The sequence below is a fragment of the Heloderma suspectum genome, chromosome 3 (assembly GCF_057233095.1).
Source record: "Heloderma suspectum isolate Gila_16-S chromosome 3, 16-S_ref, whole genome shotgun sequence".
NCBI classification, from domain to species: Eukaryota; Metazoa; Chordata; class Lepidosauria; order Squamata; family Helodermatidae; genus Heloderma; species Heloderma suspectum.
In genome coordinates, this window is record NC_139460.1 from 225,058,832 (window position 1) to 225,130,920 (window position 72,089).

Consider the following 72,089-nt stretch of genomic DNA (forward strand, 5'->3'; position numbering starts at 1 on the left):
TCAGTATGATATACTCATAAAAATGTTAAGGTAACAATCACTACCTGTACTTTCCTGCATTTCAAGTTTACATTTCAATATGTTAATGGGCTCACCATTACAGTGATGGTGTTGTCCTGCCGGCCCCCCAACAAATTCCTGTGAATGGCAACTGTTAAGGTAATTATCACTGGGGGTACTTTTTTGCATTTCAATCCCCTTTGACAATTCTGTTTACATCTCCCCACCCCCTGCATTTGTATCTAGATCAGCCACTTTGAGGTTGACACTGATGCAACTGCTGAAGTGGAAAGTGGACTAAAATAAGGTACAAATTAAAAACTAGCAGTAGTAGAACTGAACTATGTTATACATTAAAAGCCCATTAATGCAAAAGTTCAATTTCCAGCGGAAAGGCCAGAGAGAGGGAGCCTGATGGATTTTGATGGGGAGAGTATTCTGTGGTACCACAAGCCCTGTCTCCCGTGCTCTCCTCATGGATATCTTGAGATGGCCTGGAGCGCAGAGCCTTCCACTGCTATTATGATTTCCATGTGGAATTTAATGTTAATCTATTGATTATTCTGTGTGACATTATTAGGCATGACTGACACAATTCCTCACCCTATGCCCATGCCATTTTTGAATGCTTATCTGCTTTATATTAAATGTTCTACAGCAGGGGTGGTCAGACTTCAGGTTTATGAGATCTGCTTTGTTGTTTTTAGTAGAACCCTGAGATCTACCATATAATTTTGAGACATAGAATTAAAAGAATTCTGAGCCCAGGAATTCTTTTTGAGTACCAGCAGAACTGAAGGGGTATCATAGTCCTTCAATTCTAAAATTCACTCCTGGTTACCGTCAAGCTTTCAGCAGTATAATTTAGGATAGGGGAAATATTTTTGTTATTGCTGCTGCTATTAAACAATTGGGAGCCAGAAAACTGTGCTAATCTATTATTTACTATTTACTATTATTTATTACATGTGTATACTCCCTAACAGCCGAGGCTCTCTGGGCAGCTCAGCCAGGTCTAAAGCTGATATTTTAAATTCAGTGAGCACTGAAGCCATCTTCTTCCTGACATTTCAGGATCTGCTGCTGCTGCTATTATATTATTATATTATTATTATTATTATTATTATTATTATTATTATTATTTTCTGGCTATTTTTTCTGTTTCTGCTCTATTGTTGATTAGGTTGTATTTTATTGTTGCTTTAATAACATGATTAGATTGTAAGCTGCCTTGAATATATCTTTTAATGGAAAGATAGAATAAAAAACACTGTAAATAAAAAATGAGTAAGAAAGATGCAGTACTGATGTTGATTGTGATCACTGCATGACCCTTTTTGAGAGAAAAGGGTCAGTCGTGTTTAATTTCATAGCTTCAGTTTTAATCATATATGGGAGTATTGTTTATTCGGTCAGTCACTTCCGACTCTTCGTGACTTCATGGACCAGCCCATGCCAGAGCTTCCTGTCGGCCGTCGCCATCCCCAGCTCCCCCAAGGTCAAGTCTGTCACCTCCAGAATATCATCCATCCATCTTGCCCTTGGTCGGCCCCTCTTCTTTTTGCCTTCCACTTCCCCTAGCATCAGCAACTTCTCCAGGGTATCCTGTCTTCTCATGATGTGGCCAAAGTACTTCAGTTTTGCCTTTAATATCATTCCCTCAAGTGAGTAGTCTGGCTTTATTTCCTGGAGGATGGCCTGGTTTGATCTTCTTGCAGTCCAAGGCACTCTCAGAATTTTCCTCCAGCACCACAGTTCAAAAGCATCTATCTTCCTTCGCTCAGCCTTCCTTATGGTCCAGCTCTCGCAGCCATAGGTTACTACGGGGAATACCATTGCTTTAACTATGCAGACCTTTGTTGTCAGTGTGATGTGTCTGCTCTTAACTATTTATCAAGATTTGTCATTGCTGTTCTCCCAAGAAGTAAACGTCTTCTGATGTCCTGGCTGCAGTCAGCATCTGCAGTAATATTTGTGCCTAGAAAGACAAAGTCTGTCACTGCCTCCGCATTTTCTCCCTCTATTTGCCAGTTATCAATCAAGCTGGTTGCCATAATCTTGTGTTTTTTTTGAGGTTTAACTGCAACCCAGCTTTTGCACTTTCTTCTTTCACCTTCATCATGAGGTTCCTCAGCTCCTCCTTGCTTTCAGCCATCAAAGTGGTATCATCTGCATATCGGAGATTGTTAATGTTTCTTCCAGCCATTTTAACTCCAGCCTTGGCTTCATCAAGCCCAGCTCGTCGCATGAAGTGTTCTGCGTACAGGTTGAATAGGTAGGGTGAGAGTATACAGCCCTGCCGTACTCCTTTCCCAATCTTAAACCAGTCCGTTGTTCCGTGGTCTGTTCTTACCATTGCTACTTGGTCGTTATACAGATTCCTCAGGAGGCAGACAAGATGACTTGGTATCCCCATCCCACCAAGAACTTGCCACAGTTTGTTATGATCCACACAGTCCAAGGCTTTAGAATAGTCAATAAAACAGAAATAGATGTTTTTCTGAAACTCCCTGGCTTTCTCCATTATCCAGCGGATATTGGCAATTTGGTCTCTAGTTCCTCTGCCTTTTCGAAACCCAGCTTGTACATCTGGCAATTCTCGTTCCATGAATTGCTGGAGTCTACCTTGCAAGATCTTGAGCATTACCTTACTGGCATGTGAAATAAGTGCCACTGTTCGATAGTTTGAACATTCTTTGGTGCTTCCCTTTTTTGGTATGGGGATATACGTTAATTTTTTCCAATCTGTTGGCCATTCTTGTGTTTTCCAAATCTGCTGGCATATGGCATGCATCACCTTGACAGCATCATCTTGCAAGATTTTAAACAGTTAGAACTAACACCAAAAAAAGATGTCCTTTTCATCATAGGGGATTGGAATGCTAAAGCAGGAAGTCAAGAAATCGCTGGGATAACAGGCAAGCATGGCCTTGGTGTACAAAATGAAGCAGGACAAAGGCTAATAGAGTTTTGCCAAGAGAACACGCTGATCATAGCAAACACTCTTTTCCAACAGCACAAGAGACGACTCTACACATGGACATCACCAGATGGTCAATATCGAAATCAGATTGATTATGTCCTTTGCAGCCAAAGATGGAGAAGCTCTATACAGTCAGTAAAAACAAGACCTGGAGCTGACTGTGGCTCAGATCATGAGCTTCTTATCGCAAAATTTTGGCTTAAATTGAAGAACATAGGGAAAACCACTAAACCATTCAGGTATGACCTAAATCATATCCCTGATGAATATACAGTGGAGGTGAGGAATAGATTTAAGGGATTAGACCTGATTGACAGAGTGCCTGAGGAACTATGGATGGAGGTCCGTAACATTGTTCAGAGGCAGCAACTAAATCCATCCCAAAGAAAAAGAAATCGAGGAAAACAATAGAATGGGAAAGACTAGAGATCTTTTCAAGAAAATCGGAGATCTCAAGGGAACGTTTTGTGCAAAGACGGGCATGATATAGGACAAAGAAGGCAGGGACCTAACAGAAACAGATGAGATTAAGAAGAGGTGGAAAGAATACACAGAAGAACTATACAGAAAAGATCTTAATGTCCCTGATAGCCATGATAGTGCGGTCACTGAACTTGAGCCGGACATCCTCGAGAGTGAAGTCAAGTGGGCCTTAGGAAGCATTACTAACAACAAAGCTAGCGGAGATGACAGTATTCCAGCTGAGCTATTTAAAATCCTAAAAGATGATGCTGTTAAAGTGCTACACTCAATATGCCAACAAATTTGGAACACTCAACAGTGGCCACAAGACTGGAAAAGGTCAGTTTACATTCCAATTCCAAAGAAGGGCAATGCCAAAGAGTGTTCAAACTACCGTACAGTTACGCTTGTTTCACATGCCAGCAAGGTGGTGCTCAAAACCCTACAAGCTAGGCTTCAGCAGCATGTGAACCGAGAACTACCGGAAGTACAAGCGGGGTTTCGAAGAGGCAGAGGAACTAGAGATCAAATCGCCAACATTCTCTGGATCATGGAGAAAGCAAGAGAATTCCAGAAAAATGTCTTTTTCTGCTTTATTGACTACGCTAAAGCCTTTGATTGTGTGGATCACAACAAACTGTGGCAAATTCTTAAAGAGATGGGAGTACCAGACCACCTTACCTGTCTCCTGAGAAACCTGTATGAGGGCCAAGAAGCAACAATAAGAACCGGACATGGAAAAACTGATTGGTTCAAATTGGGAAAGTAGTACGACAAGGCTGCATATTGTCGCCCTGCTTATTTAATTTATATGCAGAGTACATCATGAGAAACGCCAGGATGGATGAATCAGAGGTCGGAATTAAGATTGCCGGGAGAATTCTCAACAACCTCAGATACGCAGACGATACCACCCTAATGGCAGAAAGCGAAGAGGATCTAAAGAGCCTCTTGTTGAGGGTGAAAGTGGAGAGTGCAAAAGCTGGTTTGAAACTCAACATTAAAAAAACGAAGATCATGGCATCTGGCCCCATCACTTCCTGGTATGTAGAAGGGGAAGAAATGGAAGCAGTGACAGATTTTACTTTCTTGGGCTCCAAGATCACTGCAGGTGGTGACTGTAGCCATGAAATTAAAAGACGCTTGCTCCTTGGGAGGAAAGCTATGGCACACCTAGACAGGATAGTAAGAAGCAGAGACATCACCTTGCCGACAAAGGTTCGTATAATCAAAGCTATGGTTTTCCCAGTAGTAATGTATGGCTGTGAGAGCTGGACTATGAGGAAGGCTGAGCGCCGAAGAACTGATGCTTTCGAACTGTGGTGCTGGAGAAGACTCTTACAAGTCCCCTGGACTGCAAGGAGGTCAAATCAGTCCATCCTAAAGGAAATCAACCCTGAGTGCTCATTGGAAGGACAGATGCTGAAGCTCAAATATTTTGGCCACCTAATGCGAAGAGAAAACTCACTGGAAAAGACCCTGATGCTGGGAAAGATTGCAGGCAAAAGGAGAAGGGGATGTCAGAGGATGAGATGGCTAGGTAGCATCACCAATGCAATGAATATGAACTTGAGCACACTCCGGGAGAGAGCAGAGGACAGGAAGACCTGGCGTGCTATGGTCCATGGGATCATGAAGAGCCGGACATGACTTAATGACTGAACAACAACAACAGCAATCCTAGGCATGTCCTGCAACTCCCAGCATTTGCCAGCCAGCCCTGCCTTAAATTGCTTAAATGACACCTTTCACGGCAAGCTTACAAAAGCCAGCTTACAAAAGATAGGTAGCTTCATGTATGTGGCAGAAACTTTATGCTTCCAAACGATTTACACTAGAAACCACTTTTAAGGGTTGCAGTTCAGGCCCCCAATGATCTTCCTTTTACCCATCCTCCCTTGATCTGCTGTGCCTATCCATCAAAGGTGTTCCTAGCCCTTGTTTTCCCTCACCTTGGCTCCACCTCTCTCCTTGGGTGGTCCATTGCTTCATTCTGTGAAACCTTGTTCTAACAATGGGCATACTAATTTGAGTCTTCCCATGCTCACACGCATGTGGAGCACCACACACACACATTGGCAAACTTGTGAACCCATAGCTTTCACACAAGCCATAGATCTCTGCCTTGATGGTGGAGGAATTCCTAATGTAGAGCACATATAAGAGGGCAGAGAGAAAGATATGGGAAGGTTGTTTGTTTTCATGGCGATCAGCATTTTTTCTGTATTGTTTTAAGGGAATTTCCTTGAGAAATGCACTCAGCAGCTACACGTAATCATGGATCCTGGGGCATCGTTATCAGACATACTTTGTATACTGATCAAACAGTATACAAAGCAGTCAACCCATAGCAGAGGGGTGGGGAATTTGTGCCCCTCCAGATGTTTTTAGCTTCCATCATCCCTCACCAGTGGCTACCCTGGCGAGGGCTGATGGAGTTGCAAGCCAAAACATCTGGAAGACTGCAAGTTGTCCACCCCTGCCATAGTTGAAATGTGGAGACTGTGTCTTTGATGTAATATGTGAAGCAGTCCTGGCCTGAAAGTAATGTTGCCACTTTAAAAAAAATTATTAATAGTTAATGTCTGCAGTCTTATTCACATTTACCTGGGCATTGAATTCAGTGGTGCTTACTTCTGACTACACACACATAGAATTGCAATTGAAAGCCATTGAAATCAGAGTTGTGAGCTCAGCTGCATAGGATTGGATTGCATGGATTTCGGTTTTGAGTTTTTTTTGTAGCAATGAAATGCATAATGGTGCTATTTTGTTTGCCAAACCAATTCTGGAAACTGGAATAGCTATGTAGGAAAAATGTGATCATATAATGACCATTTAGTATTGTGAGTTGAGCCATCTCATTATTGTAAATGAGCCTCTCACTATGATTTTATCTAAATCATCACCTAATGGCAGTCCCCGGATTTGACAAAAGAAACTTAATGACGGGTTGGTTGCCCCAGTGGGCAGTTCACTTGGAGCATGAGGTCTCAGACTTCTTTGTATGTATATGCCTGAAACAGTAGTTTAGCAATTTGGAGAATGAGTGTCTAGCTAGAACTGGGGTACAATCTGGGGAGGCTACATAGGTTGCTCTAGGTAAGGCTTTGTGGCCTGTTTTTAGGAATCTGCTTGTTTTGCATAGGCTGTACTTGTATATTTGTACATTATAGTCTCCAGTACTCCATAAGCACACACAGCTTTCCAACTTGATTCTGTGTGTTGTTACATGTGCCTAGTTTTAATGTGCTGACTTAAGAGCAGCCTTCCCCAAGCTGATGCGCAGAGCCCAAAACATCTGCATGGCACCCAGTTGGGGAAAGCTGACTTAGGATGCAATCCTATGCATGTTTTAGACAGAAAAAAAGTCCTACAGCTCCAAGCATTCCCCAGCTGGTCATGCTTGCTGGGGAATGCTGGGAGTTGCTGGCCTTTTTAAAAATCTAAACATGCGTAAGATTGCCCCTGAGTGGCATCTAACAATCCTATCTATACATGTCTACTCAGAAGTAGACTTAATGAGTCTTACTCCCATGTGCATTTAGGGTTGCACCCCTAGTGCAATGAGTTTTACTCCCATGTGTGTTTAGGATTGCACCGTTAGTCGCTACACGAAAGCAGCGCCAAGCCGCCGCCACATGGACATCGGTACAATGCCCACTTTCCGCTGCCTCAGGAATTTGCGGTTTCCCCGTTCCTCCAGCGTGGAATGGCTAGAGCGCATGCTCCGCGCGTAGCCTACACCTCCCCCTCCCCGTGCGCGCGCGCGCCTCAGCTGCTCCGCCTTCCCTCCCTCCCTCCCTGGCCGCAGCTGGCTGTGGCGTCTTCCTCCCCTCAGCGGCCGCCTCTTTTCCGACGCTCCCCGCCCCGCTCCCGGAGAGAGCTCGGGCCGACTATGGCGGCCGTCGGGCTGTGAGCGGGGGCCGAGGGACGAAGTTTGGGCTCTTCTGGCATGGCGGGGCGGCGGGGCGCGGGCGGGCCCTTGGGGGAGGCGCTGCAGCCGTCGTGCTGCGCTGGGGGAGCCGCCGCGGAGCCGGCGCGCGAGCTCTTCGAAGCCTGCAGGAACGGCGACGTGGAGCGCGTGAAGCGGCTCGTGAGGCCTGAGAACGTGAACAGCAGGGACACGGCGGGCAGGAAGTCCACCCCGCTCCACTTCGCCGCAGGTACTGAGCGGCCCGGCCGCGACCCTCTTGGCCCGGCTCTCGCTTCTCTCCCCGCCCCTCCCGGGTTCCGCGTTGTTCTGAGGCCGAGGGTTGGATCCCTTCCCTTGAGGCGGTTGTTGTTTGTTTATGTCAGGGTTGGGCAACTCGTGGCTCGACAGTGTTTTTGGCCTACAACTCCCTGGCTCACGTAGCCAATGGTACGAGACGATGGGAGTTGTAGACCCCAAAAGCTGGAGGGCCACAAATTGGCCGCCCCCGGTTTGTGGTAGAGCCTCTTCGGCCCTGTCCAGGCGTTGTGTGGGTATGTGTGGCTGGATCGTACCGAGAGTGGATTCGGTGCCCCTCACGTTGGCCTCGTGGAGATGGCCCATGTGTTACGTTTAAATGGCCATTCCATAATTGCCACACAGACATGCGCGGCGGGGAGGACAACCAGTGGTTCCAACTGGAATTTGGTATGAGACGCCAAGCCAACAGAGAGCTGACCAGATCGCTTTTCAAAATTCTGGAAACCGCTTTGGGAAGCTGGTTGTATGCCTGAAATGCAGTATATACATCCTTTTTTCTTTAAGGGTCTCACAAAACCCTAATGCCTAGAAAATGTGTTGATGATAAACTTGTAGGAAAGGTTACAAGGTTCTCAAATCTCACAAGGATATACTTTTAAAAAGATGTTCTATATCTTATGGGATGTTTTTAATATTATATTTTACCATTTTTTTTCAGGAAGTTGTGGTTGCTGAAGGCTGCTTCACACGTACACATTTTATTTCTAAATACAGTTTTTCTATATAGAGCCAGTGCATATAATCCATGTTGGTGTAATACCTACTGAAAGATCATTAAAATGTGCAAACTTTCTAGATCTCTTAATCCAGCAAGATGTTATAAAAAAAAAAAGAGGGGAGGGAGGAGGCTGATTTGATGGTGAAGACATATTGGCTGCATATTCAGAGTCGGGAAGACTGAAAGGGGGTCTGCAAACACTCAGTTTAGGCTATGGAGGTCATGTGATGGTTACAGGAAGGACCTGCGGCTGCTGGGAGCTGCAGAGGGAAAACTACCTAGTAGTTGGAGAGGATGAACCCTCAAGAGAATAAAAACCCAGCTTCTGGAGGTACTAATAGGTAATAATGCTCAATTTGGCTTTAGCTGACTTTTTCTTTTCCTACCTAGAACAGCATCTAAAATTATCTCCTGCTTTGTTAATATAAAGACTACCTAATTTCTTTCTGTGGTCTGTCTACTAATAAAAGGAGCCTGCATGCTTCACCCAAGATGGAAAACACTTCTGAGAACAGCTGGATTTTATATTTTCAAAATGGAGGATCCAGCATGTCTGGCTCCCAGTAGCCTCAGGGGCAGCTGCAGGTCCTTTCTGTAACCATCCTGTGACCTGTAGAGCCTAAAATGAATGTATGCAGGCCTCTCTTCCCACATTCCATCTTGGGATTCTGAACATGTAGACATTGTGACTTCACCATCAAGTCAATTTATCCCCCATTTGCCCCTGCTTCTTATAACATCTTGCCTAATTAATATATCTAGAGATCTCAAAAGATTGTACAATTTTTGTGATCTTTTGGTTGATCTAATAAAGGTATTACACTAATATGGATTTTGGAATCTTATGTTTTAATATGGCTACCTTTGTGTTTAGTACATAGATACTTGTGGTAATCAGACCTATACGTATCTAGTTGTTTGCTCACATCCTGGAAATACTTGGCCAGTTTTCCAGCATATCCACCCCCAATAAAATTTATGTGTGTGCAATTATCATATGGGGACTTGAAAGTTATTTTCTCCTCAGAAGTGCTTCCTGCATAGGAAAACTGTAACATATGCATTAGCCCTCCTTGTGAATGAAAAAGCAAACTGCTTTATTATTTTATTTGAGCTGATGTACGGGCTAAGTATATGAGGTGGGTGGGAGGTCTGCAGTTCAGATTTCATTTGGTGGATCAGAATGTAAATTAGAATTCCTATCTGCAGACTTCCAAAATTTCATTTACCATTGTTAATGTGCCACTACCATCTGGCAAGCATGATAAACTCCAGTCTTCTTCCTAATCTTGGAGGTGTGGAGGTAGGTAGTTAGTAGTCCCGTCCTCCCCCGCCCCCGCTTCAGGGTTGGAAGGAAAGCTGGGGATGGTTTTGCTATTGCATTGCTCAGGTGCCTGGAGAAAGCCAGAACCTGCAAGTCGTCTGCCTCCTTTTCCTGTGCAAAACCGAGGCTGGGGTTTTCCTTGAATGCAGGTTTGCTAAGACACTCAAACTAGTAAGCTCTTTGCTTGGCCAAGGTCTCCATAGTATCTCAGTCATTCAGTAACCAGATGGGCAAGGGAGATGGGCTTTTCTTGGCTGCTGCTCATCCCAGACACTCCAGGCACGTCAGCTGCATACTGGCCAGACCAGCAAGGGGACAGTTATGGGTGAGCAAGCACAATATTTACCTTGGCTATGAACGCTTGCCCATAATTGTGACCCCTGTCCATTTGTAACTTGGGAATAGTACTGGCTTTGTTGTTGTTCAGTCGTTTAGTCGTGTCCGACTCTTCGTGACCCCATGGACCATAGCACGCCAGGCCTTCCTGTCCTGCGCTCTCTCCCGGAGCGTGCTCAAGTTCATATTCATTGCATCCGTGATGCTATCTAGCCATCTCATCCTCTGCCGTCCCCTTCTCCTTTTGCCTTCAGTCTTTCCCAGCATCAGGGTCTTTTCCAGGGAGTTTTCTCTTCGCATTAGGTGGCCAAAATATTTGAGCTTCAGCTTCAGTATCTGTCCTTCCAATGAGCACTCAGGGTTGATTTCCTTTAGGATGGACTGATTGGACCTCCTTGCAGTCCAGGGCACTCGTAAGAGTCTTCTCCAGCACCACAGTTCGAAAGCATCAATTCTTCGGCGCTCAGCCTTCCTTATAGTCCAGCTCTCACAGCCATACATTACTACTGGGAAAACCATAGCTTTGATTAGACGGACCTTTGTCGGCAAGGTGATGTCTCTGCTTCTTACTATGCTGTCTAGGTTGGCCATAGCTTTCCTCCCAAGGAGCAAGCGTCTTTTAATTTCATGGCTACAGTCACCGTCTGCGGTGATCTTGGAGCCCAAGAAAGTAAAATCTGTCACTGCTGCCATTTCTTCCCCTTCCATATGCCAGGAAGTGATGGGGCCAGATGCCATGATCTTAGTTTTTTTAATGTTGAGTTTCAAACCAGCTTTTGCACTCTCCTCTTTCACCCTCAACAAGAGGCTCTTGAGATCCTCTTCGCTTTCTGCCATTAGGGTGGTATCGTCTGCATATCGGAGGTTATTGATAATTCTCCCAGCAATCTTAATTCCGACCTCTGATTCATCCAACCCGGCATTTCTCATGATGTACTCTGCATATAAGTTAAATAAGCAGGGTGACAATATGCAGCCTTGTCGTACTCCTTTCCCAATTTTGAACCAATCGGTTGTTCCATGTCTGGTTCTTACTGTTGCTTCTTGACCCTCGTACAGGTTTCTCAGGAGACAGGTAAGGTGGTCTGGTACTCCCATCACTTTAAGAATTTGCCACAGTTTGTTGTGATCCACACAATCAAAGGCTTTAGCGTAGTCAATGAAGCAGAAATAGACGTTTTTCTGGAATTCTCTTGCTTTCTCCATGATGCAGCGAATGTTGGCGATTTGATCTCTAGTTCCTCTGCCTCTTCTAAACCCAGCTTGTACTTCCGGTAATTCTCGGTTCGCATACTGCTGAAGCCTAGCTTGTAGGATTTTGAGCATCACCTTGCTGGCATGTGAAATGAGCGCAATTGTGCGGTAGTTTGAACACTCTTTGGCGTTGCCCTTCTTTGGAATTGGAATGTAAACTGACCTTTTCCAGTCTTGTGGCCACTGTTGAGTGTTCCAGATTTGTTGGCATATTGAATGCAGCACTTTAACAGCATCATCTTTTAGGATTTTAAATAGCTCGGCTGGAATACTGTCATCTCCGCTAGCTTTGTTGTTACTAATGCTTCCTAAGGCCCACTTGACTTCACTCTCGAGGATGTCCGGCTCAAGTTCAGTGACCGCACTATCATGGCTATCAGGGACATTCAGATCTTTCCTGTATAGTTCTTCTGTGTATTCTTGCCACCTCTTCTTAATCTCATCTGCTTCTGTTAGGTCCCTGCCTTCTTTGTCCTTTATCATGCCCGTCTTTGCACAAAACGTTCCCTTGAGATCTCCAATTTTCTTGAAGAGATCTCTAGTCTTTCCCATTCTGTTGTTTTCCTCGATTTCTTTGCATTGTTCATTTAAGAAGGCCTTCTTGTCTCTCCTTGCTATTCTCTGGAACTCTGCATTCAGTTGGGTATATCTTCCCCTTTCTCCCTTGCTTTTCGCTTCCCTTCTTTTGTGAGCTACTTGTAAAGCCTCATCAGACAGCCACTTTGCTTTCTTGCATTTCTTTTTCTTTGGGATGGATTGAGTTGCTGCCTCCTGAACAATGTTACGGACCTCCGTCCATAGTTCCTCAGGTACTCTGTCTATCAGGTCTAATCCCTGAAATCTATTCCTCACCTCCACTGTATATTCATCAGGGATATGATTTAGGTCATACCTGAACGGTTTAGTGGTTTTCCCGACGTTCTTCAATTTAAGCCGAAATTTTGCAAGAAGCAGCTCATGATCTGAGCCACAGTCAGCTCCAGGTCTTGTTTTTACTGACTGTATGGAGCTTCTCCATCTTTGGCTGCAAAGGACATAATCAATCTGATTTCGATATTGACCATCTGGCTTGCCTTCCCCAATTTGGTGCCCTCCAGATGTTTTAGACTACAGCTCCCATCATTCCTGACCATTAGCCATGCTGGCTGGGGCTGATGGGAGTTGACGTCCAACAGCATCTGAAGGGCACCAGGTTCAGGAAGGCCATTGTAAGGATTCCTCATAATGTATAAGAAGTGCTCTGAATGCTCTGCAGTATAGCAAAAATATTAAGTAATATGTCAAGGAAAAGGGAAGAAGGATCCCAGCTGCCGGGACCGGCCCCAATCTACCTCCAAGGGAGGACCACTCAGTACCCAATCCCAGTATCCCCTTCCCAGAAAAAGGACTGGCCAAACCTGGCCTTTCAGTCCCCCAAAATACCCAGTAGCCACCCTCTTAAGCGAAGAGGCATTGAAATTAGCACTGAGGTTATGTAGAGAGATCATACCAACTAACAGTTGGATAAAGGTTTATTAAGATCAAACAAAGGGGTAGAGGGAAAGGGAAGAATGGAAGTAGCAAGTTACACAGAGGGTACAAAGCTAAATCACTTAAGTATATACAGAGAGCTTCATGAACGCACACCCGAGCCACAATAATAAATCTTCCTGGCCTGTCCTTACATACTTAAGCATGGATCTCCCCGGATTGCAACCAGCCATCTGTAGGTCCAGGACCACCAGGATGAAGGGAGACCCCATGCCTCCACCTCAACCCACTTTTAAAGCCCAGCCCTGCCAATCCCGGGCAGATTTTGCCTCATCCAATCACTGGCTCAGTCCCTTGGTGCACTGCCCTGAGAGGCTAGAACTCCCCACCACCTCCAGCTGTTGGCACTTTCTAGTTAGCAGGGGCTACGTCTGGCCTTGGGCAAAGGGCCAAGGAGCCTCTAGATTACAAACAATTTCAGGTGGTTACATCCAATGTGACAGCCTGACCCGATCATGGCGGAAAGCAGGCTGTTATCCTTGACATAATATGTGTTCAGGGCTGGCTCAACCATAAATACAATCCCCTCTCACTACCTTGCTTGGCTCCTACCCATCCTCGTACCTTGCAAATGCTGCTGTGGCTCTGATGGTGGCAGGATTGAGGAAGAGTTTTCCCTCTGCCCGGTGTTGCTGTGGCAGTTAGGGATGGCAGAGAATTCCGCCACGGATTCCAGTGAGGCTGGATTCTAAAGAATCCGTGGCGGAACGGCCTCCTGCCCCCCCTGCGGAATCCCCTCGGGACGACACTTACCTGGGGCGGATGCTGCTGCCGCCATTGCCATCCTTGCAGCCGTGATAGGCTACGTAAGAATTTACGTAGCCTATCACGGCTACCCCCCAAAAAAACCCCAGCGTATGCAAATGGCGGTGGCTACAGCGGCCGCCATTTGCGTTCCCTATTTTTCGCCGATTTATCTTATGTAAATATTTATGTAAGATAAAACGGCGAGAAAAAGGGGAACGCAAATAACGTAGTGGGTGCTATTTGCGTTCCTTTATTTTTCGCCGTTCTAGCCTACGTAAATATTTATGTAAGATAAATCAGCGAAAAATAGGGAACGCAAATGGCGGCTGCCGTAGCCACCGCCATTTGCGTACGCTGGGTTTTTTTTGGGGGGGTAGCCGTGATAGGTTACGTAAATTCTTGCGTAGCCTATCACGGCTGCCTGGCTGGACACAAATGGCGGTCGCTACGGCAGCCGCCAGTTGCTTCCGCAGCAGCCCGTCCGCAGCCGTCGAGGATTCCGTGGGGAGGGACAGAGCGCCTTTCCCCCCACCGTGAAAGAGTCCATGAAAAGGTAAGTGAGTTTCATACATCCCTAGTGGCAGTGAGCCAAGTGCCTGGAGCACCAGGAAATGTAGTATTCTGTAGTACCATTTTTGTTCTAATAAAGGCAGTGCTTCAAAATACTTTACCATTATTTGATAATATTGGGTTGCATGTGACTAACAGTACAATCTTATGCATGTTATTCAGCAGTAAATCCCATTGTATCCAGCTTGGTTTACTCTCTGATCTTTTTTGACAAGTCAGATGTCCAGCATATACTTATTACACTTAGTGATTGTGATGATTAAAAGCAGTTCAGTAATCAGGAGGTTCATATGCTGGAGTTACGGGACAATCGTGTACTCAGAGAGGTGAATAAGTCCTAAATATTCTTGAATACAGAGCAAATTGTGGTCTTAGTCTTTACATTTTGATAACTGCCCTGTGAGGCAATCAAGCTTATTTCTTTATTGATGTGAGAAGTGCAAGACTGTTAGTTGCCATTGGAATCGGTGTTCAGTCATGCCGGCCACATGACCACGGAAGCGTCTTCGGACAGCGCTGGCTCTTCGGCTTAGAAACGGGGATGAGCACCGCATCCTAGAGTCGGACACGACTGGTTGGGGACACCTTTACCTTTTATAAGATTTTATCCACTGGATTGCTTTCATGAAAAGTTGAATTTTTGGAATGAAAATCTCTGAAACAATATTCCCTTCAAATGCTTTATGAATTTCAATATTCAGAGCATACTTGTCTGTAGTGGCACATGGCAAGTTCAGTTGCAGTTTCTTGCACCTAATTATCCAGCCTCCTAATGAAAAGGGGGATCAAGTCCCACTTTGCCAGCTGAATTTTCCATCATGATTGGATGGCTAAGAGTTGCTAATTCCAAATGTTCAAAATTGTGAGATAGCCCCGTAAAATAATACTCTGGTCTTAAACTACATAAGGGTAGCCATGTTAGTCTGTGACAGTAAAGCAACAGTAGCCCCTCAAAGAAGATACTTATTGTGTCATAAGCTTTTGTGAACTAGAATCCTCTTCACCAGATGCAGTTGTAGATGTAGTTGGCTGATGCTGTGAGGTTTGGGGTTTTGAGTGTTTATTGGAGGTTTGATTTTGTATTTGCTTATCAAACCTACTGTGTAAGTTGGGCACATCACTTGGAAATGTGGGTTGGGAGGATCAGCTGTAATATCATTGGGTTGGATGCAGACTGAATTAATTGCACTTAGTTCCCATTGAAATCAATATGATTTAATTCACGACTAGGTTGATTTTAGTGTGGTCTGAATTCATCTAAATGGGTGAGTTTGCACCTAACGGTAACACGTAATTTATGATTATGAACGTGAGCAGTATTTTTTTTCTACACAAAGTTCCAGGCTCAAGTACCCTCCTCCCAATCCCCTGTCATCCTCTCATGTGGCTGGGAGGAGGAATAAACTAGAATGTAGTCTCACTTTAACAGATTCATGACTTGTCAGCAATGATGTGGGTTTTCTGGAACATTTTGAACTGGAAAATTTTACATTTACATTTCAATATGTTAATGGACTCACCATTGCAATGAATGTGTTTTACCCCCACCCTCCCCAACAAGTTCTTGTGAATGACAACTGTTAAGGTAATTATCACTGTCCTGTCAGTACTTTTTTGCATTTCAGTCTCCTTTGACAATTCTGTTTACATCTCCCCACCCCATGCATTTGTATCTAGATCAGCCACTTTGAGGTTGACACTGATGCAACTGATGAAGTGGAAAGTGGACTAAAATATGTTACAAATTAAAGACTAGCAGTAGTAGAACTAAACTATGCTATACATTAAAAGCCCATTAATGCAAACGTTCAATTTCCAGCGGAAAGGCCAGAGAGAGGGAGCCTGATGGATTTTGATGGGGAGAGTATTCTGCGGTACCACAAGCCCTGTCTCTCGTGCTCTCCTGATGGATATCTTGAGATGGCCTGGAGCGCAAGGCCATCCACTGCTATTATGATTTCCATGTGGAATTTAATGTTAATCTATTGATTATTCTGTGTGACATTATTAGGCATGACTAACACAATTCCGCATCCTATGCCCATGCCATTTTTGAATGCATATCTGCTTTATATTACACGTAGTGTTACGATGATTCCAGCCCTTCCTAGGCAAATGGTCTCAGAAGGTGATGCTTGGAGATTTCTGCTCCACAGTAGGGTTGCATCTTCTCCGCTATACTTTTCAACATCTTCATGAAACCGTTGGGTTTCAGGTCTTTGGGTTGTCACTTTGGAGTATAGGTTGAAGTGCCATCAGTATGTTTATGACACTCTGCTCTACTTCTCATTTCCATCAAATGATCCTGGGGAGACTGTTGCAATTCTGGAACTGGTAACTGGAGGTGGTTTTGGGATGGATGAGGGTAAACAAGCTGAGACTTAATCCAGAGAAGGAGGTACTGTGGCTAGGGAAATTGACCAATCTGGGTAGAGGCATCCATCGAATCTTAGATCAGGTTATGCTCCCTCAAAGAACCAACTACAGAGTTGGGAGTGCTCCTGAACTCTGTGCTAACTGGAGATGCTCAGGTGGTGACGGTGGTCAGGAGTACTTTTTACCAACTCAGTGTACAAGCCTATCAGAAGAGGGCTGATTCTGCTTTCATTGTTAATGCTCTGGTGACATTCAGGCTGGGCTACTGTAATGCATTCTACATGGGTCTGTCTTTAAAGATGGTTTGGAAAATTCAGTTGGTGGAGAATTCAGCTGGTGGGGCTGGTCAGTGTGACACTGATATTGCAGCAGCTCATTGGTTGCCAGTGCATTTCCAAACTGGATTTAAAGTGCTGGTTTTAGCCTTTAAAGCCTTAAATGGTTTGGGTCCGAGGTACTTGAAGGATCACCTTCACCTGTACCAGCCTGCCCACACTTGGAAGACATCAACTGTGGCCTCTCTCACTTGCCTGTCATCAAAGGAAGTTAAGTTGTTGAGTACAAGGGAGAGGGCCTTTTGAATAGTAGCCCCACATGTCTGGAATGAGCTTTCATCAGGGGTTTGGCAAGCGCCTTCTTTACAGGAAATCTCTGAAGACCCACCTGTTTTCGCTGGTCTTTAATAGTCCCCCATGATTTTTGGGAAGGCATTTAGATGTTTAGACTGCGGCATCAGCAACACGCTGAAGACACACAGCTCTACCTCTGTTTTCTACCTACAAATCCCAGGCTGTGGAATAGGTGTTTGGAGGCAGTTTTGGGATGGATTAAGGAAAAAATGGAGTGCCCTTTATGCCAAAGGACACAGATACAACAGAAATACCCTAGCATCAGCTTCTGAGGCGGCCCCTCTAGGAAGAACTGGATCCACCGCTTACTCTGCCACCCAAGCCTAATCCACCCAAGGATACCTTGGTTGATGGTATCAAAAGTCATACAGAGGTCCAGGGGAATGAATAGAGTTGTGCTTCCCCCATCCATTCCCTGGTGTAAATTATCTACCAGAGTGACCGAGTTTGTTTCCACCAAAAATCGGGTCTGAAACCAGATTGGATTCAAATAATCAGTGACCTCGACGCTAACTACATTTCAGAGGCAACCTCCTGGTCAAACATCTTGCTCAAAAATAGAAGGTTGGATACTAGGCAGTAATGGTCCTTTATCATAGGAATGAGACTTGTTTTGTTTTGAAAAGAAGCCCCACTACCACCTCTTTAAGGGTGGCAGGAACTACCCCCTCTCTGAGAAGAAGGCATCATTTCAATTTTATTTCTAGGTGGAAATGGGGAGGTTTTAACCCTGGCTTTAAAACTTCTGGAAAATTTACATCTCACTTTGAAGGAGGTGAAGTCTCTTGTTCTCTTCAACAGCTTTTGTTTTGTTAGCCAACAGCGAGTCCAAGGTATCTTGTCTAGTTAAATAGCATGTTTGGAAGCATGTCAGGAAGTGTTGCTGAGTTGGATTTTGATGTCTTTTAGCTCCCTTTTGATGACTGATTATGTCAAAACTACTTGTTTTAGGTTTTGGCCGGAGGGATGTAGTGGAATTACTGCTTCTGAGTGGTGCTAATGTCCATGCACGAGACGACGGGGGCCTCATTCCACTTCATAATGCCTGCTCTTTTGGTCATGCTGAAGCTGTCAATCTTCTCTTGCGACATGGTTCAGATCCAAATGCTCGGGATAATTGGAATTATGCTCCTCTTCATGAGGCCGCTATTAAGGGCAAAATTGATGTCTGCATAGGTAACTATACAAAATTATTTGGTGATTTTTATATAACATTTAAGTATCTGTCTTTCAAACCATCCAGGGCTTTCATGCAGAAAAGTGGAGCAGATATTATTCTTGATCAAAATACCTAAAATAAGTAATCTGGGAAGACCGAATTGTTCAAAATGTTGGCTGTCGTCTAAATTGCAAATGAATCCTGTTGTTTGTCTTCCATTTGTGGGAAGCTGGCTGAGTAGCTGCTATTATGGGCAACATCCAGATTGGTTTAGGACATTATCCATCTGTACATTCACGGAAATATCCTTGTAAGGACCAATGGAACTTACCTCCTTCCTTGATCATCAAGCATATGTGCATTGCAGCAAACAACCCACTATCATCCAGTTCTCCCTTTCCGAGCTAGGGCTTTTTATTTAAAACTCACAAATTTCCTGCCAGAGCCCTTGGTTTTAGAGGAAGGGCTGATAGGGGCACAGGAAGCACAGTTCCTTTTTGTTTCAGCAGTTGTACATGCACCAAGGAAGTGGAGGAGAGGGAGTGCTGGGGCCAGGTATCAATTGTATCTGTGACTGAGAGACAGCATGAGAATTGTGGGATAAACTATGTATTCTCAGTGGGGTGGTTTCCGGCCCTGTTCTCTTTCAAGGACCAGTTCTGTGATTATGCTTGTCTATAATTCTTGCTCAGTCCTGCTCTACATAGAGCTGCTTTTGAAAATGTTACTATACTTCTCAAGCAAAAACGTAGCCTCTTGCACGGAATCTAAGGTGGAACACTATGTTTAGTTATGTTCAGTTATCTGGTTAGTGTAATGCTCAACTATTAATTTAGATTAAGGAATCGTAGCGTCCTCTACTGAATTATTTTCTTGTCAAGTCTATTGAGATATTGCATGTCTACTAAAAGCCTAGACTTTCTATCACAAGATTTTAAAAATGATTGTTTTTGCTCCATTTAGTACTGTTGCAGCACGGTGCTGATCCAGCTATCCGTAATACAGATGGAAGAACAGCACTAGACTTAGCAGACCCATCAGCAAAAGCTGTACTTACAGGTAAGTGGTGTCTTCTGTAATCCATTAGATCTAAGTTTGCTTCTGGCTACCATTTGCTGCCATTTTCCCAGGGTTCTGATAGTGTAAGATTGCCATGTTATTGAGGCATGGGGAGTTGCAGACTCTCTTTCCTTCTGATTGCACACATGCATTCAAAGTTGTGGACATACAGTCTTTACAGAAAACATGAAGTATCACTCTGTAAATGTATTGTGAATCTTTACTCCCATTTCCACAGTAGCAAAACGCTGATTCTCCATGTGAGTCTACACTTCCTAGCGTTCAGTCTTATGGGTTGTGCTATCATTAGACAGAAGCTTCCAAGTATCCAATGCTCTGCCAGGCTCTTGCCAGCAGGTGGGAGGAAGATGGAAGTGATTTTTGCCTCTTCATCCTCCTTTTTATATTTTTTCCTCTAGACATTTAGCCCATTTAGAAGAGGCATGCTGGCTGGGACTGGAGAGGCCATAAGGTTTCTCATTTCCCAGCCTGCCTCTCCCCTCCTTGCCCACTGGAATGCCCCCATTCCTTCCCTCCATGGCCACATTTGTAACCTTAGGAAGCATCTGCCATAATACTTCTCATGGCAGCTGGGAGGGGGAAGGGGATCAGAACTCGGAGAGTCCTTCTCCCAAGGCCGTAGCAGTGCCTATGGCCTTGGGAGGCGGACTCCGAATAATTCTATGTTCCCTGGGTTGTTCTCCAAAGGACCCTAGGATTGCTCTCTTAATTGAGCTTTTAAACAGAGTATTAACTTCTATGTTCCAGTTCTGATGAATGTAACTTTTCTTGTGAATTTGACAGAAAGTAAAAAGTAGTTGATTTGCCAAGTGTGGTGTAGTGGTTAGAATGCTGGACTGGGAGCCGAGAGATCCGGGTTCTAGTCCCCACTCGGCCATGGAACCTCACTGGGTGACTTTGGGCCAGTCACAGACTCTCAGCCCAACCCACCTCACAGGGTTCTTGTTGTGAAGATAAAATGGAGGAGGATTGTGTACGCCGCCTTGGGTTCCTTAAGGAGGAAAAAAGGCGGGATATAAATGAAACAAACAAACAAACAAATGGCATTTTTCCCATGATGCTTGGGGAGAATTTGTTTATTGACTACAGTAGACTTGCTATGAAAAATGAACACTTCTCCAATGCTTCTTAAGATTATTAAAGTAACAGCTTATTTGCTTTCTACAATTCCAAAGGGAAAAACAGTAGTAAAGGTTTATCACATCATCACACAGCCATAGGTAATATTTGGAAAGACAATTATTTGTGCAAACTCAGTAACTTGTTTCAGAATTTGATTGTTTTCATTTTGTGGTTTAAATCTTTAATGCTAACAAAGTAATATTCATATCAACAGCCATCAAATATATATTTGTATAAATCAGAAGTTTTGTTGCCTTACCTGAATGTTTAATAGATTATGACTTTATAAGAGATTATTTGTGTTTGATTATTTTCTAAGGCAAGCAAAAAAAAAAAAAAAAAACCCACCCTTGGATTATATACATTTTACACATAAATTTATGTTTGAGATCAGAAAATACTAATCTGTACTTCATTAATTTTCAGGTGAATACAAGAAAGATGAAGTCTTGGAAAGTGCCAGGTAGGTGACAATAAGAGAAATAAGCTTTTATTACTGTAGGTATTCCTCTTTCTCTTTTATAAGTTCAGTGTCTGAAAAAAGGGAGAGGCAGGCTGCAAGACTTTGGGAGATGGTATTGTCCATAAGAGAGGTTATTCTGGCATATGCAGTTCAGTGTTAGAAAGTATGTTAAATTTTGTACAGGTTGGCAATGCATAGGAAAGTTCAAAATCTAAGTATCATTCTCATATGAGATTTCATGACACAATTTTTTTAGTGAATGAAATGTTGCGTTTAGGTTTTTTCTAAATGTACTATGAAACTTCAGTCTGAAGCTCATGCCATAATCCTCTTCAGGCATTCTACGTGTGGGAAAAGGGAGCAGCAGGGACTACCTGAAACTTTCCCAGTGCGGGTAGCGGGGGGGTGTACCAGTGATGTCACTCTTCCAGAACATGTGGAATTGGTAAATTTTCCAATGCAAATTAGGTTCATTTGCCTAGGATCATTTGTACAGGAACATTTTCAGTTTGCATCAGAAAATGTTCTATTGAAGACTGTAGCACCAATATGAAAAACTAATTTGAAAAGCTCTTTTAAACCATTAATGTTCCAAATAATTTAAAGCAAGAAAATGACATCTTAGGGTATGTGATTAAAAACAAGAAGCTCAGTAACTACTGGTAGATTAAAATTTCCTAAGAGTGTCCTTGCTCCTGCTGTAGTATTATGCAATCATATGCATGTCTGTTCAGAAGTAAGCCCAATTGACTTCAGTTGGACTCACTCCCAGGAAAATTTATATAGTGTTTCAGCCTTAGAGCAGTATCTGATGATGTCATTCCACAAACTCAAAGAGCGCTAGTGGAGCTCTGCAGAATCTTTCTGTTGTGCATGAGTAATAGCAACTGCTTGCGCAATCATGGTTGAACAACTGCACTTGCACAAACAAACTATTATTATGAAATTGGATTGTGCTCTTTTCCATAGTTTGGAACCTAGTTTCTGCTAGTTCAATATTATTTGTGGTAGTGGAATGACACAGTTGGATACCTCCCTTAGTTTTTGTACCATAAAGTACAACTAGGTGTTTTAGCAACTAATGATTAAGCACGCTAAAACATACTGTGAAGTCTAATAGGTAAGAGAATAATGTAGTTGTTCACTCAGGCTTTCTCTGGCTTGTAATTAATTATAAATAATCATATGCTGCTCTTTCTTACTTTTCCTTGTATTGCTTTTATTGTTGTTGAAATCGTTTGTAATAGTGTATTTTAAATGTGATTTTTTAATATTTATATGTAAACTGCTTGTAGATTTTCTTAAGTGGTACATAAGCATGAATAAATAAATGCTTATTTACCACTATTTAAATTTACTAATTGAAAGGTGTTTTTTTTTTTAAAAAAAAACTGAGCCTTCATGTGGCTGTAGTGCCTTTGCAATATTGTATAAACTAAATAAAAAAATCATGCTTGAAAGACATTAAGGAATGTTAATTGCTTTCTAGAACTGGGAATGAAGAAAACCTAATGGCTCTTCTTACACCACTAAATGTCAACTGTCATGCAAGTGATGGCAGAAAGGTATTTTTGTTTAAAAATTTCATATTTTAAAAGGTTCAGAATAAAAAAACATTAAAACACTGTGGTACTATATTTTTGACTTTGTTCAGAGTTATTAATTTAGGGTAGTTGTTCAAGTGAATTAAATTTTAATTCAGGAATGTTTACTAGAAATAGAGATCTAATTTTATGTGACAATGCAGTGTGTTTACAGTAGAACACTTGGTTTAAAAGAACACTGCATTTTTGAAATTTAACAAAAATGTCACGAGTATGCATTCTTTAAATTTGCCTAAATACCTGCTGTATCAGTAAAAACACTAATGCACCAGGTAGCATTTATTACCTTCTGTAAATTACCTTTGTGTCTTGTGGAGGTATAAAGCAAAATCTGTTGCAACTTGCTGTTGATTACAAAGTCCTTTATGTTCATATAGCTAATGCGCTTGAAAGCATTGATAGGTTTTGCATAGAGTCAGAAGGTAAAATTTAATTATGCTTTAAGTATGCTCTTGCTAGTGGAAATAAGGCCTGCCTCCAACCCCATGTTTTTAACTAGAAATGCCCACTGAAATCTGGAGTAAAATCATACTTATGCGAGAACTAAATACCATAAGGAAGGGAAAGCAAAAACCAGTAAAGTTGAGAACTGTCATATAAGTTACAAGCTTTGAAGGAAAACCCTTTAGTTTGGGATCTGCCATACCATTGATAATGTAAGATGTTTTAATGGCTTTGTTAGAATTGCTTAAATTAGCAATTTGCCTTCTGATTTTTTGGTATTTAATTTTTAGATGTAATTATTCTTTATTTCTAGTCAACTCCATTACACTTAGCAGCTGGCTATAACCGTATTAAGATTGTGCAGCGTCTGTTACAGCATGGAGCAGATGTACATGCTAAGGATAAGGGGTGAGTGTTTTATGAGGTGTTAATACAATCTAGTAAAATATCCATGTTTCAAGTCAAAAATGGGCTTGTCTCAATTTCGAGCACTTTGTTCTAAGAACACACCAAAATGTGACTCCAGAAACTTTGAATATTTAATCAGATGATTAAATGAAGCTTTCAGACAACAACAAAGACAAATTTTAACATTAACTTGCACTAGTGCCACTTGGATTCTTTCTTCCATCATATTGCACTTTGCTTTATCAAAAGGCTGTACAACTCCAGTAACCCTCAATGTTTTCTCTTAGACTTCCAGACCTAATTCTGCAGTGTGCCATCTTCAGTCACAGTAAATAGTTAATTTTTAACATATTCCAAACAATTTCCACTGTTAGTTGTTGGTTTATAATCAGATTAACTTGATTAAAGCCCCCATGTTAAGAAGTAAGCAATAGAATTATTCATTGACTTTAGTAGGACTTTGTTACTGCTGTTTCCTCCATGGAAATGTGTTGTTGAACCCAAAATAAACACATATCTAGTTATATTATCATTGAGCCCAATAATGATGGCACTTTTCCCAAAGTGTCCATTCCCGTTTTGTCAGACACACAGTAAGGTTTTCTGTTTGATATTAATGATGAATGATTATTGATAATCTTTAAACTTCTTGAAGGGCTATATCTGAGTTTGTAATGCTTATGTATTTAATTACTGGGATTGTTATTTTTTTGTTCAGAGATCTAGTGCCTCTTCACAATGCTTGTTCCTATGGCCATTATGAAGTAACAGAACTTCTAGTAAAGGTTAGTTTCTTAATTGTCCACCACCTTTATGGGGAAGCTATTGTGATGGTTCACTTGCTATTCAGGTCACCCATATCTTTCAAAAATAGGCATAAATGTATGTGAACTGTTTAGTACACAGTCCATTTCAGTTTAGTATGTTTGTGTATAAAGTGAAACTACTTAATTGAGGGAAAAATTGGACAGCTTTTATTTAGGGATTCAATTCAAAAGGGCTGTGGAATATACCCAGCATGCACCATGGCAAATATTGGGTTAATTAACTCATGATTTGCTGCTGTTATGTGCTAACAATCCCACTGTTTAAGGGCTTCTAACTTTGGTCCAAGCAGTTCTGTTTTGCTTTTTATAAACAGGTCTCATGAGATGCTGCAAGCAAACATTACATTTGGGAGTGCAGGAAGCTGGAATAGGGAAGGGGCAGGGGATTGTTAAGTATTACAGGATGAAGGTTCTGGGTTTTTCAAGTTATATAATTATATTGGCTGTAAGGACTCCCTGTCCAATATGTTATAATAATTGTTCCTAGAATGTTGACCTTGGTTGTAGAAACCCTAATTCATATCCCTACTCTGTGGTCTTCGGTTCAGGGCATGTGTCTTGTCATGAACAGTGCATGTGTCTCCTCATGAACAGTCTTTGAGCTTATCAGAAAGGTGGAGTACAATTATAACATAATTTTAAGTCTCCATTTAGATGGGTGTTCCTGGCACAATGTTAAGCAGATGATACCTTCCCTGTGACATCAGAGTTCTACTTTAGCATTATCCAGGCGAAAATGAAGTATGATTCTCTTTCCTCTCCTAGCATGGAGCTTGTGTAAATGCAATGGATCTGTGGCAATTCACTCCTCTGCATGAAGCAGCTTCTAAGAACAGAGTGGAAGTGTGTTCTCTCTTGCTGAGCTATGGTGCTGATCCTACACTGTTAAACTGTCATAATAAAAGTACAATCGACTTGGCCCCAACACCTCAGTTAAAAGAACGATTGGCATGTGAGTATAGTGAATATGTGATTGAATTGGAAAGATTGTTAAACATTTTCCTATTTTCACTAGGGATTCATTCCTCTGGTTGGTTTTGATAGCCATTATTTATGATCCCCATTGCCCCCTGCCCATTCCCTGGTAAGCACAAATTCACAGATGAGACTCCAGCTCTTGGAGTTTGGGAACAGTTTCTAACACAACTCATAGAGTGGTAGATGGGTTCTGAATTGTATGGGTATCTATCCTTCAGAAATGTGACTGGCCTCCAACTAGTTCTAAATGGAAATGAGGGATCCTTTGTCTCCTCATCAGGATACAGCCATAATTTTTTGAGAGGCCTCACCCCACATACAGTACAGAGCAATGGCTTCACTCTCTTGGCAGGCTTTGCTGCAAAATACTGGTGGGACTATGCATGATTAAGTAGGTATTAGTAAGAGAGCCAGTGTGGTGTAGTAGGTAGAGCGTTGAACTGGGAGTTGGGAGATCCGGCTTCTAGTCCCCACTTGGTCGTGGAAGCTCACTGGGTGATTATGGGCCAGTCACAGACTCTTCAGCCCAAACTACCTCACAGGGTTGTTGTGAGGATAAAATGGAGAGGAGGAGGATTATGTATGCCGCTTTGGGGTCCTTAGGAGGAAAAAAGGTGGGCTATAAATGTAATAAACAAATGGACGGACGGATTTAGCAAGCCAGAAAATAGTAAAATTTTCCTAATTTCTTAAGACTTTTAAGGCATAATGTTCTCTTCCAAAACTAGGCATGGTAGTTGCCTACCAGGAAGACAGATTTACTTTTTGAAAATCAGAGAATCTGTCTCCCACATGTATACTACATGTTTTTTGCAGTAGGCATGCTAATAGAAAACCATATGAATGCTTGTTGGAAAACAGTTTACAGTGGTTTGAAAGGAGTACCATCCTAACAGAAACAAAATACTCTTGTGATGATGTTTGAGACCTATATTCCATTTGTTCTCTCTTCTAGATGAATTCAGAGGTCACTCACTTCTACAAGCTGCAAGGGAATCCGATGTAACTCGTGTAAAAAAGCACCTCTCTCTTGAAATTATAAACTTCAAGCATCCTCAGACTCACGAAACTGCCTTGGTAATACGTTGAACATATATTTTCATTTAATGTTTTGTTGTGGCTAAATTATGCAAGTGGAGTAACATATCAGAATTATTTAAGTGTTGCTTTAGGACAGGGATGGGGACCTCTGGCCTGTGGGCCTCAGTTGAGGCCTTCCCCTCAGAAGGGAGAGGGGGCATGACTGACTGAGCCCTTGCTTTGCTCCTCCCTCACCATGCAGCTGAGTCTGCTTCACTTCTCCCTTACATTCTCCACATTGGAGAAGGCAATAGGGGAGCAAAGCTGGCATTTCAGTGAGCTTCACTTTGTCCATTGTTTCCCTTGCCAGGCCCCACTCCCCTGATGTCAGGGATGAGATCTGTCCCTTAACAACATCTAGCCCATGGTGGGCCAGGAGCAATCTGGACCCAGAAAGATTCCCTGCCCCTGCTTTAGGAAAAATGGTATTGCTTCTTGAACTGGCCTTTGTAGCCATGCTGTTTTAACTTCTAGACATAGGATTTCCCCATCTATTTATTGATACTTACTTAAAGCTTTCAGTTCTTCCTAGGAGTGATGGTTTAGAAGAAGAAGAAGAAGATAAGATCTGAGCAAATGGTATATAGTGGCTGTGGCTACTTGTGACCCACCTGTGGCCTATAGCGCCCATCATCCTTCACTATTGGCTGGCTGGGGCTGATGAGAATTGTAGACCAAAACATTTGGAGAGCCACAAGTTGCCCACCCCTGGTGTAGGATATTTAGATGATTTGACTCAGTGGGCAAAAAGGAAATGAGATGACCCATCCACACAACATGAGTTATTGTTGTGTAGACTGCTCAGTGACCTTTGTGTACAATAATGCATAGAAGTGTTTTCTTAGTCTTAATTTTTTTTCCTGATACATTTCATTGGAGGATCAATTTTCTCATTTTTGGGTCATATGGTAAATCCCTCATGGTGAACTTCTGCCACATAATTCTTATCTGGCAAAGAGCTTTTGCCTGAAAGAGTTTTAATTTAGAAAAATTCAAAGCTGTCTGTGTTAGTGAGAGCACTTGAAAACTAGCTGTTTCTCTAGCAGAATAGCATACTGCCTGATGAGAAATGATGTAATACAATTCACCAGCTTGAAGATGACCCCATGCAAGATTATGTGTGAAATACCCTTTAAAAGCACATTGAAACATGTCCCTAGGGTTGTTGTTGTTGTTGTTCAGTCGTTCAGTCGTGTCCGACTCTTCGTGACCCCATGGACCATAGCACGCCAGGCCTTCCTGTCCTGCGCTCTCTCCCGGAGCGTCTTTACAGCATCGGATTTTCTTTTCACCGCCAGACACATCCACAGCTGAGTGTCCTTTCGGGTTTGGCCCAGCCGCTTCACTCTTTCTGGCGCTACTTGGAAATAACCTCTGCTCTTCCCCAGTAGCATATTGGACACCTTCCGACCTGAGGGGCTCATCGTCCGGCGTCATATCTTTTAGCCTTGTGATACGTTCCATGGGGTTTTCTTGGCAAGAATCCTGGAGTGGGTTGCCATTTCCTTCTCCAGTGGACCACATTTTGTCAGAACTCTCTGCCATGACCTGTCCGTCTTGGGTGGCCCTGCACGGCATAGCTTATGGCTTCACTGAGTTACGCAAGCCCCTTCGCCACAACAAGGCAGTGATACAACCCATCTATTTCATCTTTATATGCACTTCCATGAAACCATGCACCAAATGGAGGCTGTTATGCAGTATTTGCTTGTTCTGAGTGTTACTTTGATAGCTGTGTTTACAGTGAGACTGCTGTCTTGGAAGTGCTGGTCTTTATCACAAGTATTGTTCATTCCCATTGCCTGTATTCCTAGTCATTGCTGTCTGCATGTTCTCATTGGAGGCAAAGCTCAAAATCACAGCAAAATACTTCTTGAGTGCTTTAACAAGTGGTGTTAGTTTCAGTATTAAGGTAAATGACTTCATTTTATGGAGAAAAAGAAAGAGAGATGAAATAAAAGACCGGGGGGGGGGGGGGCAACAACACCTTTTTCAGCTCTATTCTCTCATAGTTTACCTTCCAGGGGCTGCATGTGAGTGGTGGGTAAATATATATGCAGCCTTATTCTCTCGCACACAAATAGTGCACGGAGCTGCCCTCACTGCAGCAATGAGGCTTGAAAAATGTTCCCATTGGCTCTGATGAGAGCTTTTTAAAAAGACTGATTGCTGTGCATGAGGGGGGCCATAAGCCAGAACCCAAGCCTCCGCAGGCTGGCAGTTCCCCACCTATGGTATAAGGAGTAAACTGTTGAAGATGAATGTAGGGCTTTAAATTCATGGGTTTAGGAAGTATGGTGGATAAAAAATATGTGTGTTAGGTGCCCAACAGTAGTTAAAAAAAACCCACTACAAGCTGTAAGAATTGCATTAATTAATATCAAAACTTTTGTGTGTGTGGCATAAGCTGGTCTCTTGTTAAAATGGAGAATACTATTCTCAAGATAAATTGAAGAATTAAATATTACAAATAAGAGATACTGTGTTCCAGTATTCATGAGAAAAACTCAAAGCTTTCTGGAAGAACATATTTTTTTTGCACATTGTGTATGTTTGAGCGAGTGAGAGAGAGAGAGAGAGAGAGAGACCTTAAAAATGGTCCTATGCTGGTGTCAACAAGAAAGTAGCACTTTGACATAGTTTTTCCCCAGCAGAATTGGTTAAGAGAATCTGTCTTCACCTTTATTTATTTATACTATGTCTATACTGCTTAATATCCTAAAATAACCTTTAGAATGTAATGTACCAGGTGTACTGAATTCTGTGTTAGATTTTTTAATTAATCCACATATATCTTATATATTATTTTCAAGTAATGGTGTAGTGTTCACCTCTTTTCCCAATAGTACTGAGTTACAATCCTAGCTGTTGGGATTTCACTGATGTAGATCTCTGATTAAAAAAAAGATCAGCAAATAACAAAAAACTTAATTATTTTAATAGCACTGTGCTGCTGCATCTCCATATCCCAAAAGAAAGCAAGTCTGTGAGCTACTTCTAAGAAAAGGAGCTAACATCAATGAAAAGACAAAAGAGTGAGTCGTCATTTCACTTTTTCTCCAATTCAGAGTACTGATGTGGTGGTTCTTCCCAACCCTGCGTGATGGGTTGGACTAGGCCACTCAAGGAGCTTCATGGTTTGAGCCAGAGTCTCCCTGATCCTAGTCTGATACTCCAGCCATTGCACTTTTGTTAATTATCAATACTCAGTCTATGAAAACTAAATGGAAATTGTATCATTTTTTTTTTATAAAGCTTCCTGACACCTCTCCATGTGGCATCAGAAAAAGCTCATAATGATGTTGTTGAAGTAGTCATGAAACATGAAGCAAAGGTATGGATTACTTTTACTGTAATCAGACATAGTTCCATACATAATTAAATAACATGTGGTTTCCCTTCTTCCATATTCTTGCCACCATATAGAGAGTGAAATGATGATTCTTGGCAGCTATTCTATGGGGCTTTGATAGCCAATCCATTTTTTAAAATGGGAAACAGAAGATGGTTGTGGGAGCAGAAATGTTGGAAGCTGGTATTGCTCTATGTGGTAGTTACAAAATAGTTCTCTCCTGTCCCATTACAGGTAATATTTAATAAGGTATCGTGTTCTGTATTCCTTGTTTTGTTGCACAAAATGCTAGTTTAGCCCCCTGGAGGCTAGTCCAATTTGCCCCAAAGAGGAGAGTCAACTTCAGGCTGGGTCCAACTCGATTTTATTGTTTGCAAGCAGTTCGACAAAGGAGCTCACGCTCAAAAGCAGAGTCGACCCTGGGCAACTCCCGCGCTACAGTTTTATCACCTCAGCTTGCATTCCATAGCTAGCGTGTCACTTTGATTGGTTGCTAGCAGTTTGCCTAGCTACCTTATCTTAGGGTTACTGCTCACTCATTCCAGGCATGCGCAGCTCTTACAATACTACATGCTGCTTAAGACACATTCAGTGGCTTTTAGGTTACATTTTTACTACAGTTTAAAACTGCATTCTTAAGATTCTGTGATAATCTCTAGGTCAATGCCTTGGATAATCTTGGCCAGACATCTCTGCATAGAGCAGCATACTGTGGCCATCTTCAGACATGCCGACTGTTGTTGAGCTTTGGCTGTGATCCATCAATTGTATCGCTGCAGGGTTTCACAGCCTCTCAGGTGGGAAATGAGAGTATTCAGCAGTTATTACAAGGTAATACTGTCACATTTTTTTATTTCAAGTTTTCTGCTTTTTCTCTTAATACTGGCTATAGCAGCATCATTGAGGAATACCACTGTTGGAACAGGACAGTTGATTGGGAAAATTTACAGCCTTGCCAGGAAAAGTGTAGCATGCTGCAAAATAAAAGGACTAAGAGCTGATTGTGAAACCATTATCCCTTGAGTGCATACATTTTCCTCCTGAAAAACATTCAGGAGGAACTTCAAAACGGAAAAGAAAACACAGTCAATTAATTATGGCCTAATTTCTTAATAAAGGTACAAATGGTTGGCGTCACGTGGTTATTGTACACTGTTAATGGGAGGGAGTAGCTTTGCCATTCTCCTTTCCAGATTGGAGGGAAGAGCATGATGGCTTGTTGACTCCTTTCATTTATCCAAGCTAGTAGTTCTGTAGCTGACTAGTGTGCTAAAAGTGAGTCTTATTTACTCTTAGCTACCCATGAAAAGGTGTATTATGCCAAATCACTATTGGAAGATAAATTCCAATTAATATGAGGAAGTTTTCTTGAATTATATACTCGGTAATCTGATCCACCACAAAACCAGTGCGGGTTAGCAAAGAGAAATACTTGACACAAAACTTTTATTTTTTCTATATAACAGTTTATCCAATTTTTGCTTAGCTGTTTTATTATAGACATGAGACATTTACTCTTTAAATACAGGATAATATGAAGAAGGGACAGGAAAACCTAAAGGGGAAGGAATGGGGACTGGGGAGAAAGGTTTACTGTTCGTATTGGATTGGAAAATGAAAATTTCAGATTGGTGGTAGAGTTGGTACATCTAGTCAAATTGCAAATAGAACTACAAGTCTAGGGTAGCTACATTATGTAGATTGAGAGCCTAAACTGGTGTTATCATGTCCTGAGGGTTAGTATTAATGACTGCTTATTCTTGTGTATTTTGCTATGTAAACTTGGTAAGGTCTTTTTTTACTACTTTTACAGAAGGTGTCCCTTTAGGCAATTCAGAAGCAGATCGGCAATTATTGGAAGCTGCAAAGGCAGGAGAAATGGACATAGTAAAAGTAAGATAAATTTTGTTTTTCTAATTTCTTGCTGTGAAAAAGACAACTCTGTTAACTCTGCAGGCTAATTTGTCATGAAGCTTATTCTTAAGTCTTCAGAAACAAATTAAATTACAGTTTATTGCTATAAAACCCTCATATTTAAAAAACCCTAATTTCTAGACAATTGCTGATTTTTCGAAAGTTTGACACCCCTTCCCCCAGTATTCTTGGACAACTCAGCTGCTGGACTTCTTGTTGTTTGTTGTTTTTAACTTTGTACTATGCACTATAATTAAATAAAACAATGAGCTTATAGGGCAGAATCCAACAGTGTCCTTGCACGTGCAGCCAGACCTGCCATTTCCAGTCTGCATGCAGCCAGACCCACAGCCCCTACCACTTGTAGAATGGCGATGTAGTGCTTCCAGAGGCAAGCCCTGAAACGAGCAAGAACACTCATTTCAGGAAGGAGCAGATCAGTCTTTGTCACTGGAGGTCCAGGTGACCTCAGTGGCTTGGAGCACCCATTACCAGTTTCAGTTGGTGCAGCAACTACACCGGTTCTTGGAAAGGGATAGCTTAGCCAGTATGATACATGCCCAGATAACCTCATGACTAGATTACTGTAATCCACTCTATGTAGGGCTGCGGTCCTGCCTGGCTTGGAAGCTGCAACTAGTGCAGAAAGCAACAGCTAGGGTGCTCAGTGAGACAACCAGTCATGTTCACATTACACCTGTGTTAAAAAAAAAAAAAAACTGCACTGGCTTCCTATTAGGACTGAGCCGTGTTCAAGGTTATGTTGCTGACATACAAAGCTCTAAATAACTTGGGACCAGGATACCTAGCAGACCACCTTCCCTTATATACCCAGTTGACCTTTCAGATCTTCAAAGGAGGCCTTGTTGATCATTCCGCAACCAACAGAATGTTGCCACGAAGTATCTCACAGGTGGGCCTTCTCGATGGCATCCACCTTCTGGAAACCCCTCCCCCCATATAGAAAATGTATGTTTTAAACAGCTCCTGCAAACACACTTGTTCACCCAGGCTTTCTTTGGCTTATAATTAATGACATGTAATTAAACATATGCTACTCTATTTTACTGTTCCTTGTATTGCTTTTATTGTTACTGTAGTTGAAATTGTTTTTAATAGTGCAGTTTAAATGTGAGCTTTAATATTTATATGTAAACCGCTTAGAGATGTTATTATATTACGCAGTATATAAATATTAATAAATAACTTTTTTGTTATTTATTATACATATCCAATAATATGTACCTCGACTATTGTGTTCCACAGAAGTTATGTACAGTACAGAGTGTAAATTGCCGGGATATTGAAGGGCGTCAGTCCACACCACTTCACTTTGCAGCAGGATACAATAGAGTGTCTGTGGTTGAATATCTTCTGCAGCATGGTGCTGATGTTCATGCAAAAGACAAAGGGTAAATGTTCTATTCTGTGTTTTTGGTTTTACAAATGCTTAAGTGTAGTGGGTAACGGGGCTGTGGCGGGGGCATTGAATTTTGGTATTCCTTGACTCATAGTATATGTTTTGAGGGACCATATGGCTTTGTGTGGCTAATGCCTTACCAAAAACGTTATGGGGGTGGGGGGAATCAGTCATGATACCGTGTGGTGCCTGTCATTGGTAGAAAAATTTGATACACATCCACTCTAATGCATATGTCAGGCACTGACATAAAGAGGAATGGAGAGTCATCTTCCTCTGCCCCACACCCTCCACTCACTATATTATATAATGCTATATGTGTTCTGTTCTGATGTCGCTATGTAGTCACAAGAATCTTAGTTGGACCTCTTGTCTGATACTTATTTCAGAAATTGCACAACATAATTTATGATAATTGTGTGATTTTTAAGTTGACCTTAAGAAGTATATATACTCTATATCTAATGCAACTTGAGGCCATTTCAGTGAGAAGCATCTGGATGACTACATTGTTCAGTCCATCCACAAACTAACATTGGGCAGTATTCAATATAGCTGCTGCGCTCCCACTCATTCCATTGCATCAGTTGGGTATACCGCTAGTGCAGCAGGGAGTTAGCACTTCCTAAACTAACCCCAGAAACTAGCGTTTCTAGGGTTTCTTAGAAACTGCTAACTCCCCATTGCGCTAGTAGCAGGTCCCACTGGCATTCTTCCTGCACCTATTTTTCCTTAGAAGTTCTGAAAGATTTTGGTTCTCACTGCCATTATATTTACTGTGTGGCTAGGTCAGTCAGAAAAAAAATATTAAAGCATTTTTAAAAGATACTGAAAAAGTTAGAATTAAGATTTTCTGCTGACAGAATGATGCAAGCGCTGACTGTATCTTTCACTGGTGGGTGCTTCCATAATATTTTCAGAGGCCTCGTTCCTTTGCACAATGCTTGTTCGTATGGACACTATGAAGTGGCTGAATTACTTGTTAAACATGGTGCAGTTGTCAATGTAGCAGATATATGGAAGTTCACTCCGTTACATGAAGCTGCTGCAAAAGGAAAATACGAGATTTGTAAGCTTCTGCTACAGGTATGTCTCGTGGAAAGCTGAAGCATGTATGTGGTGTGTGTAATCGTAATCCTTTCATTATTTCCATTTGGCAGGCTTTAAAATGTGTGTTTTAAAATATACAAATGCTCAATTGTGTTTTTATTTTGCATGGTTTCTTAGGTTATGGAAGTTAATGTATATGTTTCTTTCCAATTTCTTATTGACGTAGCATGGGGCTGACGCCACAAAGAAGAACAGAGATGGGAATACCCCATTAGACCTTGTTAAAGATGGTGACACAGATATTCAGGATCTCCTTAGAGGAGATGCAGCTTTGCTAGATGCTGCAAAGAAGGGCTGTTTGGCTCGGGTGAAAAAGTTGTGTTCCCCTGATAATGTAAATTGTCGTGATACACAAGGCCGACATTCTACTCCACTCCACTTAGCAGGTTAGTGTTCTTTAAATGTCATATTGGTGCTTTTATTGGGTCATAGCCTTCATAGGGGGAAAAGCCAATTGTAATTGTTCAGGAGTTGTTCTGGACTAGAACTACAGGTTCAGTTGAACACTTTGCAATGCAGCTTGCTATTTAAATCATTGTAAAGGGGCTTAGTAAAGCAATTGTCTAAATAGCAATAATAGTGGCAACTAGTAAATGTCTAATAGTGAGTGTACCAGTTCAGTTTCTGACATATTCCTACCTTGTACACTTGATAATGGTGTGTGTGAGTGTATTTGTCTTATACTGAATCAGACCATTGATCCATCTAGCCCAGTACTGTCTATTCTAATGGGCTGCAACTTCTCAAGTGTCGTGAGCAGAGGTCTTTCCCAGCGCTGCTTGCCTGAGGTTCTTTCTACTGGAGAAAAAAAGTCTGAAACTGGAATTTTCTGTATGCCATTGAAGTATGGCTCTCCAGCCTTAAAGCAGTTCCAGCTGGTTGCATGCATACAAGTGCATTGAGCAGGGGGTTGGACTCGATGGCCTTGTAGGCCCCTTCCAACCCTACTATTCTATGATTCTATGATGTTGTTTTTAAATCACCCACCTCAGAAATATATGGTTCAAGAAAGCTGAAAGGAAAGTGGGTGATCAGCTTTTATACTAATTCTTTTTGAGATGCTATCTTACTATCCATTAAAAATATTTGTTTTTGTCTTGCTGCCTTCTAGCTGGCTACAACAATCTGGAAGTTGCTGAATACCTCTTACAGCATGGAGCTGATGTAAATGCACAGGACAAAGGGGGTCTAATTCCGCTACATAATGCAGCATCCTATGGGGTAAGTAGCTTAAAGTCTTTTGAACCATAGACGTTCTGAAAATGTATATTAGTTTGATAGGATCTTTTTAGGCCCTCTTAATCCTCTTTTAAAAGCTTTTTTAATTGTGTGATAACAGTCACCTTTTGAAATAAAGGTTTCATAACTTGGACACAGGTTGCCAAAACTGGGATGTTAAGTACATGAGACTGTTGCTGTGGCCAATTTAAAAGATGTCTTGAAGTATGTTCTGCATAAAATGGGCAGATGAACCATGTACACTACCTTGAGCTCCTTGAAGGAAAGATAGGATATAAGATAAATAGTGTATATACCTTACATGGCAGTCAGCAGAACAGGTAGTGACTTGATATTGCATGTTCTGGTGACCTTCGTGCTAGGTAACCTCCATCAATGTGCTGTGTTCGCAGTGTTGTGAAACAGTCATGGCATTAAGTGTGCTGCTTGTTTAAATCTTCTAATACAAATGTGAGTGAAGGAATACACATTGAGGGAACTAGGGGCTTGGAATATGAGCTGGAAGTCCCAAACCTCGGCTTAGCCCTGAGGTCATTGGGTGGCCTTCGGTAAGAAGTTGTCTCTGCATCAACACCCCCCCCCAGTCTGTTATATAAAGTTGATAGTGGTTACAGAAGGGTTGGAGACAACCAGTTGAAAAGATAGTAACACTTCTGTACCATTGGAATCAATAGGATTTAAATTAGTAATGAGTAACATGTCCATTTATTTCAATGGGGCTAAAGCACAACTTAGTCTGGATCCAACCCTTAGTCTTTGGCCCTTCTGAGAAAACTGCCAAGAGTTTGATGATAGCTAGTGGATAGGGCCGGGTCATCTTGTCCTATTGAAGAGAATTTCAACTTAGATGTCTGCAGGAATCTACTTTTGACGGGGCTGTTTGCTTCTGTTACTACCTTTCTCTGTAGGCTTCCATGTACACTGGTAGGTTTTAACTAGATGATAGTCATTTGCATATTTAAATTTTGGAGGTTCTTAAAATCTATTGCTGCACAGCTACCACTTCACGAGCCATAACGCACATTACATTTTGTGTATTAAGGTACACTTGCCACTGATACTGTTGCTCTCTTTGCTGTGATAGAATGTATTTTGCATTATTAACTTTTTAGGAAATCCAAAGGCAAGTTACAGGAAAGTCTTTTTTCCTGAGGGTTGCACTACATAAATATATTTTATTTTCCAGCATGTAGATGTAGCAGCTTTACTTATAAAGTATAATGCGTGTGTAAATGCTACGGACAAATGGGCTTTCACACCTTTGCATGAAGCAGCCCAGAAAGGAAGGACACAGCTTTGTGCCTTATTGTTGGCACATGGAGCTGATCCTACGCTGAAAAACCAGGAAGGACAAACACCATTAGACCTAGTCACTGTAAGTGATGGGATTTTTTTGAGAAGTATAAATTAAGCTTCAGTTCCTGGCTGCTGGCCAGGACATCAGTTAAAACTTACTGTGGTGGGCTACAAGCTACAACAGAGTCAGGAGTTCTAAAATCTTCCTGAAGTTGGATACAAAGAATTTAGTTTAGGTGTAGTTTTTGGAAGTACATTATTCAAAGAGGAAATAAATAAGCAACTATATGTTATGGAATGTGTGTTCATTTATTAACTTATCACTTGGTCACTTTATCTAGTATTTTCTGGGCTAATTTGTGGCCTCCCTAATACAATTAAAAATTCTATTGATAAAAGTACAATTGATTTGAACCTGGCCTGCTTAATTTGTTACCCCAAAGGTTACATGCAGCATGCTAGCTATGCCTGGGACTCCAAAAACAGAAGCTGTCAAGCCACAAGACATGCTTGTTGGGCTGCAAATGGGAAGAATCCAGTGGTGTCCTGCCGCTATTAACGTTGTGCTAATGGAAACTAATGCTTATGATGGATTTCCTAGGAAACTCAGCACTCTAGCAAGCGCTATTGACACTGCACAAGCATTGGTTTCCACTAGCAAAACAGCAGTTGTTGGATCATCGTTGAATCCTTTCCTTTGACTTGTGACCCATCAGTTTATGCAGGCAAAACCAAATACATTTAAAAATTACATTTCAAAATTAAAATGTGCAGTATTTAATATATAATAAAGTTGAAATGCATTTTCATTTCATTCTGTTTTATCTAAAACTATTTTCCCTCAAATTTAAACAACAAAGATTCTTTCAGGACCTGAAAAGATTATTGTGGCAAATGCTTTTGTAGGCAAGAGATTATTTCATCAGATCTAACGTATTTGCTGTAACAGACTAAATATGGATACTTCTCTTAGTTTAAATTTGATATAATTTTTTTTAACTTTCTGATAAAGTAAATGAATTCAGCTAGATCCAAAAGTAGGATTTGTTATTCATTACCATGTTAAAGGTAGCACCATTGTGCGCTTGCTGGTACTTTAGGAGCTTGGAGATTATTCTTACACTGCAATCCTGCACATGTGTACTCAGAAGTAAGTCCCATTGAGTTAAATGGGGTTTATTCTTAGGAAAGTGGGTATAGGATTGCAGCCTTAATCTTACTATAGTATTTGCAGCATGTAAAATATACTTGTCATTTTACCCTTGCAACAAGATTATGAGGGAGGTTAGGCTGAAGTGAGAGTGATTTTGTGCAGGATTTGCTTAAAAGTCCATGGCAGACTGGAAATTTTAACCTGCATCTCTGACACTTAAAGCTAAAATGTGAACCACTGTGCGTCAGCCCTTGCACTGGAATTCTCATGCACAAATGACCTTTGGATCAGGATAATAATATCTCTGAATCTACTTTGTAAATGGCAAAGTATTAGAGAGCTTGAAATTCTAGTTTCCTTTTAGGGGAGCTAAAGTAAAAGACCACTGTTAGCATTACCTTGTGTTCTTATATAGAAAGCTTGTAACTTGTTTGAATGCATTTGTGGATGTTTTAATGATAAACTATTTTATTTAATTTTCAGGCTGATGATGTTAGCACATTATTGACAGCCGCCATGCCCCCTTCTGCCTTGCCATCATGCTACAAACCTCAGGTTATAAACGTGTCTCAAAATGTGTCTTCAGCTGATTCACTTTCTTCTGTTCCATCCAGCCCACGTAACCCATCAGCTGCCAGTAGCCTTGACAACTTGTCTTGTAGCTTTTCTGAACTCTCAATTAGTACAAGTAGTTCTGATGGGGCCACTGGTTTGGAGAAGAAGGAAGGTGAGACTTGTTTCTTCTACTGAATTGGCTTTGTCAAGGGTGCAGAACCTCAGACCCGGGGGCCAAATCCAGCCCTCTGGGGTTCCTCAGAAGGCCATGCCTCTGACCACTGGTCTTACGGTAGTTTCCCAGCTTTTGTGCAGTTTCCCTCCATTCTAAAAGGTTGAAATGCCTCTCCTGAGGCTTACTTACTGGCAGTAAAACCTTTAACCTAAAATATGCCAGCATTTTTTTTATTTTTCGCCCCACCCCTTTTGCGTTCAGCCCTGCCCACCATTGCAATGTAGCACCAAGAGCTTCTCTGAAATGGACTTCAGACCTTGGGCTAAAAGAGATTCAACACCCCTGGCTTAGTCAGATAGATGGATGCTGTATTAAGAATTAGGTTAAATTCACACATGAATCAACAGTCAAAAGACTGCCACGTCAAGCGGTGATGTCATGAATAGTATGTCTTGTTTTACAAATAGTAGGCCAGTTCACATGACATGACAACCTGTTGTGGATTACTCAACCCCTCATGAGCCGTGGCATGTGCTGGCTACCATGTTGAATGTGCAGTCCCCAATCAGGGGGTTGCTGTGTCATCCAAGCCCAGCCATGGGGGTTATCCAAGGTTTAAACAACTCTTCCATAACCCTTGGCTTGTAGGGTTTTGTGAGGGTCGTTTAACCCTCACATAACCCCCATGGCTGGGTTTGCATCACATGGTAACCCCAATCCGGGGGGGTTGCATATTCAGATCTTGTCTGTAGACACCACGGCTCATCTTGGCTTAAATAACTCACAGTGAACTCCAGGGTGTTGTGCAAACTGGGTCATTATGTCTATCCACCACAGATTTAATATCTGATACTACCTTAGCTACAGAAGTGGTAGTTAACATATTCAGCTGTGATTCACTCAGTGAAATACCTGTGTGAGTGACTTGGATCTTAGATAAATGGGTCCAGAAATTCTCTCTTCAGTTTCTGATATCTTCACATTCCAGATCTCTTGTATAAAATATTTTCTGAGCAATTTGATTGGCAATGTGGCAGAAAGGAAACTTAAATGTGGGGCATATGTGTTTTAAATGTATTTAAGTGTTTCTCCCACAGAGCCCCATGTCCTTCAAAAAGTATACGCAGAATTGCTTCTGAAATAAACTTTTATACCTTTTAACCTTGTTGGATTTATGAACAATGAAACTAAATCCAGATTTAGGAAGATTGTCCTGAAAATGTCTAGCTAAATATGTTTTAGTTTGGTTATATGGATTATAAAGTCAGCCTGTACTTCAAAGTTATTATTAAGACAAACATTGCATGTTCCAAGTGTTATTGGATATATCCACAGGATTGTTTCTATTAATAGTCATGTGAACATGAGCCTGCAGAAAGGTAAAACAATACCTGTTCAATTAATATATAACTTACACATGTTTTTTTTCTATTCAGTTCCAGGTGTAGATTTTAGCATAAATCAGTTTGTGAGAAATCTTGGACTTGAACATCTGATTGACATATTTGAGAGAGAGCAAGTAAGTAATTGACCTGGTTCTCACAATCAAAATAAGCCATCATGGTGTGTGGGGCACAATTTCCATAATCACCACCCGGGCGCAGCTTGTGTTGTCTGAATCTGGGCAGCATGGCTTGTTGGATGGAGAAACATCTCTCTAACAACCCTACAACAGCCCATGGGTTATTGGAGGGTTGTTTCCCCCTCCAACAAGCCATGCCGCCTGGGTTCAGATGGCACAAGCCATGCCAGGGTCAGGCTTATGGAAAGGGCCCCCGGCACACCCCGCAATTTAAATAAGCTAATTTGGATCGTGTGAACTGGCCCACTGTCTTGATATAGAAACTAATAAAACAAGTTTTATGTTTTCAGGGGGGAAATGCAAATTATAAATTTATATTTTTAAGTTGGGAGAAGATTTATAACCAGAAGTGTTTGGGGGGTGGACTGTGCTTTGAGATATAAATACCTAAGTCAAGATACAGATGATCATACACCAACATTTTTCTCTCTTTTGTTCTGTAAGAACTGCAGACTAATTCAGGTGCATGCAGAGGTTATGTGCTAACTTAAGAAATATTCTCTGTTTGAAATTGTTTGGGAAACTGACTCTGTCTGCAGACAACTTAAATTTCCTGAAGTTTTATGTTCATCAATCTATATTGCAGTTAGTGATAATACTAATAATCTAGGACCCTGGCTTTTCTGCTAAAAGTGGCTTTTATGGGAACAGTTGTTGTGAACAAAGTGTTCTTTAATATAGCACTGGCTTTTCACTGCATAAAAAGAGATCTAACATAGGCCCAGATACAAAGGGCCATACAAGGAGCTTCCACGTACTCAGCATTTTCTAGGGACCCCCTTCTCATTCATTCAATTTATGAGTCACCCTGTAGCCGAAGCTCTCTGGGCAACATAAATAATTAAAATAAATAAAACCAATGATAAAACACATAGCATCACCTTTTCCCCTTGAACTGCTTCTCAAGCTTGGGGAATTCAATGCAATTATCTCACTTTCTGGCAAGCCTTAGTTTTATGGGCATAAAATTTTTGATGTTAAAGATCTATACAGCAGTGTGGCTTGTATGTAAAACTTTATCTTGTATTTGTAGATAACATTAGATGTACTGGTTGAAATGGGACACAAAGAATTAAAGGATATTGGAATTAATGCTTATGGCCATAGACACAAAATAATTAAGGGCGTTGAAAGACTAATCTCAGGACAACAAGGTATGTTGTAATAACAAACTAGTTTTAAACCACTTTAAAAAAAACATTTCTATATTTTAAAACGGTAACAATATCAGTCTTTCTTTTGCAAGGTTCTGGATAAGCTTTGCATATTTATGGATAAGCTTTGCAAGCAGTATACCAAGTTGTTCTTTTTCTTTATTCTCAAGCTTATTGAAGAAAAGACAGCAAGTGTACTACTCAAGATACATTGGGCGCTTTATAAATACAGTCTTGTTTATTATTAAACATTTGTATCCATCCTTTTGGGCCCAAAATGGGATTCCCAAGGGGACTAACAAATATCAGTTAATAACAAAACTACACATTTTTATTTTATGCAAGAGCATCAAAGACCTGAGAGATCTTGGGCCTTCATTTTTAAGGGAGGATTCTTTTCCTCAAGTTTTGTGTGTGAGTACACATGCGTGCGCGTACACCAGCTCATTTTTTTATGTAATCTTGGACTTGAGAAATGACTCAAGAAACTTGAGGCATAAGAGGTATTCTTATTTTGATAATATACTCTTAAAAATGCACCTTGAGGAAGGCATCCCACAATGGGTTATCTCCCCTGCCCAAGAAAAGCAGGGACCACGTGACTAAACTTTTGAGAATTCTATTGGTTCCAGGCTCCTCCTTGCCAGTTCGTCCCTGCTTTTTGCCCAGGAGAGAACTAACTTCCATCTCCTCCTATTCAAAACCTCCACTGTCTCCAAACTCTTTTAAACTTAAAGTTTAAACTCTTTTAAACTTTTAAACTCTTTCTTTTTAAAATCTTAATCTCAGTATTTCCTTCCCCTTTTTTAAAAAAAAGTCTTCCTCTATTTCTCTACTGTGCCTTCCATCTTCTTCATGGCTTCTTTGGCAAAAAGGACCTCTAAGGCCATGAGAAAGAACAAAACAATCGCACATCTCCAGGTCGTTAGGAGACCATTGAAAGACAAAAGCCTCACAGCAGGAGAGCTAGGCGTACCATCTGCGACTTACCAAGGAGCAGCCAAGATGGAGGAAGTCAGGGCACTAGCCATCAGCCTAAACTTGGAGTCAGAGGAGGAAGAATCAGCTCAACAACCAGATGCTGAAACATCCTGGAGGGTGAGCTTGAGGGTGCATTTGCCTCCCTGCAGTGCAGCAGGCAGCCATTTTGGAAAGCTGTTGCAATCCACACTGCCAAAGTGAAACCTCCCTTCCCCACATCCCTTCTACCTCCGGCAAGGGAATAAGGAGCACAGCCCTTCCACTGTTAATGACATTTCTCAATTTAATGATTCAGTACTCTCCCAGCTCACAAAAGCTGTGCTGGATAATTTAACCAATCACCGCTTTGACAAACAAATTTAAGAACAGGATGTGCATCAGAGTATAACTGCAACTTGCACACCTCTGAGTCTTCTTCCCTCCTCCAAACACTAGAAATAAAAAGGATAAAACCAAGGATAAAAATCCACAGCCAAGTTAACCTAGTACCGTTACCAGTCCGCATTCCTCTGCAGACTCAAGGGAAGATTCACCAGACTCATGCTGTATAGCCAGAGGCCGCAATACTAAAACAAATTATTTTTACTGAGCATCACCCAGACACTGATTCATCCATGCATTCCCTTCAGGAACTCGATTCAGATAGGGGTGGGGGGTGGGGGTGTCAAACATAGAAATGGTTGAGAAGAATTCATCTGGTAGTTTCTTTAAGATTATTTTTTGCCTTTACTGTACAAAACAATTGCCTCCCTAGACAGAAAACAGAAAAAAAAACCTACCATTATCCAGAGGAGTGGTGGTATTCCCAGAATCCAAGCCCAAAACCAGAGAGGTATCTTTTCCTAATTCTTTCCAAAAAGATAATAAAGGAAGGGTGGCAATCACACCTTCAGGGTAAGAAGGGTGCTATTATTGCTCAAAAACTTGACACGCTTCCACAAAACATTGTAGAAAAACTTCTAAAAAGCTGGTAGATGCCCCAGTAGTGGCACTACTTTCAGGAGTAATAATACCCAAAGGTGGGGACGTCCCCCTCAGAGATCAGAGGGAGAGAAAGTCTGATGCTCCATTGAAGGACGCCCACGAAGCAGCAGCATTAGCACTAAGAGCCTCAACTGTCTCTTCCTACTTTGCAAGAACTTCCATTCTGTGGGTGGAAGACATAATAATTAAAAAACTAAGTCAGACTTCCTTATTTAGGAGCTCAGTAAAGCTCTCTCAAGTCCTTTGTTTCCTTAGCTGATGCTACACAAGATGCCCTTCACTTTATTGCCCACTATGTGACAGCTACCACAATAGCTCCGCGCTCCATCTGGCTCAAGCATTGGAATATAGATAATGCTTCCAGAGCAAATTTAGCTTCCGTTCCCTTCACAGGGGCACAGCTGCTCAGAGAGAAAGCCTTAAAAGGAGTCCTTATAGAAACCAAAGACAAAAAACAAGTCATGCCTTCCTTATCCAGAAGAAAAGACAAAAAATCCTTCACCGGAACTTATTCTTCCTTGCCCTCCCTCAGGAATACTAAGGAATTGTCCTTTTGGTCCAAAAGCTGCAGATTCCCAAAACCAGCTTGATCCAGATTGTGCTTCCAGCCCAAGAATGCCACCTCCTTCAGCTACTCTGCCAGACCAGCTTCTTCCCAGCCCTCTAAACCAGGATGACAAAAATTTGACAGCAGGAGCCTATCCATGGGAGGAAGACTCCAGCACTCCCTCACAGCATGGGAACAGTCCACATCAGATTGCTGGGTTCTAGACACCATCAGCAATGGCTACAACATGGAATTCTGGAAAGGACCTTCTCCCAGGTTCATTCCTTCACCAACATCACGATCTACCGCTAAGAGACACACCATAACCAAAGCCATTCAGCACCTGCTACAAATAGGAGCAATAGAAATTGTACCACCACAAGACAAATGCATCTTCTTTGTTGTGCCCAAACAGGCATCTCAACATGTTTGTCAGGTACAGACAATTTTGTAGGGAAACACTGCAGGCCCTTCACAAAGAAGAGTTCCTGACAGCAGTCCACCTGACGGAGGCCTACCTACACATCCCATTAGCACCACATCACAGAAGGTTTCTTTGCTTTGCATATCAAAACCATCATTTCCAATACAAAGCAATGCCATTTTGTTCAGCTCCCAAGGTTTTCACCAATATCTTGGTGTATCTGGTAGCTCATCTTTGGCTCAAAGGACCTGATACCTGGACAACCTCATCAGGTCTCCCTCCAGTCACAAAGCCTACAGGACCTGGACCAGACTGTCAACTGCCTCAAAAGTCACTGATTTGTAATAAACAAGAAGAGCCACCTGACTCCCACTCAGTCTCCTCTACGCCTATGAGTACTAATCGATACTTCCAGGAGATACCTCCTACTCTCCCTGGAAAGAATAGTCAAGCTCCAAATTCTATCAAAGAACCTCCAATGTCAACGAACAACAGATCTAATGGACATAGCATGCCTAGTAGCCTAATGATGTGCCTAGGCATCATTCTATGGGCCAGGTTGCATTCTCGCCCCCTGCAATGTTTCCTGCTACCCTTCCAAGCCCAATTTGCACAGAAGGACCACCACTCGGTACATCTATCTCACCACATCAAAACTTCCCTTTGCTGGTGGCAATCTCCTCAGAACCTACAGACGAGAACCCCTTTCCAGGAGCCAACCAGAATCGTGCTGACAGCAGATGCCAACTGCAAAGGCTGGGGAGCCCACTGCAACATCCAGGTGACACAAGGCAAATGGCATACGTGGGCTAAAACTAAGAACAGTACACCTAGCTCTGAAACGCTTCTCCCATCAACTGCAACACTCCTACGTCTTTATAATGACGGATAACACCATGGCCGTGATGCACATAACTCATCATGGAGGTACCAGATCACACGCTCTTCATCTAGAAGCCCAAACCATGCTACTTTGGCTGAGCAGAATTTAGCCTCCATCACAGAGCAACACATCAAGGGAACACTGAATCACACCATGGATTTCCTGAGTCAACCACAAATAGATCTAGGGGAATAGAGCCTCCGCCCTGCAATCTTCAAAGAAATCCAGAAACAGTTTGGCCCACTAACTCTGGACCTCTTTGCCTCCCAACTCAGTCACAAACTCCCAAGGTTCCTTTCAAGATTTCACTCTTACAGAACCAAAGGAGTAGATGCAGTGAACACCAACCACCCAACGGAAAAGCTCTGTGCCTTCCCTCCATTTCTGTTCCTAGCCAGAGTGCTGCAAAAGATCAGAAAGGAAGAGTTACAGCAGGTAGTCTTAATAGCTTCCTTCTGGCCCTCCAGACCATGGTTCTCAGAAATCCTAGCCCTAGCTTAGCAAGTACCATGGTTTCTGTCTCAGAAGTCAGACCTCCTGTCTTAGGGCCCAGTTCTCCACCTGGGCTCACTTCTCCACCCAAGCCCACAATGGCTCCAGCTAGCCACTTGGATACTAAAAGGGCAATCTGCACCAACATAGGCTATCCAGATTCAGTCATAAACACCCTACTGATACTGAGACAACATGGAAAACAGTTTCCAGATGGAACAGGAGAAAGAAAGTTGACATACAAACATCCGGCATAAAGGAGCTCCTTGCCTTTCTACAAAAAGAACTCAACATGGGTCTTAAACCAGGCACATTACGCACATCGGCCATATCGTTGGTCCTCACCAAACCAAGACAGCCACCACTAAGCTTGCATCCACACTTCAAAAGATTTATCCATGGAGCATCACTTATAAGCCCTCCTACAGTCCACAGATTCCCCTCGTGGAACTTACAGGTTGTCCTCTCAGCACTACTGAAACCCCCCTTTGAACCACTTAAAACAATACCAGTAAGACCCTATCACAAAAGGTCCTCTATTTGGTCGCCATTACACCTGCATGAAGAATACCTGAACTCAGCCCTCTCAGTTAGAAAAGGGCTCATTAGCTTTCCGAGGGACCCAGTCATTTTCAGGACTGACCCAGCTTTCACACCTAAACTTAACTCCCTGTTTCACAGGTCACAGGAGCTAGTTCTACCATCTTTCTGTCCTAATCCTTCTCCCTGGGTGAAGGACTGGCACAAGCTGGACGTATGCAGAGTGGTCAAAATCTATCTAAAATGAACAGTCTTTCAGACAATCAGATTCACTGTTTATATCCTTCCATCCTACAGCCATGAGTAAAAAAAGTATCTAGGTCCATCTTGGGTAGATGGTTAAAAGCTTGCATTTTCTCAGCATATGAGGATTCATGCCTCCCCAAACCTTTAAGGCTTACAGCACAGTCAGCCAGCTCAGCAGCCACTTTGGCAGCCCTAAGCACTAACGTATCCTTAGAAAAAATCTGTAAGGCTGCAATCTGGGCAAATCCACATTCTTTCACCAAACATTATAAAATCAACACACATACCTCAGGGGACACCTTTGGAAGGAGAGTACATACCCTTTTCCAAGGGTATGTTCTCCAGCAGGTACTTACACTATAATAGATTCATTCATTCTAAATTATACTCACACCCTAATTGGATGCTAGCTTTGGCATATCTCATTGTGGGATGCCTTCCTCACATCAGCTTAGAAAATGGAACATCGATACTTACCAAGAAGGTTCCTTCTGGGATGGTGTGAGGAAGGCATCCCAACAACACACTATAGCATTTACTGAGCCTCCTACCTTGTCACAGTGGATATCTTCCTCTACGTCCACTGGTCAGATCTCCTCTTATGGGACATTGATAACTGTGTTACCGTATTTCCTTTTCCTCTGTGCATCTAACCTTTGCTCCAACCAGGAGATCAACCTGTGCTCTTTTCTTCTGAGCTACAGCCATGGATGGAAGTGGCAAGGAGGAGCCTGGGACCAATAGAATACTCAAAAATGTAGTCAAGTGGTCCCTGCTTTTCCTGGGTGATAGGGGAAGATAACCCATTGTGGGATGCTTTCCGCAGAAGGAGCCTTCTCAGTAAGTACCAATATTCAATTCTGCTGTTGTGATTTTTGAAACTGAGTTATAGAGGTATCTTAAGTATTAGCTCAAGTTCTCATGTTGAATTTTCCCATAGGTCTTAATTCCTATCTAACTTTGAATACTTCGGGTAGTGGAACAATCCTTATAGATCTTTCTCCTGATGATAAAGAGTTTCAGTCAGTGGAAGAAGAGGTACATCCTTTGATTCATACTGTGTGTCGAGAAACTAGTTCTAGTGTGTTTTTTGAGTCTGTTGCTATGAAATGTCTGTTGCTATGAAATGCTATGAAATAAAATTTAGTCTTCCCATGGAACATAAGGCTTTAAATGGCCACTAGTCATGACAGCTATATATTACCTCCAGTATCAGAGGCAGTATACCTCTGAAAACCGGTTCCTAGAGAACACAAACAGGAAGGTGCTATTGTATTTGTGTCTTGCTTGTGGGCTTCCCATGGGCATCTGGTTGGCCACTGTGGGAACAGAACTCTGGACTATATGGGCCTTTTGGTCTGATCCAGCACAGGTCTTAAGTTAATTTTTCTCCTGTGGCTGATTTAGTGTTGAACCCACATTTTAATCTGTTTATTTTGGTCTTAAAGATAGTCTTCAGTTGAAGAGACAGCGACCACATTTGGCATGAGTTTTGTGCACCCTTATATAGGCCCTTTGCTCTTCCCTTCTTGTAAGTGAGTGAACAAGCCAGGAAGCTTCAGTTAACCATATCGGTATGTTACATCTGAACAAGTATACTGCTTAATGGCTTCCAAACAAGCCAGGATTTGGAAATAAACTGTAAACTATGGTTTCATATCCTGGTTTGTTTGGAAACTATGAACTATAATTTCCTGATTCAATTCAGCAAATTGCGTGCTCCTTCTCCTCCCCCCCCCCCACCAGTAGTGCTGCTCCAGTGAGGAGGCGCTACACCAGGTGCTCCAGATCCTCTCAGGAAGATCCAGAGGGTTGGCTCTCTGAAGAGCCACGTTGGCCAGAAAAAGTGGCTGGCGTGGCTCTTCAGAGGGCGGAGGAAACTGCAAGAGAGAACGGTGCTAATATGGCACAGGAGATAAGATAGTTTCAGGTGCTTGGAAAAACTTTTTATTGCACCCAGTGAATTTTGGAAAGAAATGTCCTTCCTCCAGTGTAATCCTTCCTCTGTTTCAAAATGCTCAAAAGCATTGAGCATTTTGAAACAGAGGAAGCATTGCACCTGAGAATGTCTTCAGAGAGCCAGCCAGGCCCAAATGCCTGGCTCTGAGGGGGTCCTTCTGCAGAGCTAGCATTGTGGGAGGGGTGTCTCAGGAGATTTGCCTGTACAGGTGGCAGGTAACACATGACACAGGTGGGCGAGGAGTGGGGTTGATACAGCGGCAGTGTGTTTGTGCTCTCCCTCCTCGGGTGGTATACTAGCCCTGGAGCCATTACGCACCATTGGCTTCCCGTGTAGAATATTTTTGTCATAGCTTTAAAGAAGCTGCTTGCCATTTGAATGCAGCTTAGAATGTTTGAGGGGGAATCATAAAATCCGTTATGGGTGGTGCTGAATTGTGTTCAGACATAAAGCACACTTTTATTCAGCAGAATGGAATCTAGTGTCTTGATTTAGAGATTCTTTTTGTATTCTACTTTATCTTCAGATGCAGAGCACTGTTCGAGAGCACAGAGATGGTGGGCATGCTGGTGGGGTTTTCAACAGATATAACATCTTAAAGGTAAGATAACATCTTAAAGGTAATCTGTAGGGAGAATGGGCATCTAAATGGCAAATGTGGTTTGATGTAAGCAAGTGTAAAGTGATGCATGTTGGGGCAAAAAAATCCCAGCTTCAAGTATAGACTGATGGGATCTGAGCTAGCAGCAAATGACCAGGAAAGAGATCTTGGGGTTGTGGTGGACAACTTGATGAAAGCTCGATGTGTGGCCGCTATAAAAAAGGCATACTGCATGTTAGGCATAATTCAAAAAGGAATTGAGAATAAAACTACCAATATCATACTGCCTCTATACAAATTTATGGTGTGGCCACACTTGGAATGCTGTGTACAGTTCTGGTCACCACACCTAAAAAAAGATACTGTAGAGCTGGAAAAAGTGCAGAAAAGGGAAACTAAAATAATCAAGGGGCTGGAGCATCTCCCCTATGAGAGAAGGTTACAACAGCTGGGATTGTTTCGCTTGGAAAAAGGGGGAGAGTAAGGGGAGACATAATAGAGGTCTACAAAATTATACATGGTGTGGAGAATGTGGGTAGGGAGACGTTTTTCACCCTCTCTCAAAATACGTGAACCCAGGGTCATTCTATGAAGCTGATCGGTGGGAGATTCAGGACAGATAAAAGGAAGTACTTCTTCACACAGCTCATAGTCAAACTATGGAATTCGCTACCACAGGATGTAGTGCTGGCCACTACAGCTTTAAAAGGGGATTGGACAAATTCCTGGAGGAAAAGGCTATCAATGACTACTAATCCTGATGGCTATGTGCTATCCTCTAGTACCAGAGGCAGTGAGCCTATGTACACCAGTTGCTGGGGAACATGGGTGGGAGGGTGCTGTTGCATTCATGCCACTTGTGGGTTCCCAGTCGACAGCTGGTTGGCCACTGTATGAACAGAATACCATACTAGATGGACCCTTGGTCTGATCCAGCATGGCTCTTCTTAAGTTTTTACGTTCTTATAGATACCTAATCTCATCCAGAGGTCATTGTTTGTGCACTCAGTTATAAATAGACTTAGACTTCAATTAGTTTTCAGATTGAAAAGGAGAGATTATGTGCCAAGAAAAAAATTCTGAATCCATAATAAATTAAACAAATCTACTTTATTTCTTTTTACTTTATTGAGAATTTTGTTTGTGAGCTGTTACAGAATTAGAAACACTTGGTTGGGAGGAGGAACTATAGGATAAAAAGAGTGGTAGAGAGGTGTGCAAGTCTGGGGACCTCTATAGAGCACAGCATTAGCATATTTTCTGTGAAGTGACTGGATAGAATGCTGCAAATAAACTAATAAGATGCAGTAGTCATTAAATAATTCCTGTTGCATTTTTTTTATATTCATCAAGAGAATCCACGTGTCTGAAATTATTTTTTTAATTAACTACTGCACCTTATCAGCTTTGCCTGCTGTATTCTCTTTAGGCTTTGGTGTGGGCCCCCCTCTCTTTGGTTGTGAAGACACAGCCTAAGACTTGTCTCTTCGGGTTCATTCTGCCTCTCCTTTCTCCTCACCCCACCCCCATCTTTTTCTTCAGCAGTTGTATTTCCTCTCCGGCTCTTGAGAACAAATGTGTATTTAAAGAGAATTTTAGAAACCAATAAAGGCTGTTGTGTATATCCATTTTACCTACCTACTGTCTATTATATGTTACAAAATATGACATGAAAATGGAAAACCCTGTATCACAGTGTTCTTTGAAAGCTCAGTATCGATAACGTGTGCCAGGAAAGTGGAACTAATTTACTACAAGGAGAAAAACACATTTAATTCAGAAGATTTGGAGAACATTGGTGGGCTTGGAGCATGGTCTGAGGGTAGTAATTGGTTTCTACAGTGACAATGGAGTTACTTTTTTCAAAAGACATTTAGACTTGGGATGAGTTTAAAGCTTGCTTGGTCTGCAGTCTTGGAAAAACACTAAATGAAGTAATTAACGTGATTGAGTCAAATGCAAAGGAATTAAATAGCTGTCATTGTCAAATCACTCTAATAAGCTTAATACAGGTTTTATGGTGACATTATGAAGAACATTAGAAAAGTAATTTCCCATCAGCATCAGGAACAGTTTCAAGAGCCATCCTTTCCATTCTAGATATGTTTGAGTGAATAAATGCTTTGGTGGTTGTGGTGTTAATGTTACAGCAATCATTTATCAGTAGTTTTGTTGGAAAGCTGATTAAGTGGAATGCCAACTATATAGTGCAATGGCTATTGGAAGAAGACTGATTGTGGATTGTGGAATTTTTTTCTAGATACAAAAAGTGTGTAACAAAAAGCTCTGGGAAAAGTACACTCATCGGAGAAAAGAAGTTTCTGAAGAGAATCATCACCATGCTAATGAAAGGATGTTGTTCCATGGTATTCCATTTTTCTTCTCATCTCACCTATTGCTAATTTTAATGTTCTGTGAACTTTTTATTCTCAGATTTGAAATAAATTTCTGTTCAATTCCAAATAACAATTAGCATGACAGCCTTTAAGCTCATAACTTACATGACAGTAACTGGCCAAGAAAGTGTATCTATAATTTATACAACACAGCTGGCACTAAGAAAGAGATTAATCTTCCAAGAACTAGAAATAGAAAATCTCTCAAAGTTATGCATGCTAGCTCTCTTCTCAAATTACTTGGGTATTCTATGGATAACTAGGAATGATATCCACTACATATACAGAACAATAGGGAATTGAATATATTACTATGTTCAGTCAAGAATACAGTAAAGGTTCTCCATGTGCAGTTCCATATGAGTCGCATTGGTGAACCTCCAGAATTCTCAATAAGCTGACAGAACTAACTAGCCTGCGAAAGAAGTGTACTAGTCTGCTGGAGCTGCCAGAGGTTCTCTGGCCTTCCTCCAGCAGCCCACAGCATTTTATGCTGGATGTAGAAGAGGAACAGAACACTCTGTCCTTCCTCTGGCAGCCTGCTTACTTGCCAGCATGAAATTCCCTGTTGCCTGCGTCTGTCAGGCAAGTGCTTAAATACAAGGCTGTGGTGAAGTGTACACTGACTGTCTGTTTTGTTGTTCAGTTGTTCAGTCGTGTCCGACTCTTCGTGACCCCATGGACCATAACACGCCAGGCCTTCCTGTTCTCCACTCTCTCCCGGAGTGTGCTCAAATTCATATTCATGACTGTCTGTTATAGACATGATAAAAAAATTCAAAGATTCATGTTCAGCCATAACTCTGACTGAGAACTGGGGAAACAGGAGAACTCAAGAGAAAACGAGTTACAACTGCATTGAATAATACAGAAAACAAGTTACAACTGCATTGAATAATATTTCTATTTAAAAGTAAGAGTTTTGTGCCTAGAAGGCTGTGACTTAAGTGACGTAATCCCCACCCTTGTGCATTCCCACCACCACTATCACCAGCACCTATTGCATTGAAGGGGCACCAGCAGATCTCAGTGGGCAACATGCCTCATAATATCAGAGTCACTCCTTTAATGGCCCTAATTAGAAACCTAGGGAGCTGCCTTATACTGAGTCAGACTGTAAGTACATCTAGGTCAGTTTTGTCTATGCTGACTGGCACCAGCGCTCCAGGGTTTCAGATGGAGTCTTTCCCAGCCTATCTGAAGATGCTGGAGATTGAACTTGGAATCTTCTGCATCCCAAAACCATTCCCCCTGGTTTAGATCTGCAGAAGCATGTGAAGCACGTCATTTCCAACTATAAAGAGCCCGATACAGTGCACAGCAAGACATGGCAAAAACACCATGGTATTTTTTGTGTAGATAAAGATGGTTGTCTCAGATGAATATGCCATAGCAATCAACCACAGTACTCATCAATCCTGTGAATTTAAAGTCTACAGAGTCACAGCCTTCTGTGCTTCAATCAGCCCTAGGTATTCTTCATCTCAAAGCATTTCTGAGTATCATGAGCCATTTCCCCTGACTACACTGTTTCTGCACGAAACTGGATCCTTGGTTTGGTTCTGCCTATTCTAGTGTCAATCCATGCCCACGTAGGACAGTGCTGATGGGTTTGCAGACCTAAAGCAAACCTTGCTATGCTATGCTGTGACATCACTAATCAACATGTGGACAGGGCTTGATGCTAAAAATGGGTGTAGCCAGCAGCTAAGGATTCCTATAATCCTGGGCCACACTTCCTCAGCTTTTTGTCCTGTGAATATTTTAAGTTAGTCAAAATTATTTTCTGATTTTTTTTTTCAGTAAAACTTTTCAAACTGTACTTTCCTGGATAGGTGACAGAACTTTGTTTACTGTATGATAATATATTCAGTACTAGAAACAAACATATTCTATGTTAATGTATTTGTAGGGTCCCCTTTTGTGAATGCAATTATTCATAAAGGTTTTGATGAGAGACATGCTTACATAGGAGGAATGTTTGGTGCTGGAATTTATTTTGCCGAAAACTCTTCCAAAAGCAACCAGTATGTGTACGGTATTGGTGGCGGCACTGGTTGCCCAATTCACAAAGATAGGTCTTGTTATGTCTGTCATAGGTAAGTTGAAGTAATTGTATGAATTGTATTAAAATTAGTAGAAGTAGATTTATTTTAATTTTCGTATTTATTCAGCAAACGTATATGCTTCTCTTCAGATAGTGTTGCATGACAAGCTTTTTGGTGGGAACCTGAGGCTGCAGTGGGTCTGAGGGAGGGGGAAAGTCCCGCTGTGCAAGTGGCATCTACTTGGACAGACTCTGGATCCAATCCATTGTCCACATCAATAAAAAAATCAAGATAGAAGGTTCTTTTCTGCCTACCCCCAGTATCTGCCTACCCCCAGTCTGCACAGCTATCATAATAGCTATATATTCTGTTACTTGCAATGGAGTAATGTTTGTAAAATGAGAAAAAGTAGTGTTGTACATAAGCTGCCCAATATAACAACAGATTTCTCAGTCTTAGATAAGCAATGACAAAAGTCCTAGCTTTATAGCATTCTTTAATAATATGCTTAAATCACATTTTTGTTACATGGTCTGAGGGGAGAAAGGAGAACAACAGCAAAAAAAAAAATCTGTGTTGTTGGACCAAGCTCAGCATTAGGAGAATATGGAATATACTCAAGTAAATTAACACTTCTTAAAGCTTATTTGCATATTAGGAAATAGATGGAGGGGGTTGCACCTTCACAAATCTATTAGTAAAATGTTCGTTCCTTTAATATAGGCAGTTGCTGTTTTGCCGTGTTACGTTGGGCAAGTCTTTTCTGCAGTTCAGTGCAATGAAAATGGCCCATTCCCCTCCAGGACACCATTCAGTTACTGGGCGGCCTAGTGTAAATGGACTAGCATTAGCAGAATATGTCATCTACAGAGGAGAGCAGGTAGTGTTTTTTTGGTCTTATTTCCAAACACATTTTTAATATTTGAAAGTTGCCATGCATAGCTCTCTTGGGTTTTTGTATCTCACCTTTCTATTTGTTTAATAAGGGAAATAAAATTTTATGGCACAATCCTATACGTGTCTACTCAGAAGTCAGTCCCATTGACTTCAGTGGGGCTTACTTCAAAGTAAGTCAGTATAGGATTGCAGCCCAGGACTGTGAGAAAGTTCTTTACCTAAGCCTGGTATTATGAGACCTTTTAGCTATTTTTCTCTTGCTACAGGTAATTATTTTTCAGCACATGCTTTAATTCCATCTGTTTGGAAATGGGGGAAAATAATTAACCTAATCTATCTTTCAGGCCTACCCAGAATATTTGATTACCTACCAGATTGTGAAGCCTGAAGCTGCTACAGAAGCTTGAAAACCCAGATGTTTTGCAGAGATCAAAACAAAGAGTACTCTCAATTGCTGAAAAATCGTATCTTGCCCCCCACAGGCATTGTGGTAGAAAATGTGAATAAAATCTAACATTTTGACTTGGTAAAGCTTTAATAAATGTATAGTAAGTTTTCTAAAAATTTCAGAAACTTCCTTTTTTCAGCACTTTAACAGATCTCATTCCAGGTGATACTGGGTTTGTCTGTACTAAATTATAAAACAGATATTAACTTGAACTATGTTTTCTAATTCCAATGAAATCTAACCAACTGTTGCTATACAGGAACTCCTTTTACTAATACTTCGTTCTTTAAAACACTACATTTACATGGAGTACAGTTGTATTTGTAAAACTGTAAATAAGAGGTTTTCTACTAGCCTGGTATTTATTTACATTGTTTTGTAATATAAGTGTTTCAGAACTGCAACATATGAAAATCTTCATTCAAACATTGCATTACTCATCTGCATTTCATCACATGCAGTAGTTTGGAGGACCCCACGTGATGCTTGTCAGTTAGGAAGAAGCATTCACTTGATTTTAGCCAAGCAAGCAGTGTTTAGTGGAGGAAGACGTTACAATAGGTTGTACATAAGTCAGCCACATTCCTGAGAAACCAAGCTGAACATTCCAATTCCTCAACAGATCCACTACAGGTTAAAATGTTATTGGAGAGGGGTAAGTAGGCTTGCTGGAAGTATAATGCAAATAAACTTTTGGGCACACATTTCATATGCAAGCAAGAAGATACTTCATATATCCCTGTTTTCTCTCTAGCTGTACAAAGCTAAACATAGAGATACTATGAGATCAGCGTTGCTCTTCCGTATACATGCAGAGCTCCGTGAGTGAAGTCTATTAGGATTACACTTTACCACTTTTTGTTGGCTGCACTTATAGTTACCTAGCCTTCTTTGAGTACTGTTCTACTTCTTGTCCATAGTGGCTGGGCTTTCCCCATGAACGTCACTGGAGGCAAAGGTCAGAAAAGAGAGTAACCATAGCTCTTCAAGGCACTGACAACTTCTTCACACCCTCTCCCAATATCTGCTTTCATTATTCATTGAGTGCCTTCTAGGATTATCCAACTGTTCCAGAGACTTTTTATGTAAAAATAAATAACTCAAAGGTAACTTCAGGAGTCCAATTTTAAATTTTACATTTTAATTGGGGTTCTTCAGCATATATAGGACCATGACCCATATTATAATTTAATTGTGGATCATTACCACATTTAGTTTTAGAACCAGTTTTATCACATGGTTTTAGAAAGATTGCCAAGACTGCTTGAACTGTCTGGCTTGTATGGTGACTTAAGACTCGAGTCTTAAAAAATTGCATTCCACGTGAAGTTAGTGCATGGATAGTTATACAATCATATGGAAAATATGGTAAACATCACCTTAGGTGATGGCTGCTGCAAAGTAATACTGCTGAATAAAAGGGTACTTAATTTGTATGGTACTTTTTCACTGCATGTTTTCCACTCGCTAGCTTAGCCAAATGTTGGAACGGGTGTTCATGCAAAATCTGCTAACTATGATTTAAGTATTGAGAACTTTGTTTCATTATTGGAAATACTTCATTCTTTGTGAATGATTATTTAATGTGATATAAATACTTGTGGTATTGGTAGCATTTCAAATGGTACCACAAAGTTGGTTAGAATGTTTTAAATTTTGCATGACATATCTCTTTTTCTGAAGGTGGAAAACGTAATGATTTTGACTATGTTGACTTCAAGTGAAATTCTAACCTCCTGTGCAATTAGTGCTTTGCTCATTTTGAAAGTATTTTACCTGTATTTGTACCACATTTCATACCATTCAATCCTAAATAAACTTCATTCACAAGCTTTTTGGTAGCATGGTGGTATCTTTACTAATTAATATGCATATACTGACCTTGAAAGGAACAATTGTATTTTACAGTAAACTTCAAATTAATGCAATGTGCTTTATATGTTATTTGTTACCATATAAACAGCTGAGGGCATTTCCTCACTCTGTTCATACACCAAAAACCTTTTTTGATTGCTTAAGCAGCTCATACAAGACTTGACATTCAAAAGTATGAAGCCAAACCATTATTGACAGTTGAACTGTCAAGAGTGTGAGATAGGTGTTCGGAAGTCTAGTTCTACAAGTAGGAGGGTTCACTACAGAGTAGGGAATTTAAATAGATCCTCACAATCTGGCTGTTCAAAGGAATCTCAGGTTTTTCCAGTCTTCATGTTGCTATTCGGGCCACAAAGCCAACTCGATCGGCGTTATTCTACAAAAGAACATCGGTTTTTAAGAGGTTTTCCTTCCCTTTTTCCTAGTGACTAGGGTCTCCCCATGAAAGTCACTGGACCTCAAATCACTGAGATCTTGTGACTGTTCACGCTTTCACATTCAGCTTGGAGTGGGTGTACTGACTGCTCTCTCCTGCTTAAATGCCATATTTAATTTCAATTGTGGTTCATTTTTTCTCTGGATATTCTAGGGCATGGGTTGCCCAGCCCAGGTAAGTTGAGCTCCTAGCCAACCACTTAGGCCGAAATGTAAGCTTGACATTTCAGCTATAAAATCGGGGCTGTATGTGATGCCTAATATATGGTTAACGTTGTCTGAAGGCATTGATGTACACTGTACTTTCCCTTTTCTTGACAACTATTCTCACCAAAGTATTGGAGTGGTACTTGAACAAGAACTGCTTACTAGCATTCCTGGGAATGATCTGGTTTTGGAAGATTTCACTTCCTGAGAAAGCTGGCATGCACGCTTTCTATGTCTAGCACACTTCCAGGAGACACCTCTAATTGTTATAAAAAATAACTTCCAACTTGCAGTGGGGCGTGGGGAGAGAGAGAGAGAGAGAGTGTGTGTGTGTGTGTGTGTGTGTGTGTCTGAAGCTTAAGAATTGTGCAGCTTCTTTGCACTAGGGGGCACCAAATACCAACTTAGTGTTTTGGTATCCTGATTAGGGAGTTTTGGTTTGAGCAAAAGGAAGTCATTACATGTAACAGAGGACCAGATAAGAAATGAACAAATTTGAAATGAACAAATTGTCCTATTTCAGGCATATGTGGAGATTAATCGGCCTGTGCTGGAGAAATGTTACATGGGTTTATGTGTAACTTTCACATACATAAAACACTTTTTAAAAAAACACGCTGGAGGTTACAGGCAGGAGTGGAGGAAGAATGGGCGAGGAAGGGATGTTTTACTCTTGCCACTGGCTTTCCACTGTGGGGAGAAAGGCCATTTAAGAGGAATGATTTTAAAAAGAAAAGTGATTGCTAGGAAAAGGGTTAAGCATGTACATTTTTTAAAAAAGTAAGCAGACAGGTTCCTCAGACTTGTGAACAAATGATGGAAACGTATAATGAGCATTATGCCCAATGCGTCTTTAATTTACTTGTAAAAGGTAAAGGTGTCCCCAACCAGTCGTGTCCGACTCTAGGGTGCGGTGCTCATCCCCGTTTCTAAGCTGAAGAGCCAGTGCTGTCCGAAGACGCTTCCGTGGTCATGTGGCCGGCATGGCTGAACACCGAGGTGCACGGAACGCTGTTACCTTTCCCGCTGAGGTGGTACCTATTTATCTACTTGCAATTTCTTGCTTTTGAACTGCTAGGTTGGCAGAATTACTTGTACCTTCTCACTAGTGTTCACTTAACATGTGAAAGCGGGCTTAGAACTGTATCCCCTGTCACTATTTCTGCCCACCCCCCTGGCCTCCACACATTCAGCAGAAGGTGTAAATTAAGATAAATTTCTGAAGGGGACTAGAATTGAAGGTGTAAAATGACTTGCATCTTCCTCAGAGGCAAGGAAATTTTACACGATCTTGTTTGAGAAGTTCATTTACCCAGTGCATTTTATCACCCTGGGGCTGGCCTCTTTCTGCTAAAGCACTCCCTACACACTTGCTTTTCTCCATTCCTGATACCAGCCTCCAGCAGCTACTTTTTGTTTGCCTGATTGTGTGTGTATTTTTTAAAAGAAGTTTGAACTCCATCTGTCACGTAGTTTGGCCCTCAACATTCAAACAATGGTGACCATTTTGAAATAATATAAAACCAGATTAAAGTATTTGGCAACATGCAGTGTCTATATTTAAAACACTATTTCTTATTTATCAAGCACATCGTGTATGATAATGCCTGAGGCAGGCAATTAACAGTTATGCTGACTAATTTTTGTTGCCCTTTTAGGAAAAGATTTCTCCCAATATGCTCACACTCATTTTCTGTATGGAACTGAGATGCAATTCAAATGGCTAGGGCAGCTTTCCCCAACCTAGTTCCCTCCTGATGTGTTGGACAGCAACTCCCATAATTCTCACCCAGCGTAAGACTCCCTTGCTCTTCGTTATTCACTTCCCTCTTGCTGTGGCCCAACAGAGCTGGTGAGAATGAGAAGCATTGGATGCCACTGCCAACTTGCTTCCTGACTTTCTGCCTGCCAAGGAAGCAAGTGGTAGCAATGATGAGAAAGGATGAGGAGCAATAGCAGCACTGAGAAGGCAGACTCCCTGAGGGAGGGGGCCCATTGAGTGGACACCTGCTGGGGTGTAGACCCTCATTAGGATCCCAACCATGCCTCCTCTTGAAGCCAGCCCCACTCAAAAGTCACTTTTCTCATGAAGCTTTAGCTTATTTCTTCCCACTACCTGAAACCGTTTTAATTACATGTAACTATATTCATGCACATACATTCCCTGTTACCCTTGTCTCGCTCTTCCAAAAACTCTTTGGGATAAAGCCATTAAACAAAAAACCCTTTATAACATGTATATAATTTAGATATGTGACTAGATACTTCACAGGATGCTAAATGAAGTAGTATAACACTGCAAACTGAAGTATATTGTACAATTATAGCTGGGTTTGACTTTTTTACTGCAGAGGTAAAGGCCTATTGTACCGCAAAGCCTCCTTGAACAGGACATTTGTTTTAGGAAAGTGCAGCATCCATTTGTTGCTTAAGAGGTACGCAACTCAATGCTTTCCAGATGTTTTGAACTATAATCTCTGGCCATGTTGGCTGGGGCCAGAGGGTGTTGTAGTCCAAAACATCTGGAGGGCACAAGGTTGTTTATCCCTGACTAGAGCAGAATAACTGAACTTGCAACCTGATTGAACCAAGTTGTTTTCAGCGTAAAAGTTAACACGAAATTTTCCAGACTCATTCTTTAACCGTATGTGTTCCATATGGAGGGATACCAAAGGCCAAAGCAATCTTGTATGGTGTTAACTGTTGAGAGGCCCAACAGTTTCATCCAGAGACGAAGGGCTTGAATTGAATGAGAAATCCATAGCTCAGTGTGCCAAAGTCAGCACAAGAGAGACCACCAGTTCTGACAATCAGTCATTCACGTTTCCCACTGTTTTGCTCTATTGAGGCAAAGATGGCTTCTCTATTGAGAAGCCACTCCCAAGTCCTCTGCACTCAAAGCTCTTTATTAGTCTTTACTGAGGCGTGATCCAGGGAGCTAGGCTGAAGTTGCCAGCCTGAAAAGTAGCCCTCCTTCATCGCATTTGGCAGGCTGGCTTTACGAGAGGGTGGATTTATGAGTTGTGAAAGATGGGCAAATTAACATCCCTAGCATTCTTGATAGGATTAGACTTTCTTGGGCAAGCATCTATTTGCATACGACTCTGACTTACCACATTAGTATTGTTTTCATGTCTCATTTTAATATGCTTCCCACCCTCACTTGCCTGCCTCCTCACCCATTCACCCTGCAACACACACACACCCTAGCATCAACTCCTCTGACATCCTTTTGTTGTCTGCTGAGACAGTAAATAACTGAGAGGTCACCTTAAAGTTCCAGCCCCAAGTGTTTTGAGCCTGAAGCTCTCCCATCATACTAAATTAAATGTACATTGAAATACTAGCACTGGGGGTGGGGGGACCCTATCATGTCATAGAACTAATCAATTTTCAAAGCCACATTTCATATTACCATAGACCTATGCGTACCTTACAAATTGGTAACGGAGGAATAATAATACTGGTGTACATTACAGGATTGTGAGGTGCTTTGAACAGCTAGGGGAAAACGCTATCTCCATGCTGTGTTGTTGTTGTTATTTCCTTGCTTATTTATTTCCAAGCCTACCTCCATGCAAACATGATTGCCTCTGAATCATGCTGTACCACCAACGTCTCATTCACTTCCTCTTTTAGTATAATTAACATGAACCTCAGACCAGACCAGGTCTGTGTCATCAGTGTTGGAGTTGAAAACTGGACCATATAAGTGATAATATAGTACATTTTCTAAGCACAAGGAGAGCTTTCCTCTCTGCTGAATATGCCCACACATAGATTGGGTTAAGGTTAAACGCTTTCAAGTCCTAGATGTAGGTCTGTTTCAGACAGCACTACTTTTAGAATGTAAGCACAGTCACTTTGGCCTTCGACTGTAGTGTAGCACAACGTATAGACTGTTAGACTTGGACCAGGGAGACCTGAGTTCGAATCCCTACACTCTGATTTTGTACCAGTTCTACTGTGCTGTGCTTCCTCTTCAGCTTTCCTGCATTTGACCTTGGCTCTGGGTAACATCTCATCATTCCTCTGTCTCTGCTCTTTTTGGCTTGGTTAAGTAAGTGTGCAGTCATGGTGTACTGCACAACAACCATACCTGGGATCAACATATGGAAGCTGCCTTCTGTGGAGTCAGACCGTGGGTCCACCTAGTTCAATACCAGGGGTAGGCAACATGGTGCCCTCCCGGTGTTTCGGACTTAATAATCCCTTACTATTGGCCATTCTGGCTGGGGATGATGGGAGTTATAGTCCAGAACACCGCATTGCCCACCCCTGGGTTACACTGACTGGCAGTGGCTCTCCAGGGTTTCATATTGCATACGGTGACTTAACCAAGCTGAAAAGAGCAGAGACAGGAATGATGAGATGTTACCCAGAGCCAAGGTCAACTGCAGGAAAGTTGAAGTGAAAAGGGAGCACAGCACAGTAGAACTGGTACAACATCAGATCCCAAAACAGGAGAAGAGGATCATGTACTAACCTCGCAATTAATTCATGTCCCACCCTTCTTTTGCAGCTGTAACTAGAGATGCAGGGATAAATCATGGGACTTCCAGCATGGAAAGCTCTACCACTGAGCTACAGCCCTTCCCTGTATGGATCTTGACATAAGGGGGTTTATCCTTAAGCTTTTATTCATCATTAAAGGCACTGATTTCTTCATTCTTTTCAGTGGAAATAGGTTTGTTTTCACCAGTGGGGAAAAAAGCATTTTCTGATACATAATAATATTGTCCTATAATTAGCACAATATTATTAGTTAGTATTTCATTAGTTAGTATTTCATTAGCAAATTATCCTGAATTTCCTTTGGAAGTGGTTGACTGAAATACTCTTAGAGAACTGCAGACCTGTTGTCAATATGCACATCACTCTTTGTCATGATCCAAAGCAGGGTCCTTATTGGTCTCTCTCTGGGTGGCATGACATCATGCCTTATCTTCAATAGGTTCTTCAGTTTGCCTAAATATCTGCTGATGGCTGCTAAAGAATAGAACCAAATAAGAAAAAAAAAAAACCCATGCTCTCACTATGTGATCTTAGATCCAATGAAAATGAAATCTGCCTTGGCATAAAGGAAACCCCCACCCCCCTCACCTCCTCACCCCAAAAAGCAGCTTGTAGTCTTGCAGTTCTTATTAAAAGGGGAGATGAATTGTAAGCAACCATTTCACACTTTCACACCAAGAGTAGAATCTCAAACAGCTGTTAACTCCCAGTTGGAGTTCTCTAGAAGGCCTTTGCTCTCTGGGCAGAAGCATGCATATAATTTTTAATCTGTTTGTCCTTGGATGGAGACGATGGCTCACATCTAAACCTGTCATCCTCAAACATTAAGCAATATTCTCCTGGCCTTCTTGTTATCTCTTTCCTATCAGCAGACTGTGCAGAGTCATTTTATTCACTATTATTAAAGGGCTTTTCTGTTTAAAAATAACGTGCAAACCAAGGACCAATTCACATTCTGTGGCAGCCCCCCAGATTGCTTCTATGTGACTTATCAAGGCAGTTCCTTGAACTGTTCCTACAGTTCCTAGTACTGCTAGGACTGCGGGAATAGCTGCAGCCTCATGTACCTGTTCAGGTTCATGGGGTGGTTCTTCTTCCGCATGACTATAGGCACACGAAAGCTTGATGAAGTCATGGGGAGAAAATTCAGTGGCATTCTCACACATTTGAATGGGCTCTTAGATACAGCTATATAAATGTATAGTTCTGCATCAGGTCCTATTCAGTCTATATATCGTTAATACTGTTATAGAAATGGTAGACTATAAATCCAGTTGTGTGCCCCCCCCACACACACACACAGAGGCGGGGTGTAAAGCATCACAACGTGTGTATGTGTGTGTGTCTGTGTATAGAGAGAGTTGTTTGTTCGGTCAGTCGCTTCTGACTCTTCGTGACTTCATGGACCAGCCCACGCCAGAGCTTCCTGTCGGACGTCGCCACCCCCAGCTCCCCCAAGGTCGAGATCGTCACCTCCAGAATATCATCCATCCACCTTGCCCTTGGCCAGCCCTCTTCCTTTTGCCTTCCACTTTCCCTAGCATCAGCACCTTCTCCAGGGTATCCTGTCTTCTCATGATGTGGCCAAAGTACTTCAGTTTTGCCTTTAATATCATTCCCTCTAGTGAGTAGTCTGGCTTTATTTCCTGGAATATGGCCTGGTTTGATCTTCTTGCAGTCCAAGGCACTCTCAGAATTTTCCTCCAGCACCACAGTTCAAAAGCATCTATCTTCCTTCGCTCAGCCTTCCTTATGGTCCAGCTCTCACAGCCATAGGTTACTACGGGGAATACCATTGCTTTAACTATGCGGACCTTTGTTGTCAGTGTGATGTGTCTGCTCTTAACTATTTTATCAAGGTTTGTCATTGCTCTCCTCCCAAGAAGTAAACGTCTTCTGATTTCCTGGCTGCAGTCAGTGTCTGCAGTAATCTTTGTGCCTAGAAAGACAAAGTCTGTCACTGCCTCCACGTTTTCTCCCTCTATTTGCCAGTTACCAATCAAGCTGGTTGCCATAATCTTGGTTTTTTTGAGGTTTAACTACAACCCAGCTTTTGCACTTTCTTCTTTCACCTTCATCATGAGGTTCCTCAGCTCCTCCTCGCTTTCAGCCATCAAAGTGGTATCATCTGCATATCTGAGATTGTTAATGTTTCTCCCAGCGATTTTAACTCCAGCCTTGGCTTCATCAAGCCCAGCACGTTGCATGATGTATTCTGCGTACAGGTTGAATAGGTAGGGTGAGAGTATACAACCCTGCTGTACTCCTTTCCCAATCTTAAACCAGTCCATTGTTCCGTGGTCTGTTCTTACCGTTGCTACTTGGTCGTTATACAGATTCCTCAGGAGGCAGACAAGATGACTTGGTATCCCCATGCCACCAAGAACTTGACACAATTTGTTATGATCCACGCAGTCCAAGGCTTTAGAATAGTCAATAAAACAGAAATAGATGTTTTTCTGAAACTCCCTGGCTTTCTCCATTATCCAGCAGATATTGGCAATTTGGTCTCTAGTTCCTCTGCCTTTTCGAAACCCAGCTTGTACATCTGGCAATTCTCGTTCCATGAATTGCTGGAGTCTACCTTGCAAGATCTTGAGTATTACCTTACTGGCATGTGAAATAAGTGCCACTGTTCGATAGTTTGGACATTCTTTGGTGCTTCCCTTTTTTGGTATGGGGATATAGGTTGATTTTTTCCAATCTGTTGGCCATTCTTGTGTTTTCCAAATTTGCTGGCATATGGCATGCATCACCTTGACAGCATCGTCTTGTGAGATTTTAAACAGTCCAGCTGGGATACCGTCATCTCCTGCTGCCTTGTTATTAGCAATGCTTCTTAAGGCCCAATCAACCTTACTCTTCAGGATGTCTGGCTCTAGCTCACTGACCACACGGTCAAATCTATCCCCGAGAGAGAGAGAGATCTGAAGCCAACCTTCAAGAAGTTTGATTATACCCTCCCTTTCCAAGCACTCTCTAAGGGCACCAACAGCTCCAGGTTTGAGAGAGCCCTCAACAATGTGCACCCTGGTGGGGCCCTTTATGTCAGTAGGCCCACTGCTGAGCTTATCTAGCAGCACAGCACTCAGACAAGCACTTGACAACTGGACCTAGGAGTAGAAATCTGAATTACCTATAATGCCATGGGGACACTCTGGGAAACTAAAATGGCAGCTTCCAGATCGGAGCACAGGGGAGGGGGTTGTTTGAAGAGGGACCCAAAGCAGACATCAGTGTCAGTCTCTGCCAGGGTTCTGGAGCCCTACCCAGCACATACCCCTAAATGCCATGCACCACTGCCACTATGCCAGGCCTGTTTAAAGACCACTTTAGACAATAATATTTCATTGCTCCAAGCACTCCCAGTGGCCCCCTGTATAGATTTGTGGGTAAATATAACATGTGATACAGGAATTTATACTGGGCCAATCTGCACTAGCATGTTTTCTGGGAACTATACCATCTGGCTCGCACACATGATGTACGCCCCAACCCATTGTCCTGTCGCTATTTCTCCTGCAATATTCCATTTTCCCGCAAACTACTTTTATGATGGCTTTTTTTTTTGGTGATTGTGGTTTCCATGTGCTACCAGTCATTTGTGTCCGAATCTTGTGGTATTATAACTCTCTGAAGTGGCTTTAAAGCTGTAGATCCTGTTTTGCAACTCCCCCCTCCTCCTTTCCCTGTCCACATCTTTCTCCTCCTCCTTCATCCTGACTCTTTCCTTGCATGGATTTTGAATGCATTTGCAGACAGGGGATTTTAAGGCTCTTTTTCACTGCACACTTACAGAGCTGTGCAGCTGTGAATAAACACAGGGAGAAAAGCAACCTGAAAAGGCAGCATTATCTCCCCAACCTTTTCTACCTACCATGTCTTTCTCCCCATCTTTCTTCACATGGATTTTTATGGGATTTGTGAGCGGGAAATCCCTGATACTTTTTATGGCTATTTTTCACTGTGCACATACAAAGCTGCACAACTGTGAATAACTATGGAGGAATTTTTAAAAACCTGCCTTCCTCCACAGCTCTGAAGGTGCTCATGCAGTTACCAGATGTAAAAACAACAACTAAAACCACTGCCTGGAATGTCACAGCATTTTAACGTGGTTTATGCCATGTGTGTGCATGCTATAAACACAGCAGATACTGCACTGTTTTCAGTAACGTGTACTCCCGGAGCAGCAATTGCATTTTGAAAAATTGTAAGCACAACTGTGCCTCTCAAATGGCAGGGGCTCCTGTGTAGAACTACTACTGACTGGAAAATTATGACTGCTGTGATCTTCAGCATTAATCGGATATATGTTTCTGACACAGTAGAAGTTCACAAGATCAGTAACTGTGAGCTACTGGTTCATATATTAAAGCAACTTGCTGGAGCTCAGGAAGGGGTAGGAGTTCCCATGCATGTATTAATAACAGTATTTCTTATTTCCTGAGTGCCTACATAAAGCATTGTACAATAACATAACAACCACACAACCTTATTTACATCTAAGACACTATATATATAAAGGAGGATTTGGAGAAGGTCAGGGCTCCAAAGTTAAGTCTAAAATGTCACATTTTAAAAGGTAGATAGGCATATAACTAAACTGTATTTCCTTTGGTTAAACACACTTGCATCTTGCCTGTTACTGAGGTTGTATTCCACAAGCCACACATTCTGGAGCAGGTACTCCGGTATTCCAGCGTCTCATGCAGGTAGCTCTTGATATAATTTTCACACACTTCCCCTGAAATGAACGAGGAAGCCCCTTACTGACTAGGCAGCTACGTATTGGTACAATTGTCAGCACTGGAATAAACAGTCTGTGGCTTGTGGATTTGGCATTTAGAGATTAATACACATAAACCAGCCTTCTCCTCCTGGTTGCTAATTCCATGAAATCTTTAACAGACATGGATGTGCCCCATTGGCGACGGATGCGAAGCACGTGTATTTTGTACTCATATAGATCTAACCCAAGAACAAAATGTACAGTGAGAAGCGTCCCTGAACAGAGCGCATTGACAAGAATAATGTTAATTGCTAGAGCCTGCATGGTAGCTTTTGCTGTTGACGCGGTGTTTGTGCTTTCCCCATAAGCTTGGCAGCCCTGGGAATTCTCATGGCCTTTGTCACACTGAAAACTGCATGCGAGTCAAGTGGAATGTAATGTGACGGTAACAAGGGCCCTGGTGTGTTCCAGGAGGAGGAGGAGGAGGAGGAGGGGCCCTCTTCTATGGGAAGCCTTGCTCCTGATGAGTAAAAATCACGCCATTGTGATCAGGCCACTTCCTCTATTCAGGAAAGTGGGCTGAGTTAAGGATGGCCTAGCCTTCCCTCTCATGCCTCCCCCCCGGCCCAAGGTACATGCATAATTAACTTTGTGAACACTCGAGAGCAATAGAATGAAATATTGGCCGTGAACTGATGTACAGTGCTATGTTTTCATCCAGTAAGGCACGTAGAGGGGTGGGTGGACGGGGCAATGGCTAAGTGCTAAGATGGCCAAATTATTTCCCAAGCTGTTTAAAATTTTATACAGGATCTTGCTTTAGGGATTCTTTCCAATAATGGAACATTTAAAGGGCAAGAGAATTCGCCCAAACTACCAGCACTTTCAACTGAACAGCCTTCTTTCAGTCTTGGTTGCGTTTAAACGTCACATCTTTAGAAATCCAAAGTGAATGAAGTAACTTGTTTTATGCAGAAGAGAAAGTGGGGAAGTCTGCCATGGAAATGCCTATTGTCCCCCCCCCCCCGCCCCCATTCTGTTTTTCAGGAAAGCAGTCACAGAGCAAGACAAGCAAAGTTAAACGAGAAGCAATACCTTCAACATTTTAAAATGCAGCTATCTAATCTGCTTTTGCATCGGTGCCGTTTCCTTCCTCTTTTTATTTTTATACATATTCTACAACAATATAACAACGTACAAAAGATTACATAAATAAAAGATGTGGATGGACATTATCATTAAATGTAACATTCCAATGAGAAATGAATGAGATCCACTTTTCTACAAATTTGGGCATTTTCTGTGTCCAACTGCAATAAGTGGACAATGGCACTTTTAACCAAATTTACTGATTACAAGTGTGGAAAAGGAGAAACATCAATCAATATGTTCCTTACTTTTTGTTTTTAAGAGTTTTTTTGAATCCTGTTTAGAGACATATGGATTTTGTAAAACCTGTTCTGTCTGCATATCATGGATTGTCTTTCATTTTGTCATCCACTCATTGGCGGAATTAGATGTTTTCCCATTTCTCGAATTTGTGAAAATCCCCCCAATGTATAAATCCCCCCATGCACATTTTGCACAAAATGCACATTTTGCACAGAAATGCACAAAATGCACAATTTGTGAAAATCCCCCCAATAGGTAAATCCCCCCCGGATGCGCATTTTCATACAATTTCTTTTTAATTTTACGTATTTTTCTACAACAAAATTTGTGTAAAATTCCAGAAAGTAAAAGAAACCCTAGTCCACAAGTCTGCAGAATCTGTGCCACGCAGGAAAAGCTGGTCTGCTGCAGAATCCACGGGTCAGATTTATAGAAATCCAAGCTCATTTGATTTCATTGCAGATTTCTCCGACATCCCTAATCCTGTTGCACTTATCTCCCATATCAAAGTTCTTTTAATAAGGTATTAGAAAATATCATTTTAAAACCAATATTGGAATCTATCTATGTATCTGTCTACAGAAACAGGCATGCTAATGTTTCTTATTATGTACTGAAAGGCAATTGAGCTGCACTGCTCAAACCATTTCAGCTAAATTACTCTCAGAGTAAGCTCAAGAGATATATCTTGGCCAGAATATTTTAAACTGGGACATGTGGCCTCTGCCCAAAACAGCAGCCCTATGTCTCATCCTCCTCTCTCATGTGGCAGCTTTTAGTAAGGTAAAATGTGCAATGTGATGTCGTTACATTGCAGCTTTCCCTGCATTCTGCAAGAAAAAGCCAAAGGAACTTCCTGGAAGACTGCCTTGTCCCATATGAGCCTGCCCGGGTTTTAAGATCTTCAGGAGAGGCTGTTCTCTTGGTTCCACCACCATCAGAGGCATGTTTGGTGGGAACACAAGAGAGGGCCTTCTAGGTAGCCGCTTCCAGGTTCTGGAATTTCTCGCTGACTCCCTCTCTGTTGTCCTTCTGCCAGCAGACAAAGACATTTTTATTCAAGCAGGCCTTTGGCATATAAGCTAGTATGTTGCTAAAGGGGTTTTAAATCAGTTGGGTGCTGTTTATTTCTTTTATTGTCATGCTTTTAATTGTGTTTTTAATTTATTCGTTTGAATGTTATGTTTTAATTAATAACCTCAGGCCTGGGGGCTAATTCTGGCCCTTCTGAGGTCCCAATCAACCCTCTGAGGTTCCCCAGGTGGCTGCACACCCTTTGCCCCAACCACTGATCATTTGGTGGTTTCCTGGCTTGGGTGCAGTTTTTCTTCCTTTGTAATAGGCTGAAATGCCTCTCCTAAAGCTTGGTTATTAGCAGTAACAGCTTCAAGCTACAATATCCTTTCACCTTTGGCCTCGCCTACCACTGGAATGCTTCCCCCAAGAGCTCCCCCTTGGTCTGAAAGAACCCCTGATCTACTCTAAGTAGGACTAGAATTGGATACAACCCAATTACTTTAACACTATTAAGAAAGAGACCTTATCATGGTCAGGTGCCTGGAGACCAAGTCCTGTAAGGAAAAGTTTAAGGGCTGGGTATGATTAGCCTTTAGAAGAGATGATGAACAGAATGCTAGACTAGACAGACCCTTGGTCTGATCCAGCATGGCTCTTCTTATGTTCTTATGATTAAGAGGCAATATGGTAGCCATCTTCAAATATTTGAAGGGTTGTCACATAGATGATAGAGCAAATTTGTTTTTTCTTGCTGCAGAGGGCAGGACCCAAACCTACGGGTTCAAATTACAAGAAAGGGGATTTATTTATTTTTTACTAAATATTAGATGTCAAGATTAAATATAGACATTTTGGGTGTCAGTGAACTGAAATGGACTGGAATGGGCCACTTAACATCAAATGACCACCAGATCTACTACTGTGGACAAGAGGACCACAGAAGAAATGGAGTAGCCTTCATAATTAATAATAAAGTGGCTAAAGCAGTGCTTGGATACAATCCAAAAAATGACAGAATGATCTCAATTCGAATTCAGGGTAAGCCATTTAACATCACAGTGATCCAAATATACGCCCCAACCACAGATGCTGAAGAAGCAGAAGTAGATCAGTTCTATGAGGATCTGCAGCACCTACTGGACAGTACGCCAAAAAAAGATGTTATTTTCATTACAGGAGACTGGAATGCTAAGGTGGGTAGTCAAACGACACCTGGAATTACAGGCAAGCATGGTCTGGAAGAACAAAATGAAGCAGGACATAGGCTGATAGAATTTTGCCAAGACAACTCACTGTGCATAACAAACACTCTCTTCCAACAACCTAAGAGACGACTTTATACATGGACTTCACCAGACGGTCAACACTGAAATCAGATTGACTACATCCTTTGTAGCCAACATCTATGCATCTATGCATCTAGGCGGACATCTATGCAGTCGGTAAAAACAAGACCTGGAGCTGATTGTAGTTCAGATCACGAACTTCTTATTGCACAATCTAGAATCAAACTAAGGAGAATAGGGAAGACCCACAGATCAGTCAGATATGAGCTCACAGATATGAGCTCACTGCCTCATTAATATGCTGTGGAGGTGAAGAATAGATTTAAGGGACTAGATTTAGTAGATAGGGTCCCGGAAGAACTATGGACAGAAGTTCACAACATTGTTCAGGAGGAGGCAACAAAAAAGTCCCAAAGAAAAAGAAAACCAAGAAGGCAAGATGGCTGTCTGCTGAGACACTGGAAGCAGCCCAAGAAAGAAGGAAAGCAAAAGGCACCAGTGATCGGGGGAGATATGCCCAATTAAATGCAAAATTCCAGAGGTTAGCCAGAAGAGATAAGGAATTATTTTTAAACAAGCAATGCGCAGAAACAGAAGAAAATAATAGAACAGGAAGGACAAGAGACCTCTTCCAGAAAATTAGAAACATCGGAAGTAAATTCCAGGCAAAAATGGGTATGATCAAAAACAAAGATGGCAAGGACCTAACAGAAGCAGAAGAGATCAAGAAAAGGTGGCAAGAATATATGGAAGATCTGTATAGGAAGGATAATGATATCGGGGATAGATTTGACGGTGTGGTCAGTGAGCTAGAGCCAGACATCCTGAAGAGTGAGGTTGAATGGGCCTTAAGAAGCATTGCTAACTTCAACAAGTTAATAACAAGGCAGCAGGAGACGACGGTATCCCAGCTGAACTGTTTAAAATCTTGCAAGATGATGCTGTCAAGGTGATGCATGCCATATGCCAGCAAATTTGGAAAACACAAGAATGGCCAACAGATTGGAAAAAATCAACTTATATCCCCATACCAAAAAAGGGAAACACCAAAGAATGTTCAAACTTTCAACAGTGGCACTTATTTCACATGCCAGTAAGGTAATGCTCAAGTTCTTGCAAGGTAGACCCCAGCAATTCATGGAACGAGAATTGCCAGATGTACAAGCTGGGTTTCGAAAAGGAAGCAGAGGCAGGATGCCCACTTATCAGGAATGCTATAGCAATGCATTTCCTGCATCAGCAGGGGTTGGACTAAATGACCTTTGAAGTGTCTTCCACCTCTATAATTCTATTCTCCGTTATTTCCCTCCTCCTGATAGTATGGAGCCTCCATCCTATTTATTTAAAAATAAGCCACATTGATTTCAATGGAACTTTGATGTCAGGGGAACTTAACAGCAGGGCTTGTTGGCACTAATAACATTTTGGATCCCAGTCACTTCAGCACCAAGAAAGAAATCCAGCAGACATCGCTAGCCTCCTTGCAAGTCTCTTGGACCATTCGGAATAAGCATAATGTAAATCATGTAGTGTAAGACCAGAGAAAGTGCCAAAACTAAGTTTGCCAGAGATAGTGCGAAAACTAAGTACTTCACACAAAGCACATAGTTAAACTATAGAATTTGCTACCACAAGATGTAGTGATGACCACCAACTTGTATGGCTTTAAAAGGGGATTAGGCAAATTCACAAAGGATAAGGCTATCGGTGGTTACTGGTCATATTGGCTATTATCTCCAGTATCAGAGGCTGTTTGACTCTGAATACCGGTTGCTAGGGAATACGAGTGGGAGGGTGCTATTGTGCTCATGTTCTGTTTATGGGCTTCTCATTGGGGTTAGCCACTGTAAACAGAATACTGGACTAGATAAGCCTTTAGTCTGATCCAGTATGGCTCTTCTTATG

The 72,089-nt window shown here is 41.8% G+C and overlaps 1 protein-coding gene across 11 annotated transcripts; it reads left to right on the plus strand.

Moving 5' to 3' along the window:
• Window positions 1–7,227: 7,227 nt before the first annotated feature.
• TNKS2 (tankyrase 2) lies at window positions 7,228–56,651 on the plus strand. Of its 11 annotated transcripts, none has more exons than XR_014789420.1 (28): window positions 7,252–7,611; window positions 18,115–18,339; window positions 19,286–19,381; window positions 20,951–20,987; window positions 22,477–22,552; window positions 23,349–23,443; window positions 24,162–24,228; window positions 25,036–25,222; window positions 26,204–26,325; window positions 29,272–29,363; window positions 29,584–29,662; window positions 30,340–30,511; window positions 31,494–31,573; window positions 32,861–33,006; window positions 33,935–34,100; window positions 34,291–34,510; window positions 35,236–35,345; window positions 36,550–36,738; window positions 38,296–38,539; window positions 39,979–40,061; window positions 41,158–41,278; window positions 47,045–47,215; window positions 47,316–47,413; window positions 48,862–48,936; window positions 51,197–51,302; window positions 53,245–53,431; window positions 54,104–54,260; window positions 54,622–56,559. XR_014789420.1 is itself a non-coding variant. In XM_084845820.1 (27 exons), the coding sequence occupies exons 1-27, from the start codon at window positions 7,401–7,403 to the stop codon at window positions 54,682–54,684; spliced, it is 3,504 nt and encodes a 1,167-aa protein (XP_084701946.1). In that variant the 5' UTR covers window positions 7,228–7,400; the 3' UTR covers window positions 54,685–56,651. The 11 variants fall into 11 exon arrangements, 6 of the variants coding, with proteins under 6 accessions (XP_084701946.1, XP_084701948.1, XP_084701949.1 ...); XR_014789418.1 differs by having other exon boundaries at window positions 47,080–47,215; XR_014789421.1 differs by having other exon boundaries at window positions 47,292–47,413; window positions 54,622–56,553.
• Window positions 56,652–72,089: the final 15,438 nt, after the last annotated feature.

Bases quoted from the DNA above. Each gene is read 5' to 3' on its own strand.
- TNKS2 (XM_084845820.1), top strand. From the start codon at position 7,401: ATGGCGGGGCGGCGGGGCGCGGGCGGGCCCTTGGGGGAGGCGCTGCAG. The intron at 26,326-29,271 runs GTAATACGTTGA...TTATTTTAATAG, and splicing joins AGACTCACGAAACTGCCTTG to CACTGTGCTGCTGCATCTCC. The intron at 29,663-30,339 runs GTATGGATTACT...GATAATCTCTAG, and splicing joins TCATGAAACATGAAGCAAAG to GTCAATGCCTTGGATAATCT.